This window comes from Antechinus flavipes, chromosome 2 (assembly GCF_016432865.1).
Source record: "Antechinus flavipes isolate AdamAnt ecotype Samford, QLD, Australia chromosome 2, AdamAnt_v2, whole genome shotgun sequence".
NCBI classification, from domain to species: domain Eukaryota; kingdom Metazoa; phylum Chordata; class Mammalia; order Dasyuromorphia; family Dasyuridae; genus Antechinus; species Antechinus flavipes.
This window is the reverse complement of record NC_067399.1, coordinates 642313558-642385646: the sequence shown is the minus strand read 5'-3', so window position 1 is coordinate 642385646 and position 72089 is coordinate 642313558. Positions and strand designations below refer to the sequence as shown.

Genomic DNA, 72089 nt, shown 5'->3' with positions numbered 1-72089 from the left:
AGCTAATTGAATAAGGGAGTAATTCGGCCAGATCAGCATTCAGCTTTGTCAGCTATTTAGAGAATAGATCAGAGTGATAAGAAACTCTGGTCTGGAGGTGGCCCAGCTGTGACTGACTCCTTCTCTGTCTTTGTCCCATCAGAGGAGAGATAATCACCATCTTCACCTGCCTTCCATCACCTCTATAAGCATTAAGTCATGCTTCCTTGCTCAAAGGAAAATTAAAAAATCTTTCCCCCCATTAAGAATAAAATAAAACAAAACTCTTGGCAAATCGTTGTCGGATCTTTGAGCGATCCTGGAGAATGAGAGAAGTGCCTCAGAGCTGAAGAACATAAATTTCATCCCAATTTTCAAAAGAATAAAGTCCATCTTCATATTCTATAAACAGTGCCAGGCACTCTGTCTGTTGTTGAGAGACTAACAAACTTTCCTCCTATCCCTATTAGAATTTTAGAACAAATTCTCCGGGTGTTGTGTGAATCTTCAGAAAAGGTTCATTGTGAGAACAGGTTATATCAAATCAGCTTTATTTTCTTTTTTTAATAGAGTATGTAGACTGGTGGGAATTTAAATTCAGCAGAAGTTCAGGCAAAGTATTTTGTGTCACATTTGTAGATAAGATGGGATGATCTGGATCAGAGGATCAAGAACTCAGATGGATTTGGAAACGGCTGGAGGTAGACCAGGTCCGAAGAATAATCAGTAAGGAGTCAATGGCAACTTAAAAAAGGCTGGCCCAAGAAATGTGGCCTTAGCCCCATGATCTCATCAATGACTTGGTTGAAGGATAAAGTTTTAAATAGCGTGAAGTATGGAGGAATTGCTAACTCCTATGAGTTATCTCATATGTATGAGAAAATCTGGAACCAAAAAAGGTCTTAATGAGCTAGTACGCCCGGATAAATTTAATAATATGGAATTAAATGACTAGTTCTATACTGAGTTCAGAAAACAGAAATTATGTAGCATGATCGAAATGTGATTACAAAATAGAAAAGGATTTTCAAAGTTACAGTGGATCACCAGTTCAATGCGATCCAACAGTGTGCTCTATTATCCAGAAAACGAATGCTAACCTGGACTACATTAGGAGAAGCAGAATGTCCTAAAAGAAGGAAACTCATCTTGTTCGTAGTCCTGTTGAAACCACTCTCAACGAATCACTGTGTTCATTTATAGGAATTATATCTTAGGAAAGATGTTGACAAACTGTAACATGGCCAGCACATTGAAATTTTTAAAAGCCTGAAGAATATTCCATGTGAGACTCAAATGAAGAAGCTGGGACCATTTAGCCTGGAGAAGATTTAGTCACTAGGTGGTGCTATTAGCCCCTAACCTGATTCTAGTTAACAGGAAAGATGCTGGGCAAATCCCACGTTCACCTTGGCAGCTAGTTATGTACATTGATGAGAAGAGAACAGATGTGCTGGGAAAGTGCCAAGCTCTTTATGGGAATAGACAAGGTTTATGTCATCTCATCTCTTCTTCTCCCTTTCCCTTTCTCTCTCTCTCTGTCTGAATGTCTGTCTCTCTCTCTCTCTCTCTCTCTCTCTCTCTCTGTCTTTCTCTGTCTCTGTCTGTCTGTCTGTCTCTCTCTCTCTCTTTGTCTCTCTCTGTCTCTGTCTCTCTTTCTCTCTCTCTCTCTCTGTCTTCCTACCTCTCTCTGTGTGTCTCTGTCTTTCTCTCTCATATATGTATGTATAGTATATTATATATAATACATATATCTGTCATTATCCATTTATCTATTATTTTAATGTATTTCCATATATATATATAACTTTTATCCTTCTCTTTGTATATGTGTTTCTCTCCCCTTATTTCCTGAAAATATCCCACCTTCTTAATCCCAGAAAAGAGAAGATATAATCTCCACTTCTCAGGTTGCTGCTTGAGGAGAAAAAACTCACAAACACAGGAGAAAAAAAGACATCATGTCATGTATCATATGATACAGACAATCATCAGAACAAGTACAATCATAATTCAGAGAAGGAAGAATCCATTGTCCATGCATCCTATTTATTTTTTGATAATAGCTAACATTTGAAGTCAGACATGTTACAGTTTGTCAACATCTTTCCTAAAATGTAATTCCTATAAATGAATGCAATAGTTTCGATGTGATCTTAACAGGGCTACAAACAAGTCGCACTTTCAGCCTCAGTTTCTTCCTCTGTAAAGTGAGATGATGAGAGCATAGCTAAGATTCCTCCAGTGCTAAATCCCATGATCTTATTGTAAATTTTATTTAAAGTTATAACTATGGTAGGATGATAAGGACATTGTCCCAGGGCACCAAATTTTAGGAGATGTAAAGAAAATGACTATATACCTCCTTTTACAAGTTGAAACAATAAATAGTGATACTTCAGAAGAATAAATAGTTAAAACATGGAATTACCAGATGCTGTCATTATTAATAGCCTCCAACTCTTAGCCGCTGTGATAATTTTTCATCCTCTCTCAGTTAAATTTGTCTTACTTCTAATATTATTTTATCATAAAATACAATAAGATTGATTTAAAATGGTCTTTTTCTAGTTGTGGTAATATTGTACATTCTTTCATTTGATCCCCACAATAATCTTGTGAAAATGGCAAATGCCTTCCCCCTCTGGCATCTTAAAATCTTCCTGGACAAACTTTGTACCATAGTTTCCCCATTTCTTAGGTTGTATGTAGCATCTTCCTTCTCAAGAAGGCCCTTAGTACCCTCCAGAGTTTGGACTTAATATTAGTTTTCCTCTCAGAGAAGTGGAGATACTGTGGTGTATATATTGGCTAAAGAACCTCCTAGGAACCAGAAGCATGTTAGATAGGAGACCCAGGTAAGAGTATAAGGAAGCCCAACTGCGAAGACCTCAGTCCCCCTCTCTCTTCACAACCATAGTGACTTCTCCTCTGCCCTCTTATCTTCATGGACCATGAACCAAGAGGGCTGTGGAACAGTCATTGTCAGGAAATCTTGGACTGTGCTATCTGTCCGGACATCCTGTCCCTCCTCTGACGCTGAACAGAGCCAGAGTCAGCTCCTGGAGCTCCAGCCCCTGAAAAAGCTGCCTTTCTGGGGGTTTGTGGCACTAAGCCCACCCACAGGGCTGGAGACCTGGACAGGAAGTCTCTAAAACCCTTCCCCCTCCAGAAGGGCCCAAGCATTCATCTGGTGGTCTGAAGGGCCTGGGGTCAGGAGGTCTCATTCCGGACCTGCAGGAAAGAAGGTGGAGGTGGGGATGAGAGGGAGAAGGAGCTGAGATAAACTTGCCAGCTTTTTCAGGGAGAATTGCCAAAAGAGAGATTAAATTTGTTCTTTTGGGCCCCAGAGGGCAGAACTGGATGACCCTTCAGGAGGCTTTTTCTGAGGTCTCCTCCCACCCCCACACCTTTGTTTATATAGATAAATAGATACAAACACATATATATTTTATATTTATATATCTATACATGCATAGATGTGTATATATCCATATGCAGTGAAATATAATGTATATAGATAAGTAAATCCTATAGATACATATAAGTATATATAAATAACTTTATGTAAATATATACTAGATGTTGTTATGTACACAGATATGTATGTTTAAATACACACATATATACATATATACACATACATATTCATAATATATTATCTGAATACATGTTATTACCCACCTTTCCCAGTAGAATATGTTCTCTGAGGTCAATGTTTCATTTTTGTTTTAATAGCCACAGTGTCCAGCCCAATATTCTGAATTAACAAATAATAATAATAATAGTTAAGATTTTTATTATGCTTTAAAGTGTGCAGAAGTTCTCTATATATACAAATTCATTTGACCCTCAAACAACTATATGAGGGAGTATTAACTCTGTTTTACAAATGGGTAAACTGATATGCAGAGGTTAAGTGATTTGCTCAGGCTCACACAATTAGTAAAAGTCAGAAAAATAATTTGAACTCAGATCTTCCTGATCCCAAGACTAATGATCTATCTGTTGTGCTATCTAACTACTTTGTTATAACTTAATAAATTAGTGTAGATTTCATAAATGAGGGAAACTAGAAGAATAATATTTCAACTTTTTGAAAAACAAAAACAAAACCCAATTCTTTATAATTATAGCTGTCTCCAAAGTTGAATGGCTGCCTTGGGAATTAGTGGGTTCCTTTCACTGGGGGTCTTCAAGGAAAGACCTGATGAAAGATTCCTGGGATGTGTTGGTTGTAGCAAGGATTCTTGTAGGGACACAAGTTGGATTGGATAGCCTCTGAATCTCCTTCCAACCCTGAGATTTTTTTGATCTTCTACTCAATTTTTTTTTTAATTAACTAGTACTCAGATAGTTAAACAGCCAGGAGGATCTCTTCAGTCTTCTGGACATGGTTTGTTGTACTATTGATCAGAGTTCTAAATTTTCCCAAATTGTTTTTCCACTACAAAGTTGTTGTCATCTAAATTGTGCAGTTATAAATTGTACTAGATGGTCTCTGATGCCCTTTTTATCCCTGAGATTCTATGATTCTGATTCTGACTGAGAATTTTTACTCCAAAATTATTTTTCCTCATTAACTAGTTTTGATCACCATAGTTTGCACCACATCACAGGAGTCTTTCCAGTTTCTTCTGAAACTGCTAATTACATAATTTCTTATGGCACAGTAATACTCTGTTACACTTATATATGACTCCAAATAGTGGGTGCCCCCTTATTTGCTAGTTTGAAGGTACTATAAAAAGAGCTTCCATGAATATTTCTTATTTATTCTTTTCCTCTTTTTTTTATTTCAGTTGGGTCAAAAGATAAATATAGTTTAGTATCTTTTGGCAAACGATTCCAAATTGTTTTCCAAATGATAGAACTAATTCACAGCTCCCTCAATAGCACATTTATTAGCATTCCCACAGCCCCTTCAACATGTAGTTTCTTCTTTTGTCATCTTTGTCAATCTGATGGGTATGAGCTAGAAACTTGGAGCTTTATTTCTCAAATGATTAGTGATTTTGAGTTTTTATATGATTAGTAATAGTTTGGATTTATTCCTTTGAAAACTTCCTTTTCATATTATAATTAAATATTCTTTTGGAGAATCACTCTAAGTCTTATAAATTTGATCAATTCCTTTCATAGCTTAGCTATGAGGCCTTTGAAAGAGAGCCACTGTAAAAATTGTCCCCACTTATTCCCTGTTTAACTATAACTGTATTATATTTCTCTGTGCAAAACCATATCAATTTTATGTAATCACAACTATTTTATCTTTTGTGAATCTTTCTATTGTGTGTTCAGTCATGAACTCTCTACCTATCCATAGATCTGAAAGGTAAAATTTTCTGCTTGTTCCTTCTAATCCATTTATGACTGAGCTTATATGTCTAAATTATATATCCATTTGGAGTTTATCTTATTATATGGTGTGAAGTGAAGGTCATACCCAATTTCTGCCAAAACTTTGCTTTCCCAGCAGTTTTTGACACTTGTCTCTTGCTCACACCTCCAATGCTACAGTAACTAGAGCTTTGAGGTTTATTGGCCACTATGTTACTGTTGCCCACCTAACTAACATAAGTGACTTTCTAAGACCACACAACTAGGACTAGCAGAACCAAAATTTGAACTCAGGAATTCTGACGCAAAAATATTACTCTTTCCATGATATCATATTTCCTCCCTGATGTAAAATAACACAAATTTTTTAAAAGCTAAGCGGCCACATAGGATTTGTATTCTTTCTATTGTTTGCTTGCAGTTTTGTTTTTCTTCCCAGGTTATTTTTACCTTTTTTCTAAATCTGATTTTTCTTGTGCAACAAGATAACTCTATAAATATGTATATATATATTGTATTTAATATATTTAACATGTATGGGACTACCTGCCATCTAGGGGAAGGGATGGGGAGGAAGGAGGGGAAAAGTTGGAACAGAAGGTTTTGCAAGGGTTAATGTTGAAAAATTACCCATGCATATGTTTTGTAAATAAAAAGCTATAATAATAATAAAGCTAAGTGGCTAGCTCCCATCATTACTATCAATTTAGAAAGGCAAGCAAGCTGTGCATATGCATATTTCTGGTCCAATATTGAAAAAACTTGGATGCATCTGTCTCAAGGTGGAAAGGGCCCCTGAGAAGTCCCTCAGAAAGAGTATGATTTTCCTCTGAGCTTGTATCTTTATTCTTCAAGACTCATTCTTTTCCCCTATAGTCTTTTCCTTTCCTATAGGACCTCCACCCTCTGCTCACTCCCTAAAGTCTCATGTGGCCAAAAGGCCCACACCCACTCACTGCCAGGCTGTGCCCCAAAACCAAGCTTCAAGAGCTTTATTACCTGAAGCTGCTTGGTCTGTGGCCCATGTGGATAAGTGGGTAATACTGTCTGGGGGGAAAGGGAGGAGGGAGGGAAGGTGTAGCCTGAGAAAGCCTAGGGACTACTGAGAACAAAATGGCTAAGGAGAGAAAGAGATGATCTCGGGTAACAGAGGGTGTGGAGAGGGGGAAGTGAAGCTGTAATTAGAAGGAAGGGGGGATGGGGTAGAGAAAGTAGCCCATGTCTGAATCCAAGACTTAGTTCCTGGCAAGCAACTGCCTGGTCTATTATATCAACTCTGGTATTTCCAATGAAGGGGGAGGGGGAAAGGGAAAGGAGGAGAAAGAAAAACAAACTGAGGAACAGCTGAAGGCTCAGAATTCCCCCACGGTCCTAGAAGAGAATGGTTTACTTCCCCCTTCCAACTTAGAGGTCCCTGAGAAAAAAGAGATTCTGATGGCTCCTTGGGGTCTGAGCCACTGTAGAGCAGAAATCCACAAAAGGAGGGTCTCCTGGGGTCTCTTCTTGAGATCTGGCATAGATGGAGGAGACCTGAAGTGACTTCTTGCTTCCCTTTCTTCCCCACTCCCCACTCCCCCCCCCCCATTCCTACTCCTCCTGACAGTGCTGAGGCTAGATGCTGGCTGGTGCAGAGGGAGGCAGTCCGGGTTTCTTGGCAGCAAGGACCTTTGGTGGTGATCCCTAAGTGGATTCAGCATTTTCTCCCAGCCAACTGGCCCTACCCTCCTCAGATACTTCATTTTAGTGTTTTCACTTTTGTGGAAGATCACTACCCTGTTTCGAGTTTTTCTCCCTCATCTCCCTTTTTTTCAATTCAGCATAATTTTATTTTAACTGATCCATAATAAACCCTATCTACTAAGTTATAGAAGGGTTGGAATCCATTAGTCATCAGATGCTTTAGGTTTGGATTTTGTATTTGTTTCACTTTTTTAAAAAATGGATTTGTGATTCCATTGACATTGAAAGCTCAAGGTGAGAAATTTCCTTTGTAACTCAGGCCAGCACTTTTTCTGTGATTTTAATCTAGAGAATTACCTGAGGGCACTAAGAGATTAAATTGTTGATTTATTGGATAATACTAATAGCCGCCTTGCTTAGCCCTGGATTAGGGGCTTGAATATATAAAAGAGGTCCTATTATATACAATAATTATGTCATAGGGTCTTGGAATGAGAGCTAGGACTTTTTTTTTTCCACATTAGTCATGCCCAATTTGTTTTGATTGCCTTTGTATATTTGTTACAAGAAGTTTGTTTATCTTTTCCAAGAGAGGGGAGTTGGAAGAGAGAGAAAATTAATGCTTGTTAATTAAAAAAGGAAAATGTAATTTTAAAAAAGAAAAAAAATCTGCTATAGCTTCCTTTAGTCTTCTCCTCTCTCAATGTATTTGTAGGATTTTATGGAAATCATATTTTTGGTAAATAGCATAATTACATGTAAATATAATTTTTAACATTCATTTTTATAAGATTTTGAGTTTTAAATTTTTTTGTCCTTCCCTCCTTCTCATCCCTCCTCCCAAAGAAGGTAAGCAATCCAATACAGATTCTACATACATAATCATATAAACATATTTCCACATTATTCATGTGTAAAAAGAATCAAAACAAAAGGGAAAAGCCATCAAAAAAAAGTGAAAATAGTATGCTTTGAGCTGTATTCAGCCTCCATTCATTCTCTGGGGATGAAGATAATATTTTCTGTCAAGAGTCTCTTGGAATTGTCTTGGATCATTGCATTGCTGAGAACTAAGTCAGTGAAAGTTGACCATGACACAATGTGGCTCATAATTTATACAATGTTCCCTTGGTTCTGTTCACTTTACTCAGCTTCAGTTCAGGTGAGTCTTTACAAGCTTTTCTGAAATCTGCTTCCACCTCATTTCTGACAGCAGGTAGTATTCCATTACATTCATATACCACAACTTGTTCAGCCATTTCCCAAATGATGGGCATTCCCTCAATTTCCAATTCCTTGCTACCACAAAAAGAGGTGCCATAAATATTGTTGGACTTTCTCCTTTTTCATGATTGCTTTGGAATACAGACCAAATAGTGGTACTGCTAGATCAAAAGCTATCCATGGTTTGATTGCCCTCTGAACATAGTTCCATATTGCTCTCCAGAATGGTCAGTTCAGTTGACAACTTCATTAATAATAAAACTGGGGCTTTAAGATCATCATCCAGTGAAGTTCATCCCTTTTGTTTTAAAGATGAAGGCCCAGACCAAGGCCCAGAAAAGAAAGTGAATCCTAGATCGCAGACTGAAACCTATATTCTGTCTCCAGACCATAGCCCAGGATGCACCAGCACCTATGTGTCAAATCAAATCTTTTTAACCCCAATGATCAGCTTCAGATGGGCCATTCACACATCTCCCATATTGCACAAATTACATCCATGTCAAAGCACAGCATTGCGGCCCTTGAGAATGTTACAACTCACAGAGAAAATTATCTCTCCTCTTTGTTCCCCACGATCATCCTCCCATTGGCTGTTCTTGGTTTCCCCACAACTTTCCAGTCTATCATCCAGGTGATAGCGACCTAAAGTCCCTGATCTTAGAACAGGGAGGGGAGGGGACTCCTGCAGAAAAAGAGACCTTGATTCAGTTCTCCCCACTCTTGTCTCTTAACTGGCCACTTAGGGCTACCTACAGCTGACCATTCCTACAATGAGATGATCCATATCCCTAATCATCCTCAGCCAAAAGGCTCAAGAAAGCCCCGGTGGCCAAGTGTGAATTTTTTGGTGAATTTCTGCTCTTACGAATCACTTGTTCCTTTTTGTTGAATAGAACTTTAGTGTTCATTTGCTTTGGTTTGTCTTTTGGGCTTGATGGTAAGCTTTTTGAGAGTGACTATCACATTTAGACATGGCTATATCACACGGCTCATCTGATCTGGAGTTCAATGAAGGCTAGAGAGGAAAAGTGGTGAAATGAAGAAAAGCTGTGAATTCAGAGACTTGAATTCTGGATCTGAGACTCACCTACTTCTCTGAGTCTCAGTTTCTTCATCTTTAAAACAAGAGAGACAGACTTCACTAGAAGATTTATTCAAGCTCTCAATTCATGACTCTATGACATAATTATTGAATGTAATTGGACCCATTTTATGAATTCAAGCCACCGATTCAGGACCAGGTGAGGTGGTTGTTAATATTATCCAATAAATCAACATGCATTTAGTAAGTGTCTACTATGTATTGGCTCTCTTATCGTTAATAATAGCCAGGAGTGTGCTGGATAGTGTCGAACTACCCTACCCCAGACACACTTTTTATTTCAGTCTGCATCATTAATATTTTCTCCATCATTCTCTTAAGTCAACGATTAACAAAACAATAAATCGAACCTTGATTTGTAGTGCTTGATTCCCAAGATGTAAACAGACACACCAGCACACTCCTGATGAGAACTGACATTATTTAGTGCTTTAAAGGTTTACAAAGTGCTCCATTTAGTTCATTTAATTTCCACAACAACTCTTGTGATAGGTACTTCAAACATCCCTAGTTTGCATTTGAGGGAACTGAGGTTCCATGAGTCTAAGTGACTTGTCCATAGCCGAAGAACTAGTAAAGGTCAGAGGAAAGATTTGAATGCAAGTTCCAGACTCTTTTCACTATACCTCATGGCTAATTCCATAAAATAGAAGTATCTGATATAGAGTAGAGAGGGTTAATCACTTGAATTATCTCTGGAAAAATATTGATGAGCTGGGCCCATGAGGGGATGAACCAAGCACCAAGGAAGTTGGTTGGGCAGGAAAGGATAAAGACTAAGGGGAGCCTGCCCTCAGGTTTCCATCCCTGGGAGGCAGCCAGGCTTCAGACCTGCAGTGTCTGTCTCTGCTTTTATCCTGCTCTAGCCCCAGGCCCGGATAGGTCGGATCCCTGCTCAGGTCACATGTTCTGCATTCCAACCATTTCCCCCAGCACCTGCCCTGTGACCATTTCTGTCTCTGATTATGCAGCTTCCAACCAAAGCAACCTCACAGGAAAACAAACTGGCCCTGGCGGTGACTCAGGGCAGCAGGAGACATTGGCCTCTGGCCTGCAGTCCATCATCTCTGGGGTCAGGCAAAGACTGTGCCTCACCCAAATGTGGGAAGAGACAAAACAGGCTGATCTCTCAGCCAGCCAGAAAGAGTGGGATTGGGGGGGGGGGGGGGAGAGCCGGGGAGAAGGAGATAGATTCAAATTAAAAGAAAAAAAAGGGGGGGGGAAGAGGGAGAAGGGAAAAAAAAAGTCAGGAGAAGAGGGAAAAGGAGAGGAGGGAGAGGAAGCAAGATCAAGGAAGAGGAAAAAAGAGAGGAGAGAAAGAAAAGGAAAAGAGAGGAGAGAAAGGAAAGGAAGAAAAGAGAAGGAAGGAAGGAAAGGAAGAAGGGAAGGGAAAAGAAGGGAAGAGAAGGGAAGGGAAGGGAAGGGAAGGGAAGGGAAGGGAAGGGAAGGGAACGGAAGGGAAGGAAAGGGAAGGGAACGGAAGGGAAGGAAAGGGAAGAGAAGGGAAGGGAAGAAAAGGAAAGGGAAGGGAAGGGAAGGGAAGGGAAGGGAAGGGAAGAAAAGGAAAGGGAAGGAAAGGGAAGGGAAGGGAAGGGAAGAAAAGGAAAGGGAAGGGAAGGAAAGGAAAGGAAGAAAAGGAAAGGGAAGGGAAGGGAAGGGAAGGGAAGGGAAGGGAAGGGAAGGGAAGGGAAGGGAAGGGAAGGGAAGGGAAGGGAAGGAAGGAAGGAAGGAAGGAAGGAAGGGAAGGGAGGGAAGGGAAGGGAAGGGAAGGGAAGGGAAGGGAAGAAAAGGAAAGGAAGAAAAGGGAAGGGAAGGGAAGGGAAGAAAAGGAAAGGGAAGGGAAGGAAAGGAAAGGAAGAAAAGGAAAGGGAAGGGAAGGGAAGGGAAGGGAAGGGAAGGGAAGGGAAGGGAAGGGAAGGGAAGGGAAGGGAAGGGAAGGGAAGGGAAGGGAAGGGAAGGGAAGGGAAGGGAAGGGAAGGGAAGGGAAGGGAAGGGAAGGGAAGGGAAGGGAAGGGAAGGGAAGCAAAAGTCACACTGATTGTGTGACCCTGGGCAAATTACCTACCCCTGCTTGCCTCAATTTCTTAATCTGTCAAATGAGTTAGAGAAGGAAATGGCAAACCACTCCAGTGTCTCTGCCAAGAAAACTTCAAATGGGGTCATGAAGACTGATACAATGATAAATACACACACAGACACACACACAGACATACACACACACACACACACACACACACACACACACACACACACACTGGCAAGGACCTGGGATGGAATGACAGCATGAGGGAGGAGTCTTCCTCAAAAAGGGCATCTTGTTGTAGCAGAAGCCCCTGACTCTCTGACTTTAGAGTTCAGAGGACCAAGGCTTAATCTTAGATACCCATGTAATCTAATTCAATACTTGAATACTTAGATCACCCATATGGCCTTGGACAGGTCACTCATCTCTGTTTTCTTAGCTGTGCAGTAACGGAGAGACAGATCCCTCTGTTCTAGGCTGGAAGAAATTGCCAAAGACTGCCAACAGTTTCTGCCCTCCCACAGCTTCCATTATCTTGGGGGGAAGAGAGGGATAGGTAGAAAATGAATGTACAGAGAAGTACACATCTGGGTGTGATGGGGGGCAAAGGAGAATCCCAAAGGGATTGAGGGAATTTAGAAGAAGATAATTTGTGGGGAGATCAGGGCTTTGATGGGGCAGCAACGAACCTGAGTTTTAAGAGAAGGGAAAGATCCTGCAAATCAGATGAGAAGGAGAATTCCCATTCAAAGACACAGTTGATGGGAATGCAGAAAGGCAAGGAATGACAGATCACATTTGTCCAAATTGGTAGGAACTTAAAGCACACAAATGAGAATCATTTGAAATAAAGCTGGGAAGGTAAGGTGGAGTCAAATGGAGCCAGACTTAGAAGTAAGATAAAAAACCGCAAAAAAAAAAGTTTGCACTTTACCCTTAAGGTAGTAGGAAGTCAATGAGCTAAAGAAGCCAAGGTTTTTAAGTACCCCAGTGTCCTGAATCTAGGCTCTAATGTAGGAGAGGAGAAAGACTACGTGAAAGATGCTATAAAAGAACCCACAAGTTAAGTTCCAGAAGATGAGTTGACTGAAGCAGAAAGTCTAAAAGTTTGAGCATTACAAGTGAGGTCCATTTTCTTTTCAGTGGACAGGGAATAGAGCCCTATGATCCATAAGCAGAAGGCCATTTAGATAAAAGAAGGAATATTGGGGAGTTATTGATACTACTGGTCCTTGGTCACACTGTATCTGACAAAGTGAAGCAAACAATGGGTCTGATGTCACCCTGGGGGAGTTCTACCAAGCAAAAGGATCAAGAACAAAGAGAAGGAATGGGCAAAAGAAGAGAAAACTGGAGCCTGGATCTGTTACTAAGTAGGAGAACACTTAGGAGCAAGTCACTTGATACCTCTCTGAGTCTCATGGAAAATAAGGGACTTATACCTCAAAGAACTTCTTCCTTCCTATTCTGTGATCTATAGCTACATGCCAACTGTCCAGTTTTACCCTTGAGTTCCAAAAATGCATTTTCCCAGCACAGAATTTCTTTGTATATGGGGGAGGGGAAAGATGTTGCAAGACAGCAGTTACGATTAAAATAAAATAAAATAAAGACCTGGAATGGTAAAAGGGTTATAAAACTGGTAGAGTATCAGATTTTGGTTTTCTTTGAATAGTTGAAAGTCTATCATGTTAGGGTTTAGATTCCTTGAGAAAACAGAACTAGGAGCAAGAGTAGAGGCTATGCATTCTAATTGATAAATGGTCAAAGGATATGAACAATTTTCAGATGATGAAATTGAAACTGTTTCTACTCATATGAAAAGACACTCCAAATCATTATTGATCAGAGAAATGCAAATTAAGACAACTCTGAGATATCACTATATACCTCTCAGATTAGCTAAGATGACAGGAAAAGATAGAGATGAATGTTGGAGGGGATATGGGAAAACTGGGACACTGATGCATTGTTGGTGGATTCAGCCATTCTGGAGAGCAATTTGGAACTAAGCCCAAAGGGCTATCAAACTATGCATATCTTTTGATCCAGCAGTGCTATTACTGGGCTTATACCCAAAGAGATACTAAAGAAAGGAAAGGGACCTGTATGTGCCAAAATGTTTGTGGCGGCCCTGTTTGTAGTGGCTAGAAACTGGAAAGTGAATGGATGCCCACCAATTGGAGAATGGCTGGGTAAATTGTGATATATGAATGTTATGGAATATGATTGTTCTGTAAGAAATGACCAGCAGGATGATTTCAGAGAGGCTTGGAGAGACTTACATTAGCTGATGTTGAGTGAAATGAGCAGAACCAGGAGGTCATTATTCACTTCAACAATGATACTATATGAGGATATATTCTGATGGAAGTGGATTTCTTCGACAATGAGAAGATCCAATTCAGTTCCAATTGATCAATGATGGATAGAATCAGCTACACCCAGAGAAAGAACACTGGAAAATGAATGTGGACTACTTGCATTTTTGTTTTTCTTCCCAAGTTTTATTTTACCTTCTGAATCCAATTTTTCTTGTGCAACCAGAGAACTATATGGATGTGTACACATATATTGTATTTAAGATATACTTTAACATGTTTAACATGTATTTTAACATGTATGGGTCTACCTGCCATCTAGGGGAGGGGGGAGGGGAAGGAAGGGAAAAGTTGGAACAGAAGTGATTGCAAGGGACAATGTTGAAAAAATTACCCATGCATATGTTCTGTCAATAAAAAGTTATTTAAAAAAAAGATATTCCAGTAAATAAATATAATTCCTTAGATGTAGTGATCAGAAAGAGACACAATATGTGTCTCTTGGAATGTGTTCAAATCATGAGTAAATTTAAATCTAGGATAATTAGGGAAGACTTTATTTGTTATATTTATTTTTTATTATGCATATCAATTAAAATCATGCCTGAACTAATTTTAAATAATAAAAAAGAATAGAGGCTATGAAGAGGCAATTTAATCTTGGAAAAAAGAGTAGGAAGCTTACTAACAATTAAAGCTGTCCAGAAGTAAGATGAACTAATTTGGGAGATAGTAGAGTTATCCTTCATTGACAATTTTTCCAGAAAAATCTGGGTTATTGCTTCTCAGTAATGTACTCCATTAAAGAACTATCATTTATTAAGCATTTAATTGGTGCTAGGAACAGGATTGTGGAGGGGACTCTGTTTAGAAATGAATTGGACTAGATGACCTCTTTGGGGAAATGTATAGAGAAGGAGGAGGAGAAGTAGAGGAGGAGCAGAACAAAAACAACAAAAACAACAAGAACAATAAGAAAAAAAAAGGAAGAAGAGGAGGAGGAAGAGAAGAAGGAGAACAAGAAAAAGAAAAACAACAAGAAGAAAAGATGGAAAGAAGGAGAACAACAAGAACAAGAAAAGGAGGAGGAGGAGAAGAACAACAAGAAGAACAATTGCAGCAACAATGAGAACAAGAAAAGAAGGAGGAGGAAGAGAAGGAAAAGGAGGAGGAGAACAACAACGAGGAAAAGAAGGAGGAGAAGGAGAAGAACATAAGAACAAAAACAACAAACAACAACAACAACAACAATAAAAAGAAGCAGCCCAGATCTGGAGAAGAAATTTGCCCAGAATTATACAATGTAATAAAAGGCTTCTGGATACTTCTCTCCTAAAGGGAGGTCAGCCCTCAAATCTCAGAAGAGATGACAAGAATGAGGAATGAGACTTGAACAGCCCTGAAATATCTTTCTAAGATCAAAGAGAGTTAACGCTGAGTCTTTAGAGAGCATCTTGTCCAATTCCTTCATGTACACATGGGGAAACTGAGGCTCAGAGGATTTTTCAAATTCACCACATCAATAACAGGCCATCTGGGGCCTGACCTCAGATCTCTGGCTCCCAGCCCAGCATACCAGCTCCCTAATTAGATCCAGAGGAGAGTTTATATGGTCAGGTTAACAGCTAACATCTATGTGGAGCTTTAAGATTTCAAAGCACTTTCCATGTATTACCACATTTGATCCTCAGAATAAGTCTGGAGGGATAGGTGTATGGTTATTCTCATTTTACAGATGAAGAAACTGGGGCAGACAAAGGTTAAGTGACCTTCCCAAGGTCCCGCCAATAGTTTGAAGTTGGATTTGAACTCAGGTTTTACTGATTCCAGGTCCAGCACTCTTATCGGATGCACAACCTAGTCGCTTCTAGGAGCAAATGCAAGAAGCTGAGCTTTGATGATTCGCTTTCAGAGTGCTTTTTAAAAATTTAAAGACCCCTCAGGAAAAAAAGTATTTCATACTAAATACCATACTGACTCTTAAGCCAGATGTAGGGCTAGTGTCCTGCTCTGGACAGTCATTTCCTATTATAGATCCCCAAGTCCAGGGTTACCATTTGCCTTTATGCCCAAAGTGGAATTCTGTCTTCCCCAGTTCTCTGGGCCATGATCATCACACTGACAAATGTATCTCTCAGCAATCAACTTCTAGTCCTGTATTTTGGACACCACAAAATCCACCCTCTTCCCCCCCACAACAGAAACAACTGTGGACTTTTCTTTTTTCCTTTCCTTCATTTTCTGTTTTAAGTCCTGTTTCTCAGGCTTTCTTCTTCCTCCTCTTCTTTCTCCATCTCTTGTATATAATCTACCTACCTCTAAAGAACCAAAAGAGACTTTCTCTTCCTAGGGGATTTAAGGTCTTGCCTTGGGGGTGTTGTGTTCAGCAAAGCCAGATCCTCAAAAGTGAAAATGAAAGCTTAATTGTTACAATTCCAACTCCAAAAAAATCTCAGCAATCTTCAATCAATCCTCAACTTCTCTGTGTTCTTGCCTATACCAATATTCTCTTCCCATTCCCTAGATTTCTGCTAGTGAAGGGGAGAGAGAGAGATAGAGACACATAAAGAGGGACAGGGATACAGAGAGAAACAGAGACAGAGAGAGAGACAGAGAGAGACAGAGACAGAGACAGAGAGAGAGACAGAGAGAGAGAGAGAGAGAGAGAGAGAGAGAGAGAGAGAGAGAGAGAGAGAGAGAGTTAGTTCCTTGGCATAAAAATTTTTTCCTAATGGCCAGTGGAATGAGAATAGTTTGACATCTCTTTCCATCTTCTCCCTCCCAATTAGAAACTCAAGGAAAGAACAAATAAAATACCCATGCAGACATTTCACGCTATGTCCAAATTGAGAATGCAACCCAATGAGAGCAGTGGGCTGGAACCATGGGATTGTAAAAATAACTCTTGGGCCTTGGACTCTCCCAAGGCCTGCCTGCTCTGACTGACTGCCTCAGGGAAATGTCTCAGTGACTATGGTAGCAGCTAACAAGTGGTCAGAGTGGTCTGGGTGCTGGACACGAAGCCCAGTAGCTAGGCCCGAGAAATCTCCCTAAATGTTGAATGTATTCCCCTTGCCTTAACTCCAGAGTCAGAAAAAGCAGGAGAATGAGAATCTCCCTGATAGGTTCTGGGCAGGAAAACCAAGCGCTGCCCTGGAGTAAGCTTGAGCTTTAGGGCTGGCCGGCAGAGCTGATCTCATTTCTCTCCCTTGAGGAGACTCAGACAAGATTCTGGACATCCTGGGGACAGGCTGAACTTTGACCTCCTCTCAGAGGCACAGGGAAGAGTCACAGGGGCCTATCACTCCCTAGAGACTTGGCTTACCGGCTCAGCATCACTTGTTCCCTCCACTGGGCTGGAGGTCAAATTCACCCTGGTGGCAGAGCAATATAGTTTGGGGGTACAAATCAGCTAGATTAAAAGTCCCAAGGAAGCATCCTTCCTTTAGTTTTCAGGGTTGAATTTGCCTTCAAGGCTTCTAGGACACTTATTATATCCATAATGTACTTTTGTACCTCCAAGTTTTTGCCTAAAGGGCATCCCATACTTGGTGGAATCCAGGTTTAGAACTCAGATCTCCAACAAGAAAAATGATAGAGACAACTTCAGAATTTACCGGGATCCTATTAGGAGTCCTAACTCCTAACAGAAATTCATGACAAAAGGGCTTAAGTGCTCCCTTTGATAAGGCAACCTCTTTGTAATTTCATAGGATCATAGACTTCCTTCTAAGTCCATCCCCCTCATTTTATAGATGAAGATCTGATGCCCAAAGAGTAACTTGTCTAAAGTCACATATGGGGTAGGATCCACAGAATCGGGATCTGAATGCAGGACCTCTGACTGCCCTGCAGTGTTCTTTACAACCTTGCTTTCCACTATTTAGTCTTAGAGAGCTGCCTGAGACTCTGTCTCTACTAGATGATTTGTCCCATGGTTAGACAACTAATAAGTATCAAAGGTAGGATTTAAATCCAGATTTCCCTAACTTCACTTCAATCATTCAACCTAGTAAGTCATTTTTTCTTTCTTTTAGAGTCTAAATTCTTGATTTTTGAGGGCTCCTTTTCCAGCTCCTGAGAAATCCAGGTTTCTAATTTCCCTCTCTCCTTCCATTTCCCTATGGTTGTTGTTCTATCTAGTCTTTTAAGACCTCATTTTGGGTTTTTCTTAGAAAAACCCACTGAAGTGATTTGCCATTTCCTTCTTCAATTTATTTTACAGAGGAGAAAACTGAAATAGTGTAAAGTGACTTGTCACATAGCTAGCAAGTGTCTGAGGCTGGATTTGAACTCAGATTTTCTGACTCCAAGCCCTGTGCTCTATTCACTGTGCCACCTAGTTGTACTCTCCCTCCCCCCAGTTTCTTAAACTTTCTACTAACTAGAATTATCTAGAGAATAGAGTGAGGAGGAGGGGAATTCATAGAACTTCAGATCCTCTGGGCTATAAAGGACCTTAGAAACTCTAATTCTTACTTGACATTCTTACTTGACAGAAGAGGAAAGAAACAGATCTATATGATCTGTTCATGATCACACAGCAAATTAGGGTCCGAATCTTGTCTATAAGTGCCTACTACAATTTCCTGACTCCTTGTCTAGATCTAACCCTGCCCCTTTTCCACCACTCAGAATACCATATCTTTCTTTCTACTCTCACTTCGAAGAGTGAAAAACTGGAGGTGAAATGACCTACATGAAGTTTGAACATTACTTTTGGATCTCAAAGGGAGTCTATTCTGGCAAGGCACAGTTCTCCCTTGGAACCTCCTGGGGCAGACATTATAGAGAGAGATCCACTGGTGATCTTCTCCAGGAAAGGTGTTGGGCCATTATATGGCTGCTGTGCTTCTATATGTCACATCTTTGGGTATCCAAGACAAAACTGATCACAGCAAAGAGGAGACAGTGATAAAGAATACTGAACAACTAAGGAGCAGGAGAGATGAACTCCTAGTTCTGCTATGTATTTAATGAGTAAGTTTGGGCTTTGAAAATTGTATCTCAATTTTCTTTTCTGTAAAAGGAAAGACTTAGTTTAGATGATCTATGAAGGAAGGAAGGAAGGAAGGAAGGAAGGAAGGAAGGAAGGAAGGAAGGAAGGAAGGAAGGAAGGAAGGAAGGAAGGAAGGAAAGAAGGAAGGAAGGAAGAAGGAAGGAAGGAAAGAAGGAAGGAAGGAAGGAAGGAAGGAGGGAAGGAAGGAAAGAAGGAAGGAAGGGAGGAAGGGAGGGAGGAAGGGAGGGGAAGGGAAAAGGGAAGGAAGGAAAGAGGGAAGGAGGGAAGGAAGAAAAGAAAGAAGGAAGGAAGGAGAGAAGAAATGAAAAGAAACAAAAAGGGAAGGGAAAGGAAGGGAAAATGCCAGGGTTGCAACCTGGAGCATCAAGGAATAGAATGTTTGGTTTGAAGCTCAGAAAAAATGGGTTCAGGTTCTAGATAGTTGCCAGCTGTGTGACCACTTAACTTTTCTGGGTTCGGGTGTTCTTTTTGGAAAATGAAGAGTCTGGGCTAGATAACCTTCCTGCTTGGAGTGGTGCTCCTTCTTTGCTTCTGAAATCACTGAGTGGGACCAGAAGGGTGGGAAATCAGAGTCAGGGATTCTAGCACCTAGCTTAGGTAGTGGAGAACTGTTCAGAATCCCGTAGCAGAGGGTGCTAGAAGAAAGAACTGTAAGGAAGGCCGAGATTCTCCAAACTCCAATCCCTTCATTTTACAAGGAAGATTGAGATGCAGAAAGGGGTTGGCTCTCCCAGCAAAACTGGGTTTCCAGTCCAAGTTCTCTTCCTTGGAACCTGGTGATCTTTTCAACAAATCACACTTCCCAGGATCCCCCAGCTCATGAGTACAAATAAGGACTAAAAAAGGTTATCCTGGGATTATGGGCAAGGAACCAGAGTTCAAATCTCAATTAAACCCAATGCTTGGGACCTGGTGAGTCTTTAATAAATGCTTTTTCAGTCAGTCAGTTCCGCAGCCCTGCAATCTTCAGCCAAACATGTTCCCTCTGCACGTTCCCGTGCAAAGAGCTTGGGCTACACGGCCCCGGGGGTCCTTTCCGAGCCTCAATCTCTGCTCCCAGGAGGCCTTTTAAATAAAAGCCAGAGCTCTTTTCACGGCGGGGCGCGGGGAACGGTCCCCTGCCGAGAAAGAAGCTCCCGGGCCCGCAAGCAAGCGCGATGCAGCCCCCGCCCTCCACCCGGGGCTTTGTGGGGCAGCTGCCCTGCAGGATCCGCTCCACTGGGACAGAGCTGAGCAGGAGACTCGCCCCTTTGCTCGCGCCCCCAGGTCCCCTCCCTTGTCCTGGGTCTTCACTGGGGCTGCTTCCTTCTCTCCTCATCAAAGGGGAGGGCGGCCCCCCGCTTGGCTTGACGAGCTGAGAGCCAGGGCCAGGCGCCTCGGGGGCTGGCCGCATAGCTGAAACCCGACGGGCACTAGGGCCCAGCGGCGGGGCCCCGAGACGGAGCAGGCGGCTCTGAAACTTCCAAACTTTTCACAGCCTGTTGCTTATTCATTCAGAGTGGGAAAGAGCCAGCCCGGCTGGCCCCAGACCCAAGGGGAGAGGGACTGAGGGAGGGGCGGGAGAAGGGGAGGAGGGAGGAGGGAACCGGCCAGTCCCCCCCCCCCCCCATCCCGCTCTGGAGCCATGTAAAGCCCCTCCCGGCGGTGGTCCTGTCCTTGGGGCCAGACCTGCAGGGAGCGACTCCAAGTCCAGCCCGGCTCCGCGCCGTGCCCTGCCCTGCCTTGCCCCAGACGGAGCCCCCGGGCTCGGCCAGCTGCTGCCCTCTCGGCTCCTCAGCTCGTCTCGCCTCGCCCTCGCCATGCTGCTGTCCGGAGAACCCTCCCGCTCGGGACTGGCCCGGGATGGACAGCGCTAGAAGCCGGGGGAGGAGAGGAGCTGCCCACAACGCCTCGGGGAAGGGAGGGACACACCAGTCGGGAGGTGCGGGACTCGGGAGAAGCGGCGTCTCAGCGCTTTGTGGCCCGCGCTACTAGTGCAGACCCCGGGGAGGCGGGAGACGAGACGGCGCAGAGACCATGGCCCGCGTGTGCTGGGAGCTCTGCGCGCTCCTGGGCTGCGGGCTCTTGCTCCTGACCCGCGGACAGCAGCAGCCTCCGCAGCAGAGCTCCGACGCCAGCCCCTGGAGGCAGATGATCCAGTGGGAGAACAACGGGCGGGTGTACAGCCTTCTGAACTCGGGCTCCGAGTACCTGCCCCCGGGCGGCGTGCTAGGCGACGGCAGCTCCCAGGTGCTCCTGGCCGGGGCCCAGCAGACGACCCGGCGGAGGAGCCAGGGACGCCCCACCCGCAGGCAGGCCCCCTCGCTGCCGGGGAGGGCCGGCTCGGACACCATCCGAGGGCAGGCCCGGCACCCGTTCGGCTTCGGCCAGGTGCCAGAAAACTGGAGGGAAGTGGCCGTCGGGGACAGCACGGGGATGGCCAGGGCCCGCACCTCGGTCTCCCGGCAACGACAGGCGAGCTCCGCCTCCTCCGTCGTCTCATCGGGCTCAGCCGCAGCCGCAGCCTCCGCCTTCGCCCAGACCACCTACCGGCAGCCATCTTATCCTGCGCAGTTCCCCTACCCCCAGCCCCCTTTTGTCAGTCAGTACGAGACATACGAGCAGGCCCCCAGGGCCTACGATGAGAGCTACGTGTATTACCGGAGTAACGGAGGCGTGCCTGGGGCCGGGGCGGCTGCGGTGGCCTCGGCGGGAGTCATCTACCCCTTCCAGCCCCGGCTGAGATATGAGGAGTACGGGGAGGAGCAGACCCCGTACCAGCCTCAGGGCTTCTATCCAGCTCAGGAAGTGCCCCTCATGCCAGTGCCCCAGCCCCAGCCCCAACCCCAGCCTTCCGACGGGCTGGACAGGAGGTACTCTCACAGCCTGTATCACGAAGGCACCACGAACTTTGATCAGGCTTACCAGGACACTTACAACTCGGTGCCAGGCCAGGTGGTGCCAGGCCAGGTGGTGCCAGGCCAAGGGGCAGCTGCTCCTGAGAGCCCGCAGGTGAACGGGGGCTCCTCCCCGGCCTTAGGCCCGGGCTATGTGACCGATCCCCGCCTGGGCTGGCAATCACCCTACGCCAATGTGCCCCCGGAAGCTTACATCCCGCCCCGAGTGGTAGAGCCTCAGCCGCCATTCCGCGTCCTGGAACCCTATGGGAGTGCCCCGAGAGCAGAACCCTACCTGCCCATCAGGAGCTCCGAAGCTCCCCCGTTAGGGGGGGACAGACAGGGAGCCCAGCAAGGCCGGGTCAGCGTGGGCAGTGTGTATAGGCCCAACCAGAATGGAAGGGGTGAGTACTGGCCACCTGTGGTGGTCTAAAAGAGAGGCACTGGAAGACCCGTTTAATGATGCTGGGTGTGAGTGAGAGTACCAAGAACACCAGTCCTGAGGGTAGGAAAGCCGCCGGAACCATCACTATTTAGCAAGCAGAAATACTTGGGCAAGTCAGTAGACCTTAGTTTCCCCATCTGTAAAATGCAGATATCATTTGCCTAATATACTAAATAGGTATCAAATCAGGATAGTCCATTTAAATCAAGTCAGGATAGATAGTGCTATCTAAGTGAAAACTATTATTTGCCAATCCTGACTACTTACTGAGCCCCAGCCACTGGGGAAACAGGCAAACCCCAAACTCCCTGCCCTCTAAAACCTTATGTTCCACTTTAAAGCAGGATATAAATTCTAGCTGTTGTTATAGCTGGTATTTATATTACTGTAGTTTGGGGAGAAACTACAAAGGAAGTGAGAGAACACTGCTTCTGGAATCAGAGCTCCTGGGTTCAGATTGGATATCTGAAGCTTTCCCTTGTGTGACCCAGGACTTATCATTTAATGTTCTTGCCTTTGATCTGCAAAATGAGGGGGTTAGAGTGGATGACCTCTGAAGTCCCTTCTACTTCTAATGCTATGAAACTATTCTAAGGACTCAACTCAACCCCATCCTCCAGCCCCAATAAAGCTTGGTAGTAGAGGTAAGGGAAGATGCAAGGCTACCTCCCCCCAACTGGGGAAGCTTTTCAAAAATCGTGACCTTGTGTTTCAGGAGACATGACTATTACATTAATTCAGCAAGCACTTATTAAGCTCCTACTATATTTTTCTAAACCTTAGTTTCCCCATCTGTAAGAAGGGATGGTACAAACACAAAGCAAGATATAGCTTCCTCTCAAGGAGCTGACAATATATTGGGGAGTGGGGAGGGTTTAACACATATGCAGATTAAAAAAAAAAAGATAGATAAAATTATTTTGGGAGTGGCAAGCACTAACAAAAGGGAGGTCAGAGAGGGCCTCATGTAGGAAGTGGTTCCTGAGTAGAACCTTGGAAGTAATCTGGGAATTCCAAGAGGAGAAGAAGGTTTTGCTTTTACCCTAGAGAGACTGGAGAAAGATGAGCAACTATTCAATTATATAAATCCTGGAAGATTTAAAATCTATTGGTGCATCGCCCAACTCCCACTTCACTCCTTTTGAGCACTACACCTTTGGCCTTTGTTCTTAGGGGGATGGGAGCTGCCCATCCTTATTCAGCCAGAACCCTCTGGCAGCCCCATGTCTTTCAAGGTAATTGGTCAGTGCCTTTAACCAATGTAAACAAACCTCTTCTCTATCCACTTATCCAATCCCATTGAAGACGGTTGCCATGGAAACACCTAGGCTGATGAGTCTCCTAGGTAACAGCAGACCTGATAAGCCTCAAGGTCTCGGTTGGAAGGCAGATTCCTGAGGGATTTATCCCATAAACCCCTGTTTCTCTGTCATTTTAACTAACTAAACCATACGCCCTAATTCCTGCTACAATCTAATCAAGCTCTCTTCTGTATTTCCCCTTCCATGGAACTCAAGTCACTTCATGACTCACTGTGTAGGCAGGAGGTGCTATTGTCATCATTGTTGCTCACCTGCTCTCTGCTGCTGGTTATATATTATTTTCCTTAGCACAAGGTAGCCTGCATCCTTTGAAAGCTGGCTACATATCATAGATTATATGTCATTTTATTTTTATTTTTTATTTTTGCTGAGGCAATTGGGGTTAAGTGATTTACCCCAGGTCACATAGCTAGGAAGTATTAACAGAGGAACCAAAAGTGAAGAATTAGTTTGTAAAGCATATAATTTTCCTTCCCTTTCTCACTAATTCTGGTGTGGTCAATTGAGTCTTCTGTATTAGGTTTTCTTCCAATTTTAATAGAAATTTTATTTTTTTCATCATTGATATTTCCCATTACAGCCCTTCCTCCTTCCAGAGAACCATTCTTTATAACAAAGCTTCCTCCCCACTTTCCAGAGTCATCCTTTATGATAAAGAATAAAAAAAGGGGGAGATCCAGCAAAACTTTATAACAAAGAATAAAAAAGAAAAGGAAAAATTCAGCAAAGCTAGTGAACACATCAAATAAGTCTGACTTTATATGCAGCTCCCACCTTAGCAAAGAAAGGGCATCCAAGGAAAGATGCTTCCTCATACATCTTCTTTGGGACCAAATTTGAACATGATAATTTCACAGCATTCAATTTCAATCACAGCATTCTGAAAATAACTCATATTCTTATAGTTATTGAACATATAGTTTTCCTGATTCTGCTTACTTCATTTTGCATCAGTTCATATGAATCTTTCATGCTTTTTCATATTCATAATTTCTTACTATTCAGTAACATTTCATTTATACTCATGCACTACAATCTGTTTAATTTTGTTCCAATTGAGGGGATCTTTGTTTCCAGTTTTTTTGTTTGTTTGTTTGGTTTTTGTTACTTCAAAAGTGCTGCTGTAAATATTTTGGTGAACATGGGGCCCTTCTTTTTTGTTAGTGACCTCCTTGTGATATATATCTAATAATGAGATTTCTGTGTCAAAGGAATGGACAGTTAGTTTTGCCACATTTTCCAAACTACTTTCCAGAATGTTTTATGAACTTATAATTCTACACCATTATGGGTTTTTCTTAAAGCAAGTCTTACTTATCTATCAAGTTTTTCTAATATCTAACCTATAATTAACAATAGCTGGTCTTTATATAATGCTTTAAAATTTGCAGAATGTTGAACATTTTATCTCATTTGATTCTTCAACAACAATGTGAGGCAGTTGCTATTATTAACCCCATTTTATAGAAAAGGAAAAGAAACTAAGTAAGATTAAATTAACTTGTCCAGGGTCACATAGCTATTAAGTGTCTGAAGTAGGGTTTGAACTCAGCTCTTCCTGACTCCAGGACCACTATGCCATTTAGCTGCCTAGTATTTAATAGCTATGGGCCATTAGATATATTTTTTAATTCTAGTTCCTTCCCTTGTAAAATGAAAGTCATATCATCTCCTTTGTAAGGTTGAATCAAGGCAGTGGACTCCTGTAAATTACTATGTAAATGCAAGCTAAAATATGCAAAATCCAAACAAGGGAAATGGAGAAGGATGTGAAACTTGTGGAAATGATCCAAAACTAGGTGATCACATGAGATGATTAGTGATCCCATAGAAGCATATGAGATGATCAACGTTGCATTGCATGAACTTTAGGATGTGAAAGGCACAAAGAATTCCCAGTTTTACAAACTCCTTAATTGTCCCCTTCTGTCCTTCTTTTCTATCCACAGGGGTTCCCCTCTGCCTGTGTACAGTATTGCTCTCAGGCAGTCAGGGCTCACCCCTGGGTTATAAGATAAAAGACCTCATGGAACGAGACAGTTTATTTAATGGAGTTGAAAGGGGACATATGACAGAGGGTAGGTCCTGCCAATCTCCCTCTGCTACCTGCTCCCTCCTCACCCCAAGTCCACTCCCAGAGATGCTGTTATGATGGAAAATTCCAGCCTTGGTAAGGGCAGACCAGGTCTTGGGTTTATACTGAAGAACAGAAAACACTTCCCTTCCCCCCCAGCACACACACACACACACACACACACACACACACACACACACACACACACAAGTTTTATGCTGGCAATTTGGGGTAGAAATGTGGATTTTAAGAAACTCACTTCTTTCTAGCCCATTATCCAGAGCCTAGAGGCTAAGTTAATACATATACAGATATGGTTATGTGTATATGTCTAATACCAGCTAATTAATATTTACAAACATTGCCTCATACCCTATTACCTGGACTCATCCACACCTGTTTTGGCTTCATAAGATAAGGCACTAACGTTTCACTTTTCCTTTCTGTCTGTCTTTCTGTCTTTCATTCTCTTCTTTTCATTCCTTTTCTCTTTGTCTTCATGTGCTGTGACTCATCCCTCACTCATGCTAAATTCCTATTGATCTTTTTCCTCCATTTCCGGATTTCTTTTCATTTATGAGGTAGATTCGGTGTAAATAGAAAATAAAATCAATTACAGAAATTTTTGACTTTGGTGAGAATCCACCACTCTAACTCATGGAGCAAAAGGGAATTTAACAGTAACTAATTAAAGACCTTTCCCCTGCATAATCTTTGGTGAGACTTTATCAACATTAATCTAAAGATGCTATGATCACTTCATGAATAGATGAAGAAACTGAGAACTAGAGGAGAAAAGTGATTGGGCCATTGCCATATATAAGGAAAGGGGGGAGAAGGAAGAAATAGCTAATAGGTATTTCAAGTACCTACTATGTGTCAAGTATTATGCTAAAAGCCTTACAAGCAGTATCTCATTTTATCCTTATAACAACCCTCTGAGGTAGGTGCTTTTATTATCCTCATCTTACAGATAAAGAAACTGAGGCAGGCACCCAAGGTCACACAGCTGCTGCACTTGAACTCAGTTCCTCCTAATAACAAGTTCAGGTCTCTATCCACTAACTCATAGAATTCCATCGATTCCCTCTGTTTCCAGAACTCTTGGCTGACTCTGACTTCATCCTGCTCTGACTCCCAGCCCTTAGTAGGGCGGTATGTTTAGTTATGTGTCATACCCCCTGCCAATCAGGAATGAACCATGGTCACTTGGCTGAGCCTTGGTACTCTGTCCACATATTCCCATGAGATTCCTATTGTCTACTGCCTGGATTACTGATCTCTCCCTCATCCCAAGGGGGTGGAGACCCAATATAATAATGTTTATCTATCCAGATGATTTTCCCATCACCCTGGGAGAATTTCAAACTTGGGAGGAATAAGATCAGAACTGGGTGGCCAAATGGCAGAATGAAGAGTTATAGCAGAATTTCGGTCCATATTGCCCAGGATCCTTGCTGCCTACTGGATAAAATCTAAATTTCATCCCTATTTCACCACTTTGTATTCATACCATTAATTGGGTCCTAATCTCATATTGTGATATGTGTTAGAGAGATTGCTTTTTGGGGAAAGATTGTGTCTGCTTTCTCTTGCATCTTTCACAGACTCTTAGATAGAGTAAGTACCCAGTAAATATCTGGATACATGTATGAATGAGTATATGAATAAGTGAGCTAATGTATGGAATGAATGAATGAAAAAGCAGAACTGGGGGAAAAAAAGAACCTATTAAATCACAGGATTGTTCATTGGGTTCTCCAGACCAGCAATCCTGTTACTTTTGGTGGATTGATCTGGTCTCTCCATTAGGAGTGTGATGAGTGGGACTGGCTTTATTTTATTTATTTATTTTTTTTTGGTGGAGGCTTCATTACTGATATCCCCTGCCCCCAGGAAGAAGGACCCTTTGGCTGACCATCTTGGTAATTCAGAGGATTTGTATAGCCACCTTTATGAGCTCAGAGCACCACAAACATCTGCAGCATTTCACAAAACCACAGCTTCTTAAAGCTGGATGAACCCTAAGAGATTAGTGCAGTTTCATGGAGGAAGAAATGAGCGAGTTAGTGGCAAAGCTGGACAAAGAAAAATCTCAGGAACTTTGTCTGCCCTTCCCACTCTTCCTCATTATAACTCATTGCTTTCCCTTTGAGGACTGGTACCCATTTAATAGAAGGACAATCTCAGCTGCAGAAAGGGCAGCTTACTCAAGGTCACACAGACATTGCCAACAAAGGAAAGGTCGGGAACTCATCATTCTTGATCTGAAAGATTAAGGTATTTTATTTAAAAAACAAAAGAAACAAATAATCAAAAATCCTATGTCTTGGAATATTAGAGCTCTAAAAACCACATCCCTCCCATGGCTTCCCTCTGTTCTGAAAAACTGCACCTGGGAATTCTCAACCTCCAAATCTCAGCAAAGATGGGCAGGGCTAATCCCCTCTCACGCTGTAATAACCTCCCTGTCCCCCACTTCCCCATCCTCCACAAAGCATTAGTGGTGGGTCTTGTACTCTGCCCCCTCCCCAGATCTCACAGCCTTGTTCTGCAGGAACCGAGCCATCAGGCTGGATGGCCATTCCTGATCCCACCCGCTGGTGGGGCCACTTCCCCATGCCTCCTACCTCCACATGTCTCTGATTAGATTTATTTTCCCTTTATGTGCCTGAGTCACCTAGCAACTGCTCAGCCCAGCATTTTTGTCTTGGTCTCCCAGAGGGATTGCTCAGCTCAGCGTGGGCGGTGTGGGGCTTAAGCTGTTTCTCCAAACTGTTCTCTGCATACCAAAGGTTCATACTGAAATGAGGGGACCTGGGGGGGGGGCAAATCCCAGAATACCTACCCACTCCCCATCAATCAGGAGGGGAGCTGCCTCATTAAGCATCCTCACACCTCAGACTTAGAGCTGGAAAAGGTCTTGGGGACTACATAGTCTAACCCTCATTTTAAATATGAGGAAACTGAGGGACAGGGAGGTAGCAATTTGCCTAAGGTCACTCAGGTAGAAAGAATTTGGACCTACATCTTTCTACTCCGGAAGCCAGGATCTTTGTTTTAGATTTTATACCCTCCCAAGAAAATCCAAAGCAGCTTTCAGATTTAATGAGATCCAGATTTCAAAGACCTTTCTAGTCCCCTCACCACTCTCTCACTCCTAGCACCTTTCCCTGAAATGACTCCACATTTACCCTGTTTTTATCTTATGTACATAGTTGTTTGTAGAATGTCTCCCAGTTAAAGTGAGGGCTCCTTAAGGGTGAGAACCTCACAAATAGTTGGTGGTTGTTTTTCATTCTCAAAGAGGACCAAAATGGCAGCACTATCTTAGAGTCAAGTCAGTGTGTCTGACTGTGGCTGATCACGCCAATAAAAGCTCAGGATGCTCTGCCACAAGTCAGGCACAAATAGTCCCTAGGAATAAAGTGCTTAATAAATACTTGTTGACTGACTAAATGTTAATTCAAAGTTCTCCCTCAGAGCCTGTTTATTCTTCTATAAAATGGGCACAATAATATCTTTACCTACTTCATGGGGAAACAATTTGTAAAAAATGTTAAACTGAATCTCAGTTGTCATTATTAGTCCATTTCAGCAAGGGCAATTGAGAGGAACAAGAATGAAGAGTCAGTGTGGCTTAATAAGAAGGAAAGACTCTAGTGGGAAGATCAGCCCTGTGTCCAGTCAGTAGATAATAGGACTTTAAATTCATTTAATCTCCAATTTCATTTAATCTTTGTGGTCCTCTATTTCTCCATGTGGAATACCAAAATTACTTTCACTTCTTTACCAATCTTACCAAGCCACTGAGTCAAGGGAGATAATGAACAGAAAATGTTTTGAGAAGTTAAAAAAAGTGCCAAAAAGGATCACCATCATTCATTATGTACTTCTAAAGGTTAATATTCTTATTAATCAATTGTCTAGTGATTGTAAGGAAAGTGCTTGATCAACTAACAATGTTGATTCTGCCATTTGTGGCTCTCTTCGCTCTGATTTCAATCTAGCTTTCCAGTCTTATAATACTTCCTTTCTTATGATCTGGGTTCAAATTCAACTTTGCCAAACATTTATTAAGCACCTATTTTGTACAAGACACCTTGATGGACACTGAAAATACCAAAGCAAAAATGAAGCAGTACTTACCTATGAGAAGTATTGGTTACAGCTGGGGGAGGAGGATGGAATACACCTTGAGGAAAGAAAAGTACTCTTGAGTTCATTTAAGAAGGTGGAGAGTAATCAGAGGGAAGGGAAAGGTTCTCAGAGGAGGTGACCCTGGAGCATCTCTTGGCCAAATTCAACACTCTCCATTCCCTGTTCTTGCCCTGCCCTCACCTTTGTCTTTGCAGATCCCATTTCTGATGTAGCCATTCTTTCCAGCTCTGGCTTTTGAAATCACCTGCTTCTTTAAGTTATTGCCTGCTTTACCACCTTTTCCATGAAGTCTTTAATGACTCTCCAGGCAAAACGGGTCTCCTTCCTTTGATTTATTGAAGCACTTCAATGGGTTTTCTCCTTTCCATTTAGCTCCTTTTTACAGCTATAGATCATAGCCATTTGTGTATCTGTCCTTTTTGCTGCTTACTATTACTACTACTACTACTACTACTACTACTACTACTACTACTACTACTACTACTACTACTACTACTACTATCACCACCACCACTATTGCTGCGATTGCTGCTACTACTACCACATGTAATATTCTTGAGAGCAAGTTGCATCTATTTTTGTATATTCCTGTGCCAAGCACAGAGAATTGGATGCATGCAAAACTAGTCATTTTGGCCAGTTTTGAAAACCTTCCTTACACCGACACTTGTGACTGTCTTAGCAGAGAACTTAGATGGCTTGCTCAGGGTCACACTGATGATAAATTTCCAAGACCTGTTTTTTCTAAACCAGGGTCTTCTTGGACAATCCTTTTACTCTTTTCCTACCAAACTCCCCTCAAAAATATGTTCAAAACTGCCTCTTTTATGCTCAAACCACCTACGCCACCCCCCACCTCTTAGCAAAGGACTTCACTTCATACTTTATAAAGAAAATTGAAGCCATCTGTCAGCAGCTCCTTTCCTCCTCACTTCTGTAACTGAAAGCTCTTCAGTTGTTGTCCCATTCTCTTCTCATTGGCTCTAGTCTCAGAGTATATTTGTATATATGTGTACATACACATATATGTACACAGTCAGGGGAGGGATGATCATTCTCCTTGCCAGTGTCAAACCCTCTGTCTGAGCTCTTGATTCCAACCCCACATATCTCTTTCAGGAGCATATCTCTGAGAATCCCCTTCCCTCTTTATATTCCATATTCTCTATCCACTAGTTCCTTTCTTGTTGCTTATAGACATTTTCTGACTTTTCCATTTTAAAAATCCCTTCATTTGGCTCTGCCATCCCCTCAAGCTGTACCTTTTATCTGTCCTCCCTTTAATAGTCCAATGCTGTCAGTATGCTTGCCTTTAAATTTCTTCTACTTAAATTAATTAATTCTCTATAATTTGACTTCTCTTTCCATCTCTTAACTAAAACTGTTCTAAGGTTATGAGTGGTCTTCTGACCCCTCAGTCTGACAGTATTTTTCTCAGCCCTCATCCTTCCTGACCTCTCATTTTGGCATCATTGATCATTCTTCCAAAACACTCTCTTTCCTGATTTTTGTGACACTACATCCTCCTGGTTCTCCTCCTCAATAGGTTCCTGACTATTTCTTCTTTGCTGATGGACCTCTGCTCTACTTCCTTTGTGTGAATGTAACCTAGTGCTCCTTCCTGAGCCTTCTCTTCTCTTTTGCTCATTGTCATATAGCTAATAAATGTCTTGAAGACAATAACATGTCTTATGCAGATGTTTCTCTGAAATTTTCAGCCCTCGTCTGTCTCTTGAGCTGAAATGGTGTGATCTCCACATCACCACCAACTAACTGAACACATCTATCCAGATATCCTATAGGCACCTCAAAATCAACATGTCTAAAACAGAACTCATTCTCTACACTGTCCCTGAAAAACTACTTTTTCCCCTGAATTCCTTTTATCTCTCAAAGACATCCCCACTTTTCTGTTCACTCCAGTTCTTTACCTCTCTTCTCTTCCTTGACATTGCTTCCCCTTCTCTTGTCCAATTAGTCATCAAGTCCTACAGATTCCCTATCCACAGTCTCCCCATTTATCCACATTTTTTTTAAATTTTTATTTAATAATTACTTTATATTGACACTCGTTTCTGTTCCGATTTTTTTTCCCTCCCTCCCTCCACCCCCTCCCCTAGATGGCGAGCAGTCCTTTATATGTTGGATATGTTGCAGTATATCCTAGATACAATATATGTGTGCAGAACCGAACAGTTCTCTTGTTGCATAGGGAGAATTGGATTCAGAAGGTATAAATAACCCGGGAAGAAAAACAAAAATGCAGATAGTTCACATTCGTTTCCCAGTGTTCTTTCTTTGGGTATAGCTGCTTTTGTCCGTCATTTATCAATTGAAACTCAGGTCTCTTTGTCAAAGAAATCCACTTCCATCAAAATATGTCCTCATACAATATCGTTGTCGAAGTGTATAATGATCTCCTGGTTCTGCTCATTTCACTTAGCATCAGTTCATGTAAGTCTCTCCAAGCCTCTCTGTATTCATCCTGCTGGTCATTTCTTACAGAACAATAATACTCCATAACGTTCATATACCACAGTTTACCCAGCCATTCTCCAATTGATGGGCATCCATTCATTTTCCAGTTTCTAGCCACTACAAACAGGACTGCTACAAACATTTTGGCACATACAGGTCCCTTTCCCTTCTTTAGTATTTCTTTGGGATATAAGCCCAGTAGAAACACTGCTGGATCAAAGGGTATGCACAGTTTGATAACTTTTTGGGCATAATTCCAGATTGCTCTCCAGAATGGTTGGATTCGTTCACAACTCCACCAACAATGCATCAGTGTCCCAGTTTTCCCGCATCCCCTCCAACATTCATCATTATTTTTTCCTTATCCATCTTAGCCAATCTGACAGGTGTGTAGTGATATCTCAGAGTTGTCTTAATTTGCATTTCTCTGATCAATAATGATTTGGAACACTCTTTCATATGAGTGGTAATAGTTTCAATTTCATCCTCTGAAAATTGTCTGTTCATATCCTTTGACCATTTATCAATTGGAGAATGGCTTGATTTCTTATAAATTTGAGTCAGTTCTCTATATATTTTGGAAATGAGGCCTTTATCAGAACCTTTAACTATGAAGATGTTTTCCCAGTTTGTTGCTTCCCTTCTAATCTTGTTTGCATTAGTTTTATTTGTACAAAGGCTTTTTAATTTGATGTAATCAAAATTTTCTATTTTGTGATCAGTAATGGTCTCTAGTTCATCTTTGGTCACAAATTTCTTTCTCCTCCACAAGTCTGAGAGATAAACTATTCTATGTTCCTCTAATTTATTTATAATCTTGTTCTTTATGCCTAGGTCATGGACCCATTTTGATCTTATCTTGGTATATGGTGTTAAGTGTGGGTTCATGCCATTTATTCACATTTTCAGCCTCCTATTTTTCCCTTGGAAATGCAGCCTGAGAAGGCCCCTCAATCCCTGGGTCTCTGCTGATGTCGGCTATGTGGTCAGCCCGATGCTAGGCCCAGTAAGGGAGACAGAGAAGGATGTCGAACATCTGGAAATTATCCAGATCTGGGTGATGACATGAGATGATAATGGGAGTTTATGAGATTACCAGACAACTTTTCTGAACTCCAAAGTCTCTATCTTTAAAATGGAGATCAAATCGTTTGGAAATGGCAGCTGTAACCTAGACAATCTAAGTCAGAAACTTCATTCCAGCCCGCTACCTGTTTTTATATTCCCCAAGCGAAGAAAAAATGTTCACATTTTAAAATACAATAAAATTTTATTTTGAAATGCAAAGAAATATTATTATCTCCCAGCTGTTACTGGTTTGGTGGCCCAAGAACTAGATTTTTCCTACTCTGGTAACCTCTAAATCAGAAAATGTTAAAAGCTAGGAAAGATGGAGGAAGTCTTTTCACCAAGGCCAGTTCCTTAGTTTAAGAGATGAAGAAAATGGAGAATTTCCAAAGTGGAATAGATTGCCAAGGTCATCAAATAAAGATAAAGAGGCAGAGTTTAAAACCTTCCTCAGACACTGACTTAGCTGTGTGACCCTGAGCAAGTCATTAACCTCATTTCCCTTAGTAAATGAGGATAATAATAGCAATCCACCTCGGTAACATGTGCTGGGAACTTTGCAAGCCTTAGAGCAGCGTAGACATGCTAGGATCATTTTTAATCTTTAATTTTTAATATGTAGATATTTATTATTGTTGTGGGTTGCTCCTTAGTGTTTTAATGTACAAAGTGAGATGTGCCCAGTCTCTGGGTTCCCACTCCAGGTAGTAATTCTGTGTAACCACATAACTCTTCCTCACTCTGTGTAGTAAAGCTCTATGATCTCCAGACCCTTCCCAGATGTGATTCCTGCTGTTCCCCATGTCCCACCTGCAAATGGTGAGCTACTTTTGCTGTCTCAGAGGTCCAACTGTTCAGTTCCCCCCAGACCCCGAGAGCCAGACTCTGAAGCCTCAGCTCCCTCAGTCTGCTTTTGAATTTGCCTCTTCAGCCTGACCACTTGCTGGCTCAGCACTTCCTCCCCCAGTCCCACAAACTGGGTGCCAGACACCAGAGGCTTGGAATGGCGTCCAGAAGGAGGCGGCTTGCTGGTGATGGCTCCGAGCTGGGCTAAGTCTCTTCCCAGGATCCAAGTTTCCTGCAGCTAATGAACATCTGGGGCAGTTGGGACCCCTCCCCCTTCATTTTCCCTGCACTGGGTGATCACTCACCATATGGCCCGGGATACCATGAGCTCGGTCTTTGGCTCTCTTTTTTCTCTAGAACTCTCCCTCTGACCAAGCCTCTGTGTTCCCCAGTACTTTGTGGACACCCTTCATAGCTCTACCTGAGCCAAGAATGAATAGGAAAATCCTCCCGGAGGGAGGGAAGGAAAGAGGAACAGACATCAAGGTTCCAAAGCCTCATCCCAACAGGGTGGGAGCCAGCTGCCCACACCTGCTTCCAGTTACAGAGCCTGCCAGGGCTAAATGTGCCCTCGGCTGTCTGGAAGGGCCTTTGGAAGGAAAAGGACAAAGGGAGGCAGGAAGGAAACAAGAAACCCGACCACTTCTCATCCCAGTAGAGGACAGGGAAGCTGGCCAAGATTGCTGGCTAATGTTCCTCCCTTCTCCCCATTGGACCCCGTCTCCACCCTCATCCCTCCCAGCCTTTCCTTCCTTTCTTGGCCCATCTCCACCAGCGGACCATGAAGCAGGTCAGCCAATCAAAACATTTATAAAGGACCTACTATGTGCTAAGCACCCTGCTAGCCAGTAGGGATATATACAGTCAAGAATGAAATGGTCCCTTCCTAAGGAGAACTAACTGCTGGAAGATCTTCACTAAATCAATCAATCAATCAATAAGTATTTCTTTTTTTTTAGATTGAATAATATTAATATTTTATTTTATTTTATTTAATAATAACTTTATATTGACAGAATCCATGCCAGGGTAATTTTTTTACAACATTATCCCTTGCACTCGTTTCTGTTCCGATTTTTCCCCTCCCTCCCTCCACCCTCTCCCCTAGATGGCAAGTATTCCTATATATGTTAGATATGTTGCAGTATATCCTAGATACAATATATGTGTGCAGAACCGAACAGTTCTCTTGTTGCACAGGGAGAATTGAATTCAGAAGGTAAAAATAACCCGGGAAGAAAAACAAAAATGCAAATAGTTCACATTCGTTTCCCTGTGTTCTTTCTTTGGGTGTAGCTGCTTCTGTCCATCATTTATCAATTGAAACTGAGTTAGGTCTCTTTGTCAAAGAAATCCACTTCCATCAGAATGCATCCTCATACAGTATCGTTGTTGAAGTGTATAATGATCTCCTGGTTCTGCTCATTTCACTCAGCATCAGTTCATGTAAGTCTCGCCAGTCCTCTCTGTAGTCATCCTGCTGGTCATTCCTTACAGAACAATAATATTCCATAACATTCACATACCACAATTTACCCAGCCATTCTCCAATTGATGGGCATCCATTCATTTTCCAGCTTCTAGCCACTACAAACAGGGCTGCCACAAACATTTTGGCACATACAGGTCCCTTTCCCTTCTTTAGTATTTCTTTGGGATATAAGCCCAATAGAAACACTGCTGGATCAAAGGGTATGCACAATTTGATACTTTTTTGGGCATAATTCCAGATTGCTCTCCAGAATGGTTGGATTCGGTCACAGCTCCACCACCAATGCATTAGTGTCCCAGTTTTCCCGCATCCCCTCCAACATTCATCATTATTTTTTCCTGCCATCTTAGCCAATCTGACAGGTGTGTAGTGGTATCTCAGAGTTGTCTTAATTTGCATTTCTCTGATCAATAGTGATTTGGAACACTCTTTCATATGAGTGGTAATAGTTTCAATTTCATCATCTGAAAATTGTCTGTTCATATCCTTTGACCATTTATCAATTGGAGAATGGCTTGATTTCAATCAATAAGTATTTCTTAAGAATCATTCAGTGGCCTCCAACAGAGATACTGGAGTGGTTTGTCATTTACTTCTCCAGTGGATTAAGACAAAGCAAGATTAAGTGAGTTGCCCAAGGATACATAACTGGCAACTATTTGAGGTTGGATTTGAATTTAGATCTTGCTGATTCCAGGTTAGCAATCTATCCGCTAAAACTATCTAGCTGACTACTAGTTATCAGGTCCCTTGCTAAACACTGGGAATCCAAAGATGAAAATTAAATTATCCCTGTCCTCAGAGAGCTTATATTCTATCAGAGGAAACAACAGATACACAAATGAATAATTTACAAATTAAAGATAAACTTCTGTGGGTAAGAGATAAGGGAGTAAATATCACAGAGGGCCTCATGGAGGAGGTAGAACTTCAGCTGATTTTTTGAAGGAAGCTAGGAATTCTGAGGCAGAGGTGGGGAAGAAGTACATTACAGGCAGAGGAACAGCCTGGGGCAAGGTACAGAGATGGAGATGAATGTTGTTTGAGAAACAGGAAAAAAAAAAAAAAGGCCATTTTTGCAAGGTGGTAAAGTGTGTGAAGAGACAGTCAAGTGGTAAAGTACATAGAACACTGGGCTCGAAATAAGCAAGATTCCTCTTCCAGAGTTCAAATCTGGTCTCAGATACTTCCTAGCTGTGTGATCCTAGGCAAGTCAACTAACTCTGTTTGCTCCAGTTTCTTCATCTGTAAAATCAGCTGGAGAAGGAAATGGCAAACCGCTCCAGTATCTCTGCCAGGAAAACCTCAAATGGGGTCACAAAGAGTTGGTCATGAGTGAAAACAGCTGAATAGTAACAACAATAACAAAATACATGAAGGAAGTAATGAGAACAATCCTTTTCACACAGATTCATGTTCATATGAACAGATAGAAAACATCCTCACAAGGATTTTTTTCTTCTTCTTCATGTTTGGGGCTGCAAAAATTGGGAATTCATAGATCCTCAAACAGGTCTTTGCCACTAACATTACAGGGCACCAAAAACTATTGGATTTTTTTTTAAGAATCACATTTATATTTAAAAGGCAGGCCCTTTGGGATTAATATTATCCTCTACTCTGTCTCTCCAAAATCAGAAGGAGAGGAGAAGAAGGAAAAGGAAGAGAAGGAGCAGGAGGAGAAGAGAGGAAGAGGAGGAGGAGGAGATCTCTCAGTAGATGGAGCATCAGCTTTAGCCTCAGGAGAGTCTGAGTTCAGATACTTAACATTTTTGAGCTGTGTGACTTGGACTAAGTCATTTAACCCCAATTGCTTTGCAAAATAGGAAGAGAGAGAGAGAGAGAGAGAGAAGAGAGAGAGAGAGAGAGATACAGAGAGAGAGACAGGGAGAGAGAGAAGAGACAGACAGACAGACAGAGAAAGAGAGAGAGAGGAAGAAAGATGAATTTAAGGTATTATTTGGGATATATAAACACACCCTCAGTCAATCCATTATCAAGTATTTAGGAAATATAAGTATTAGATTTTGCCATGAGGGATACAAAATTGAATAAGCAATGACCCCCTACTTGTTAGGAGCTAATAGTCTAATAAGAGAGTCCAGACTCACTCATAGGAAAAGATAATAACTGTGTACATTTATGGCAAAGTCATGATTGGAACTTTATTTACATTAACCTCCCATCAACTGAAGTCTCCAGCCCAGTAGCTGATTTTGAACAGGCTTCATGGTACATTTCATTAAAATATGAAGAGCTTCACTTTCTTCTTTTCTGTGTGCCCATAATGATCCAAACAACCACATACTGGCTGCAGTCCTAAACATTTATTGACTGCCATTTTCCCAGGCTTGAACTTTTGGAGTCATTTTTGCCCTTCTTTGTCCTTCATCCCTTACATCCAGCGAGCTGCCAGGTCTCATTAGATCTACCTTAGCAAGCTCTCTTCTCTCTGCTACCTTCTTTAAACCCCCACCCCACCTCAAACTACCCTAGTTTAAGGCCTTTCCATCTGTTCTAGTGATTTTTATTTATTTGGTTAGTTAGTTGGTTGGTTGTCTCTCTGTCACCCAGATGGGAATCCAAGAAGTTTAATTTTCTTTGTTTTCAGATATGGGTCTCATTCCTTCTTAAGCATCCTGTTGTCTGCCACCCTCACCCTTCACATTCCCAGTTGCTCATCATATTAATATTGAATTTAATACAGACGGTGGGTTTTATGCAGCTCAGAACTCACTGAGTCCCAAGAGATTGCCAACCTCAGCCTCCTGGGCATATAATAGTCTCCTTCAATAGTCTTCTATAGAGATGTGATTTTCTTCCTTCATGATCCAGTTCCACTTTCTCTATGAAGCCATCCCTGATAACTGTGAGGATTTGTTTTGTCTCTTTCTGTCTCTGTCTCTGGCTCTGTCTCTCTCTCTCTTTCTCTCTCTCCCTTTTTCTCTCCCCCTCCTCAAAAATTTTTAGAGTGTTTGTCTGGCTCCTCTTGGCCTCTGCCACATTTTCTCTTCAATCGTGCTTATTTACAATATCTTCTAGATTATCAGCTTCTTGAAGACAGGGACCATGTGATTCTCTTCCTTTTCCCTGTCCCCATGCCTGTTCCAGTGCCTCACATAACAGAGTTAATGAATGTTTATTTAATTTGTTAAATTGATTAATAACCGGGACCCAGACAATTGCATCTGCCATGGAGTTTGGCCAACAGGCTCCTTCCTTTCACCAGTGGCCTTGCCAGATGCAGATTCCACTCTGCCCCCCCTGATCCAGCATCAGCAAGGAAGGAACATCCTGCAGTCTTTTCTGCTCATGACCTTGCCCAGGTGTTTCTGTGGAGCAGCAGCTACATGCTAGGCCAGTCTAATCCAGTGACTGCTAGCTGGGGATTAGTTCTAAAATGGAGCTGTCATCCAGGCCCTGGGGGCAGGGGATTGGGGAAGGTCATTTCTCATTCCGCTTCATTCAAGATGGTGCTCAGAGAAGTCATCCTTCTCTCCTTGCATACAAATTCAGTTTGGAAAAAAAAATTCAATGACTATTCATTAAAGTCCTACCAAATGCTTAGTGCCAAGTCCTTAGGGACACAAGGATAAGTGTGATATCTTGCCTGCCTTCATGAATGCTTATAATCTAATAAGGAGAGAGCAGCACAATATAGACAGAGCTAACTTTCATGCAAAATAAAACATGATTGCTTAAGAAAAATCAGAGCATGATTATGGGAAGGAGACACCATTGATCAGGAAGATCAGGAAAAACTGTATAGCACTTAAAAGGAGCTGAGGGTGCAGTAGAAAGAACTTTGGCCTTGGTTGGAGTCCTGGTCTTCAAGCAAATCATTTACTATCTGTGAGCCTCAGTCTTATTATCTGCATTATGGGGAAATAAGGGAGAGCTAGGTAGCACTGGGCCTGGAACTGTGTGACCCTGAGTAAGTTACTTAACTCTGCTTATTTTAGTTTCCTCATCTGTAAAATGAGTTGGAGAAGAAAATGGCAAACCCCTCCAGTGTCTTTCCCTAGAATATCCTGAATGGGGTCATGAAGAATTACACAAGATTGAAATAAATGAATAACAACAATGGGGTGGTTGCACATTCTGCCTCATATAGAGCAAATGAGAAAATATACAAAACACTATAGAAATGCATATCATCCTCTGCCCTCATTTTGCCCATAATGCAAAATTGTTCTTGGGAGTGACCATTTTCTTTTTTGTCTTTGTATCCCCAGCATGTAGCCCAGTGGCTGGCACCTAGTGGGTGCTGAATCAATACTGGTGGAATTGAAATTAATTTATCAGACCCCATCCAGAATATCTTGTCTCCAAATTTTAGGAAGGAAATTGATAATGTGGAAAATGTTCAGACACTGGATATCCAGGACCTTAAGAGCTTCAGAGAGTATTGATAGAAGAAACTGGCATTGTTCAGCCTGTGGAAAAGTTATGGAGGGTGGAATTGTTATTTTTAAGTGTCTGAAGGGCTAAATCATGCAAGAGAGATTAGACTTTTTCTCCTTGGTCTCCAAGGGCAGAACTAGGAACAAATCACAAATAGACTCTCCATTATGGGGAGGGCTCTAGATAAGCCATCCAGGTTCTCTAGATTTGATCACCCTGCTCTAACCCTCTTCTTCCACACCCTTAATTCTCCCATCTCCTCAGTTTCCTCTTTGTATGCTGTCTTCTTTATTAGAATGTAAGCTCTCTGAGGGCAATAGTTGTTTTCCTTTTGTTTGTATTTGTATCCACAGCACTCAACAGAGAACCTGGCGTATGTTTAATAAATGCTTGTTGATTGATTGTTTCAAAGCCCCAAGTAAGGAAAAAATATTATTTCTCTGAAAATGGAATGAATTGACCCAAGATATGGTAGCTTCCCCCTCACAGTGATCTTTCAGAAATATCTGGATGGTCACTTGGTGGACAAGGTAAGGGAGATTCTCAGTTAGGTTCTTGATGGCTTCCGAGGTGCTTTCCGTGTCTGAGGATCTATGACTCTGTGATTCAAACAAAAAGACAGGACATTCTTGGCATTAGGAACAGCTTAAGCAAAGCCACAAAGGTGGGAAAGTGGAGGTGGGGCATGGATGGGGAATGATGGATAGTCTGGTTTGGCGAGACCATAGAGTACGTGGAAAGAAAGAATTCTGGAGTCTGGAAGAACCAGCCAAAATGATCCTCAAGTCCGAGAATTTTCAGAGTTGGAAGGGACTTCCTTAAGTAAATATTTCTGCAATGATTGATGGGTTGTATTTTGCCTCTGCATAGTCTTCAGTCCTGGGCTCGATTTGAACAACTGGAATAATTCAGCCTCCCACTTTGCTTTTCATGAATGATTCAGCCTTCCAAGGGGAAGGGCCTTAAGGAGACTGGATTAACCAAGTCTTTAAAAGTGGAGTCCAAGAAGAAACCCGGTAATAATCTGTAAGTCACCTCCAAAAGAACATGGTGTGTCTTTATTTGTGCGTGAAGCTGGAAGTCAGGAGACCTGGAATCTAGTCCCAATTTCCACATATGAAGCAAGAAGGAACCAGTTGCAACAGGAACAATTTAGGTCAGACTGTAGAGAGGAAGAAATGTGTTTGTTGAAGAAACGTCTGTGGACATTTTATGGTTTCTATCTTTAAAGATGTCTAGGAAGAGGGAATGTAGCTATCTTTACAGAGTGCCAGCCCTGCCTGAAGACAGAGACATAGGAATATATTAAATGGCTGCCAAGGGTCTTTAAGTCAAGTTTTTATTGAGTACATTCTGTAGAACTCAGTTCTGTAGTAAGTAGCATAGGGAAGGCAAAAATCAAATGATTTCCAATTGATCCTATCCTAGACATACCCAGAGAGATGAATACAATTACAGCTTGGTAATTAGATATAGAAAGAGGAATTGATTGCAAGACCAAAGATGAGAAAAGACAAAGATTCCACCTTCCAAGAGTTTACCATCAAAATGGCAGAAGTTTTAGTAACAAGTTTCAACTTGTGTATACAAAGTATACAAAGGTGTATACAAAGTATACAAAGATGTATACAAAATATACAAAGGTGTATACTTTTCTGGAAATCTTAAGACAGTATTTTCAGTTCAACAAACCTGTGATCTCATCATCACAGGTGTAAAGTTAGACTATAAATTTAAAGATGACCTTAAAAGGAAACTGAGGCACACAACAGTTAAATGACTTGACCAAAGTGACACAACCAATAAGTCTATGAGACAGAATTTGAACCCAAGTTCCCCCATTCCATTCTTCCAGCTGTCTCTCATGGGTATGGCTTCTTTCATCAATCACAGTGTAATCCATCTCCACCTTCACATCCCATGCAATTCTTGCCTGCCTTTCCATAAATCCTCCATTTGTCCTTGGTGCCTAGGAAAGCCAGTATCTCTGATTCTTGTCATATTTTTTGAGTATGTCAGTCAGTGTTTTCAATATATCAAAGTTAATTGAGAGTACTGACAGAAATCGGGCATTGGGCATTGTGCTTGTCCATTGTGTGACCTTGAACAAGGCTTAATCTCTTTGTACCTCAGTTTCCTCATCTGTAAAAGATAGGATGAGATGTTTAGAATAGGAAGAATGCTTAATTGTATGTGGTTTTGGTTTCAATACCATTAGCAATAATTATTAATTATTGCAATAATCAGCAAATAATTAAACAATAATAATTAAATAGCAATACCATTCTGCTATTTAATAGCCATGTGACCTTGGGCAATACTTTGTGTCTCAAATTTTTCACATGTGTAAATTAAGGGGGTTGACTCCAATGTTTTTGAGTAACATTCTAGCAAGAAAATTACTAGACTTCCTTCTTAACTTAGCATCCTATGGTTATCTGTCTCACAGGAGGAGCCTCTGTTGTCCTGTTCTAAAATGACCAAGACTTGCCCTTTCTAAGGGAAGGATCATAATGAGTCCCAGGTAGGGAGCAGAAAAATACCCAGGGCCTGTGCATGCGCGTGCGCACACACACACACACACACACACACACACACACACACACACTCTCTCTCTCTCTCTCTCACACACACACACACACACACACACACATACACACATACTCCCACACTCACACACACTTACACACCACACTCACACACATATACACACTCACACACAAACTCACACTCACACACACACTCACACACCACCACACACACACACACACACGCTCCTCAGCTATTGGCTTTATTTCCTTACTATTCTTATTGGAAGCCAGATGTCTTCTAAGGTCAGAGTCATGAGTCAGGGGTAGGGAGTGAGAGCCAGAAGCTGAGATTAGCTTACAGGGCTCAGTGTGGATTTTTCTTCAGCTCCTCAGAGTTAAGCAATGTTTCAGTAGTGGCTGATTGCAAATGGTCTAATTCCTGAAAGGGGCCTCCAGGCCATGCTGGATACTGGCACCTTTGCCTAGCACCTATTCCCAAAGGATGCTCTTTTTACTCTGGGAATCAGCTGAGAAGTAACCAATGTTCCAGGGCACTATCATTTGGGTCCGTTTCCCTTCTAGCCACAGAGCAGGAATCACTGTACAACTCTGTCCTAGGTTCCCAGTAATTTTGTGTCCTGTTGAAAAAATTTTCTTAGATCATTTCTCTGGGAAAAAAAAAATTGTCTTTTTGGAGAGACAAGATCTTGCTAATGAAGTCAACAAGTCAAGTTAACCAACATTTGTTAAGCGTCTCAGAGTAAGGTGGATCTGCAGTCAGGAGGATTCATCTCGCAGAATTCAAACCCAGCCCCAGACACTTACTAGATGGGGACCTGGGCAAACTTAACCCTGTTGGTCTCCATTTCCTCCTCTGACGAAAGCGCTGGAGAAGGAAATAGCGAATCACTTCAGTATTTTTGACAAGAAAACACCAAACCCGCCACAAAGGGTCAGATAACAACTGAAACAACTGGACGGCAACAACAGCAAATGGACCAGGTGCTGTGCGAAGTGTTGGGGATAACACAGTGGAACACAAAAGCAATTCCTGCTCTCGAGGACCTCACAGTTTAAGGGGAGAGACAAAAACCCAGCGAGACTATAAAAGGATAGAGCTGAATAGGACCTTGGAGATACTCTCTGCCACCTCTTCCTATGAGGAAAATAAGGCACGAAGGAAGACAGGGACTCTGTAAATTAGTGGCAGAGTGAACATTACCTAGACTTCTGTTCTTCCAATCCAGTTCTCACCACTGCTGCTGCCTTCCCCAAACCGAGTTTTAGATGGAAGGAGAGCAGCCCTTTGCCTGGATGAGTAAATGAGAGGAGCCTGCCTCGGTTTCCCCATCTATCACCTCTCAGCAGTGTTCCCCATGGCTCCCACCAGGGTTTCTTGTTTTAGAACCAGCACTACCTGATTCAGGATCCTTTGGGAAGAGACCTTCTCCCTTTCAGGGGAGTGTACTGACTCAGTCCTCTGTAGATCCAGAGTTATAGGACTTTAGCAATGATTACCTCATTTTACAGATGAGGAAACTGAGGCTCAGAGAACAAAGAGTCAGGTTTTAATCCAGGTCCCCTGATAAATCCTGCTTTAGTGCCCTTTCTGTGTATCTATGCTGCCTGCCCTGGGAAAGCTCCCCCCTTATTAAAAAAAAAAAAAAAAACCCTCCCTTACCACACCCTTTCAACACACAGTCCCACCCCATGGACTTCTCTCTGGGTCTTTGGGCCCCTGAAGTATTACATCACCACAGATGACCAAGTGGGGCTGCAGGAAATGAGAGCCATATTGCTGACGAGCAAAATTCCTCCTGGGAAAACAGTCCAAGTGAAAAGAGAAGCATTGTTCTTACATACACACACACGCACACACACACACACACACACACACACACACTCACAAACACACACACTCACAAACACACTGTCACACACACAAACACACACTCGCATACACTCACACACACTCACAAACACACACACACACACTCACAAACACACTGTCACACACACACAAACACACTCGCATACACTCACACACACTCACAAACACACACACATTCACACACACACTCACACAAACACACACACACACACACACACACACACACTCTACCTAGGGATTGAGGGCAGGGGGAAATGAGTCCATCCCCAGGTGGAGCAGGCCCTGGGGCTGAGGAAAGCAGCCCTTTAATCTCTGCTCCCAGAAGCCCTCTCTTCCAAGCAGGAAACTGAGGCTGTCCTTAAAAGGGAAAACCATGGGATTTTTGTCTTTTGCTATTTCTCATCTACTTGTGTGTGTTACCTGGATATTTATGCTGTATAGGTTATGTATGCTTGTTGTTCCCCTGATTGGAAAGTAAGCTCGTTGTGAGTAGGGACCATTTCATTCTTTATCCCAGTATTTGTAGTAGGTGCTTAATAGTGTCCTTAATAGTAGTAGGTGCTTAATAAATGCAGACTTGAGGTTTGATTGACTTATAGGCTAAGGACAACCAAGTCCTTAATCTATTTCACAAAGGAGGTGGTGCCATTATGAGAAAGCATTATTATAACAGCTAATTCTTCTTATTCCTCTTATTAATTATTATGGTTAATATTTGTGGATGACTCACTGGACATTCCATCCTGTTCTGGAGATATGGTGGGGAAAATAGGCAGAAAAACACATACGCAGAATCCCAATCCCAGCTCTGCTGCTAATTTACTTTGTGATTTTTGACTCATCACTTCCTCTTTTTAGGTGTTATTATTTTCACTTGTAGAGCAGAGCAGCAGAACCGACTAGATGTTCTCCTAGGCAACTTCCAGCTCTGTGGTCTAGATGTCTTTGAGGGTCTTTGTGGAGGGAATATGAAAAAGCCTTGCAGTTTCCATGTATTACACAATTGAAGCTTTTGGTAAATGGAGAGGATAATAGATAATACTATATTAAAATTATATCTAATATAATAATAATTTTATATATAATATATTAAAATATTATATAATATATAACAATATATCATATATAATAATAATAAGATAATCCTCTTTCTCCATTTACTGCTACCACTAAAACTACCCACTACCACCACTACTACTCCTATTACCACCACCACTACTACTATTAGTTGACATATATACACAATTTCAGGTTTATAAAGTGCTTTTGTACATAACTTCATTTAACCTTCACAAGGCAGCATAATATATAGAAAAGCAGGAAAGTGTAGGAGATAAAAAAAAAAAAAGACCAGTCTAAAAAAGTTAGGAAAACCCGGTTTCAAATCCTACCTTTGGTGCACCTTGACTGAATAATTGCCCTCAGACTTCTCTCCAAGAAGAGGAATTACTGAGTAGCTGCTGGTTTCCCTCAATGGAGTAATTTTCTACCCCGGGAGGTCCCACATGGATGAAAACCAGGTCTGCCCCACTCCCCCATTTCCTCATACAACAATGTTAAGTTAAGTACTTCAGCTATTCTTCCTCTTGTTCTACAAATGAAAAATTATGGGATTTGCCCATAGTCGAAGAGCTAATGGGTACTTAGTGTATGTGTGGGAAGGTTGGAGTCGATCCATGACGAGCTTTGGGGATTAGTCTGTGGCTGAGACGTAGAAGGAAGCCAGCAGACTTACAAGGGAATTGTGTCTGAAATTGTGGTTGTCCATGACATCAAATGAGATAACAATAACAACTGTAATAATAGCAATAATAATAAATAGCATTTTTGTAGTACTTTAGGGTTTGGGAAACCATTTTGCAAATATTTTCTCATTTTATCTTTACAACGACCCTGGGAGAGAAGTATAGTTGTCTCCCTATATCTCTATATGGGGTATCCCCATATCCCCATTTACATATATGTCTCTATTCCTATATGGGGATATACACATATACATATTCTTATATATGAGGAATTATGTACAGCCCCTCAGATCTGTTTCTACATGTACATATATACATATTCATACATGTGTTTATATATAGAAATGTTCCTATATATGAACACAATATATACCTAGATACATCTGCACAATGTATACCTAGATAGGTCTGTTCCTATATTTATGTATGTGTGTAGGCACATGGATATGTTCACACACAAACATATGTAAACATGTATGTTCCTATACATAAAGACAACTCTATGCAAGTCTGCATTGTATATTTATACATATGATTTTATAAAATTACTCTATTTTAATTTAATTGACTTTTTGTGATCTTGCACAATTTATTTGATTTTTGCAAGGTGGGTGGGTTAAGGGACTTGCCCAGTGAGCAAGTGTCAAATGTCCGAGATTTGATCCTCCTAAATCCAGGGTCAGCCCCACCTCGCTGCTCCGTGTACACTTTATTTTGCGAAATAAAAGTCCGGATTCTGCGAGGGGGTCCGTGGGCTTCTCCAGCCTGCCAAGGGGGGTCCATGACACAGGAAAGAGTGAGAGCATCCACTCCAAGTTGCTCTTGAGCAGCCCCAGACACAGGATGGGGCAGAGGCAGATGTGCCCGCTCTGAGGACGGACCCTCAGGGAAGGGGGATTTCATCCTGTATGGGAAGCAGGAGGGTTGGCTCATACATGGGGCTTGCAGACTGTTTCAGGCCTGAACTCTGGAGGAGAAAATTCACCAGGAAGGTCCCTGATGTTCTGGGAACGGGGGCCCCAAGGAGGGAAATGCTCTGTCCCAGGTCCTTGCTTGGAAATGCTGCTTCGATTCCTGCCAAAAAGGCCACTGGAGTCTGGGGCCCCTTAGGAAATGAGGCAATCGTTCCAGAGGCCTTGGGTAATGGGGATGCTGCTGGCCAAGGCTCCCTGTAGCCCTCCTCCCTCACTGCCCCCCACCAGGATTAACCTCATCCCCATTCTCCAATCTCTCCCTTCATTCCTAGAGGGTGAAGTCGTGCTGGCTGCCTTGGGAGAGGCCCCTGAGTGAGTTATTGAGTGGCACTGAGCCCAGGGGAGAGGAGGGGCTGTGAAGGTGAAGTGGGGGGTAGAGGGTCGGAAAACCAACTGACCTTCCATGTTAGCCTGAGCCAAGCTGCTGTTACAGGGGTTCTGGAGGGGAGGGTGGTAAGGAGGAAAAAAACCATGGCCCCCGAGGGTCTGCTCCCTGGCAGGATTATGGACTGGGGAAGTCTAGCCAGCTCTAAACCCTGATTATACAGGTGGGGAAACTGAGACACACGGAGAGGAAAGTGTCAGTGGCAGACCAGAAATAATACTTGCGTTTCCTGACCCTCAGTCCCATGCACTTTCCCCCATATTCCATTTTCTCTCTGAGTGCTACAGTAAGAACCCTAATTCTAGGTCAGTTTAGTCACGTCTGGATCACCATGACCTCATTTGCAGTTTTCCTAGCAAAGATACTGGTTTGCCTTTTCATTCTCCAGCTTATTTTACAGATGAGGAAACTGAGGCAAATAGAATGGAGTGATTTGCCCAGGATCACACAGCTAGTAAGAGTTGGAGGTCAGATTTGAATTCAGGGCTAACTCTAAATGCAATAGGTGCTTTTTACACTGTACCTCTCAGTATTTATATAGCACTTTAATTTCCATATAGTGTGCCATCTGAGCTCCACAACAGTCCTAAGATAGGGGATGCCATTTTTTTCTCTATTTTGCAGATAGGGAAACTGAGCCTGGGAGAACCCTCTGTCTGGCTGGGGAGCAGTCAGCGAGAATAGACAGGAAGGGGCGGCAGCAGCTAGAGCAAAATGAGCTTGGGAAAGGCAGCTGGTGAAAGCTTAATAGAGCGGATGGGCCGTGATTGGAGAATGAGGAAAAATAAACCCAGGTAAGAAAGGCGGAGGAATGACCAGCATCGAGGCAGGTGTGAGTGGGGAGGAGGCAGAATGAAGCCAGAGAAGGTGAGAGGAGGGAATGGGACAGATCCAGGGCCTGGCCAGAAACACAAAAAAAGGACTTTTTGTGTGGAACTAAATGAGGGAAACATGGTCCTTGCCAAAGCAAACTCAATAAAGGTCAGGCCGAGAGCCCAGTCTAGGAATCCTGCCGGGTCAGCAGCCCCAGGACAAAGGATTTTCCATGCACCCTCCTCTGTTCACCCCGTCCTGGGAGTTTCCTGGTGCTGCACATGGCTGGATGGGTTCATTTCCTGCCCAGTGGTCACTCACCTCACTCCTTCCTAGCCCCATGTTCCTTTCCTCTCTGCTCCCCCTTTTCCTCTTAACTGATTCTCCCTCCCTTTCTCACAGATCCAGAATGGGGAGGGGCCTTATTCTACAAAAGGGGAAACTGAGGTCCGAGGAGGTTATGCTGTGGGATTTTAGGATCAAAGACTGGCAACTAAGTGACCCGTTGGCTAGAGCTCTGAACTATCACTAACACTAGAAGCTATGAGTTCCAATGTGGCCTTGGACACTCAGTGAGCAGTCGCTCAGGTTGCTCATTATTAAGGGGAGATAATGCTATCTCACCAGCTCCCAACAGGCCACCTTGGCTCCTGAAAGGCAGCCCCAGGGCCAAGACAGATCAAAGGAGGGGTCTTCTGAGGAGAGTCACTGGGAAATCTTGGAGCTGTAGGTTAGTCCTTGAGGATTTCACAGCATAATGAGGAAGAGAACATGTGAACAACCTCATGCTATCAGGGTATAGAGCCGGGGGGCAGCTAGATGGAACAGTACCCTGGAGTCAGGGGGATCTGAGTTCAGAGGTCTCAGTTACTTAACACTTATTAGCTGGGTGACTCTGGGCAAGACATTGCCCAAGACAATGGGCAAGCCTCATTGGAGGCATCCAAATGCCTCAGGAAAAAAAAAAAAAGGTGTATTGTAGATAATTTTGAGATAATCAATAAAGAGAATAAAGAGACAATAAAGATTACAGACATCAGAAACATGGTAGAACATGGGATCTAAGCTGGGATGGGATGGAAGCCAAGAGGTAGAGTTCATTCTAGGCATGGAATTTTGTGTGTTTGGTACAAGGAAGCACCAGGGGGTTGATATCCCAGGATGGCAGAGAAAGTAGAAAGGAGTAAGGTTCTATATTGGATTACTTGCTGTTTAGGGGAGGGGAAAGAAGGGAAGAAGAGAGAAAAATTTGGAACACATTTTTGTAAGGGTAAATGTTGAAAACTTATCTTTGCATGTATCTTGAAAAACAAAAAGCTATTATTATTTTTAAAAATGAAAAAAGTTATCATAGGATAATGACCACAAATGTCCTTTAATGGAAACATAATATTTAAGCAATTAAATTTTCAGAACTGAAATTATTAACAAAGGGATAATTACTCTTTAAAAAAGGTTCACAAAGACTTTTTAAGAAAGGGACAATAGAGTCAAGTGAGGAAGGGCTTTAAAAGACAAAGCAAATTTTATATTTTATCCAGAAGGCAATAATTGAGTAGTAGATTAGACCTGAATTTTAGGAAGATCCATTTGACAGCTATAAGAGCTCTTCTTCTGAAAACCCCTTTCACTGATGCTTGTTGGTCTCACATCTGTCATTTAGAGTCTTGGAGAATTGCCTGGACCTCCAGCTAATGAGCATCAGAAGTAGAATTCGAGTCCAGTTTTTCTTCCTGCAGTGTACAATTTGCCCATGATGGACATTTAAAATGAGTATGTGAAATAAAACTGAAAAGAATGGAGCCTCAATCTGCCTGGAGATGGCAGTGGTGAGAAAGCCTTCTAAATAGTCCAGAGATCTTTCTAATCTTTGTCCCTCTCTTCTAGGTCTCCCTGACTTGGTACCTGATCCCAATTATGTACAGGCTTCTACTTACGTCCAGAGAGCTCATCTCTATTCACTGCGTTGTGCAGCAGAGGAGAAGTGTCTGGCCAGGTAAGAAGTACAAACCACATCATGGTTAAGACTGAGGGTCCAGTGGAAGGCAATACCATGGACTCATTTCTAGTCCCAACTCACTAAGTAGCCTTGGATACATCACATTAGACCTAACCCTCATCCCTAATTCCTCTCTCCCTGAAAAGGAAAAGGAAAAATTTTGCTTTCCAATTGCTCACTTAGAGCCCCAGGATCAAAGTGTTAGACACACAGGTCTGAATTACTATAAAATTATAGAAATTCTCCCCTTCAAAGGCAGGGGATGGAGAGCTCTTATTTCCAGAGTCATCATTCCTCTCCTCGGCTTTTCCAAATTTCATAGCTTTTTTCTTCAAAGAGAGAGAAAGAGGCAAGAGCTCAGAACATCTCCATGGCAACTCATTCCTTACAGATGGAGAATATGATTATGGGATGGTTTTGTTGACATTAGTTCTGGCAGGTACTTAGGAGTAGAGGGAGTGGGTAGTGAATAGGGTTAATTCTACTCATATGAAATGGGAAAAGATAGAAACATCTTAACTATATTTCAAGTTGTGTGCAATTGCTCATTCACTGTGGGTAAACTCTTTTTTTTTAAACCAAAATCATTTTTAAAAAACACTCATTTTTCAATCCCTTTCCATCTGATTCCTACTCTTACTACTCGATTGAAATTGTTTAAAAGTGTACTAAACACTCTCCTCCCCAATTCTTGAGTCACTGGTTTCTCCTAGTTCTGCTCCTACCTCTATGGCCATCCCTTCTCAGTCCCCTTTGCTGGATCATTTTTCACCCCTGTTGCATTGAGTATATCAAAGGACATTATTGTTATTCATTCTTTGTGATCCCATTTGGGGTTTTCTTGACAGAGATACTTGGCCATTTCCTTCTCTAGCTCATTTTACAAACCAGGAACCTGAGGCATTCATGGTTAAATGACTTCTCCAGGGTCACACAGCTAGTAAGTATCTAAGAACTGATTTGATCTCACAAAGACAAAACTTTCTTTACTCTATAGAGATAAAAATTAGGTTTGTGAGTAAGTTTTTACTACTATCCTCTTGGTCACCTTTTTTTTTTTCCCTTCCCACTAATTCTCTCCAACACTTTTTAAAAATCCAAATCTTTTGATATCCTCTCCTTTTTCAGATGTCTTGAAAAACTAATCCTTCAGCATTTTCAAAATTCACATTCAGCATAGATTTCTTTGGTGTGAATTTGATCATATTCAGCTATTCTTCCCAACTCCATCTACTCAATTACCAACCTACTCTGTTGGAATACTCCCTTGATTCAGTCTCTCTTTATAGATAGATTGCTCCAATTTATTTAAGCTCTCTTTTATTGTGCTGACCATTCTACAGTATTATGTTAGTTCAGGGCACCATGTTCTAAATGGGACATTTATAAATTAGAAAGAGTCCAAAATGATGAAAATTCTGAAAACCATGTCACCACGTAGTTAGACTTAAAGGAACCAAGGATAAATGGTAAAAGACAGGAATACATGTATTCTATTTTCATACTCTTTATTTCCATTTTTTTTATTATATCAGACTATGATATAACAAAACTGGGGAAATGCAGCTGTAACATTAATAAAAGGTTTAAAGCTACCTGAAAATTAAAAAAAATCTTTTAACGTAATTAAAGTAGAAAGTATAATAAACTAAAATTAAAAGCAAACTAAGGAAGAAAGTGATATGATATTTCAAAGATAATGATAACTCATCAAAATCTATAGTATTCAACTAGAGTGGTTTTTAGAAGAAAATTTTTGGCTTTAATTAGCAAAAGGAAAATAGAGATTAAATTAATTATCAATACTTTTAAAACATACTAATAGAACACAATAATATTCCAAAGGAAATTTAAAAGAGATATAAGAGCAATGATGAATAGGATAGGAAAAAAAAAAAAGAATCACTTTAATCAATGGAACTAAGAGCTTAAAAAAAACCCATTATGTTGACATATTACAAAGTCCCACCAACATTTAAAAAAAATCATTTACCAATTTAAAATAAAAATAGATAATAAAAATGCAAGGAAAATTAATAATATCATTAAGGAATTCTGTACACAAATTGGATATTTTAAATAAAATAAGTAAAATTTGCAAAATATTAATTGTTAAAATGAATACAAGATGAACTAGATAAATAAACAAATTTCAAAGGAACAAATGAGACAGATCATCAGAGAATTACCTAGCAAAAAATTACTACATCAAAGGGTATTTTCAGGGGAATTTTTCCAGACCTCCAAAGAACAAATAATTCCTATGTTACAAAGAATGTTGCTAAATTTAGAGAAAGATGGACTGGTACCAGTTCATTTTATGAGGAAAATATGGTCTTAAGTCTAAACTTTATAAAACCAAAACTTAAAAGACAAAGTCTAGGCCAAACTCATTAATGAATATGGATGTGAAAATTCCAAGTAAAATTATTAGCAAATAGAAAATACCACCACATTTTTTAAATTTCTTCATTCTAGCCCAGTGAAATTTATGTCAACAATGTAAGAAAAGTTCAATATAAGGAAAACCAGAAGCTATTAAAAAGAAAAATATTTTTAAATCTTTTAACAATAGATTCCTAAAATTCCTCCAGTAAAATAAGGTATTTATTCATGGTTGCAATGAAAGAAAACTGTGAAAAAAGACTAAAATTATTATCCCTGAACATCAGAAGAAATGTTTATATAAAGTAGGATACAGCATTATATGCAATAAAGAAACATGAGAAGTATTTTTTACAAGAAACAGGGATGAAACAAGGATGCCTAATTTTAGCCATTTCTATTCAGTGATATTAGAAATGCTAGAAATTCCAATAATAAATGCATTAATGTACAAAAGGAGATCAGATTATCATTATTTTCAGATGACATGAATGTTTACATAGAAAATCCATCACCAATTGCACAATATATAATGACAATAAACAAATGTTTGTTTTCTCATATACTATCATTCAAGAATGGGGGCAGAGATGGGGCAAAAGTAGATAAAGCACTAGACTGAGAATCAGGAAGATTCAACTTCTTTAGTTCAATTCTGGCCTCAAACACATACTAGTTGTATCACCTGGGCAAGCCACTTTACCCTGTTTGTCTCAATTCCTCATCTGTAAAATGAGCTGAAGAAGGAAATGGCAAACAAGAATTCTCGCTAACAAAATTCCAAATGGGATCATGAAGAGTCAGACATGACTGAACAAGAACATCACCATTCAAGAATAATAATCTATTATTTTTAAGTAAAACCTCAATTTACAACAATACTAAATAAATCTACATTTATGTATATGTCTAGAAATAAATTAATGTATGTCTAGACATATTATTTTTATAAAAATAGTTTTAAAAATATTTTGGCAAATAAAAGAAGATCTGAATAATAGGAATGAAATTCAGTGTTCATAGATGGGTCTGGTCAACATAATTAAAAAGACTATTTTAAAGTACTTTGGAAATTATATGTCATACTAACCAAAATACCAATGTGTTTTTGTAGAGGTTGTAAAGAAAGTGCAATGAACTTAGGGTTTGAGGATCTGAATTTGAATTCCAGCTCTGGTTCTTTCTATTTTTATGATGCTATGATGGTAGGCAAGTTCTTTCTGTATTTCTTTTTTGACTATAAAAAAGAGCCATTTTGGGGACTTCATTTTTTCTTACTTAGTCTTAATCACTAATTGGCCATTGCCTCAATCAAACTGAGATCTGTTAGCTTAAAAGGCCAAGGTCTCGCACTGTATCCTGGGCCATCTCCAGTTGTCCTGATTTATATCTAAGAGAAGTTTGAGGTTGGTGACCTTGCACTGTTATTCTTCCCTCTAATCCAATTTATTTGCATGTCATGGCTTCATCTCTCTGATGTCATGGTGTTCTTAAAGGATGAAGAACAAACAACAGAGGACTATGAGTTTCTAGAGGGCAGAGACTTTATTTTTGTCTTTTTTTGGGATCCTACTGGTTAGAACAGTGCTTGGCACATAATACACACTTAAGTATTTGTTGACTTGCCTTAAATAAACTACATTTCAATGGTTGGGGAGTAAGGAAGAAAATATGGTGATATAAAGTAATATTATATTATATGTATCAGAAATTTGAAGAACATGAAATTTAGAAAGGTTGAATACAAATTGAAAAAATCAGAACCATTCTACAACTATATGAAAGAAATAAAGAATATACAAAAGACTGAGATGATTAGCCAAGAACAGATATGGATTTATGGAGTAGACAGGGAGAAAGTGACCAATAAGATATTATGGACATATAGGAACATATAAGTTAATGTTTACATGTAAATAGTTATAAGTGTATTCAATATTATAAGCATATATAAGTACTTGTTATATGACAGGCACTATATTAGGCACTGGAAATAGGAAATGCATTTCTGATTTCATTCATTGCTGTAGGGAACTTCCAAATGAAGAAAATTTCTCTACCACTGGAGGTCAACAACTCTCTGCAACATATAATCTTAGAGACTAAAACATGGAGAAATTAAATGACTTGTCCAGGACCATGCAGCCATCATGCCTTATGTGATCAAGGCAAATGGGTTTTTCTGACTTTATGGCCAGATCTCTGTCCACTAAGCCAGGCTAGCTTTCTGGCAGAAGACAGAAACAAAAACAGCCTCTCCCTTTAAGGGGCTTACATTCTAACATTCGCAAGGTTTTCTTGATATTTAAAGTTCATAAATAATATAGAAATAACAAGCATAATGTTTATGTATTTATATATTATTCTAATATATCAACATCTATATAATACAATAATAATAAAGTTAAAAAATAAATAAAATAATAAAATATTTTTAAATGAAGAGTAAAGAAGCCCAAGATTACTTTGGAATTAATGTAATTATTATCAATTTTTATTACTTCATTTCCCAAACATATTGGAAAATTCTGTGTCATATTTGTTAATGATTGTCAGTTCCTTAGTTAAATTAAATATTTCATTGCAAACACACACAAAAGAATAACTCATGGTGGGTTGATAGTGTTTACCATTTGAAATAGATTTACTAGATTTGCAGATCAGTAGAGTATCATAGCTAACATACTTCAATTTCTGAAAGTTTTTGACAATTTCTCTCATAATATTGTAAAAAATGTTGATAATTAGGTTTCCACAAACAGTGCAAAGAAGGACAAGGAGGAGGGGTGAAGCATCTTCTTAAAATATCTCCAACTAATCACTTTGTGAGTCAAGAAACTAGCTAAATTATAGAGTTCCTGATAAAGGGGCCTAGGCTGAAAGTTGGCTAAAATGAGCTAGAATAAAGAATCCAAGCTTTTAGCAACTACACATGCTTAATGAACTTCATACATATTAACTGAGAGTGGGATTAGTCACCCATATTTGAACATGGGATGTATGACCAGGAAAGGGAAACATGTCTAGGAGCAACATGTAAAGTGTGGATAAGGAAGATTGTAAGGGCTTGGGCCTACTAGAACTCTGAAGGGAAGAGTAGGACTAACTTTAGAGTATAAAAGCTCATTTTCCCTTCTGTATGTGTGTGTGAAATCATGGAGTTTCCACCTGCTTCTGCAGGAGCTTGTTAAAAGCTTAAACTGCTCTACTCATCCTGAGCTTGTTCATTTGCTGTGCCCTTTTGGGGGTTCAGAATTTTGTTTCCAACAGAATCCCTGTGTATACACAGCAAGGTGCAGCCTAAAGGATTATTAACCAGTCAAATCTACATAGTTAAGCTATCAGATCTAAATAGTGATGGTTAACACTGGCTCTGGAGTCAGGACGACCTGAATTCAAATCCAGCCTCAGACACTTAAAACTTCCTAGCTGTGTGACTCTGAGCAAGTTACTTAATCCCCAATATCTCACAAAAAATAGTGATGATTAATATATAATTACATTAATAGATTAGTAAAGATTAGTATTTGAAAGGTGGGGTAAACGCCTATGGGGAAGGGAAAAAGTTGCTACTAAAGTGATGAGATCTCTAGAAAAATAGATTGAATCTAATAAAATGAAATGCAGTAAGGATAATTTGAAATCCTAGTCTTCATTTCAGAAAGGCAACCACACAAGGACAGAACTGAAAAACATGAATAGATAATAGTACAAATAGAACCCAACTGTTTTAATAGATGTAAAGTTATGAGTCAGCAATGTACATGGTAACTGAAAGAACTCATTCAGTCTTAGGGTACATTAATAGAAAAATAGGGTCCAGATCAAGGGAATTTAAAGCCATACTATGCTGTCTACATTTGGATAATTGCTTCCAGTTAGGTGCACCACTTTTTAAAAAGGCTGTGTCCAACTGAAGCACTTCCACTGGAAGGTAGCCATGATGGTGGGGAGACTGGGAGCCATGCCATATGAAGATCTTTTGGATGAACTGGGAGTCTTTAGCTGAAGAAGAAGAAAAGACTTAGAGAAATATGATATAGCTTTCTTCAAGTATTAAAAGAGCTAGCCAATGGAAAATGAATTAACCTTGTTTTTCTTGGCCCCAGAGGACAGAACTAAGACCAGTTAGTAGAAGTAACAACATAGAAGATTTTAGTTTAATAAAAGAAATCTAAAGAAACCTATGAATATTTCAGACTCGGAATCCTCAGTTGGTGATCCTGGCTTTAATGTTTGTATGTCTCTGAATTTCTTAGTTTTTCTCTCCCTCTGCTGTTCTGATGTGTAGGATTCTTGTATATCTAGATAGGGTACTCCTTGAATGTTCTAAAACCTTCAGTGATTCTGTGGTCTACTAAGTAAAACTCTGGCCTTCAAGGTTCTTTACAATCTGGCTCCATGTAACTGCATGACAGAAACACGCACTGTTAGGGCTAGAAGTTACCTTAGGACTCATCTCATACAACCTCTGCATTTTACAGATAGGGAAACTGAGTCTAGAATGGCCGAATGACTTGCCTAAATTCACACAGGTGTTAAGTAGCAGAGCCAGAATTCAAACTTTGGTCTTTTGACTCTAAATCACTAAGCCATCACACCATGTTGCATCATATGGTGTAGAATTCAGAAGGAACATAGAAGCCATCTGGACCTCATGTTATGGATGAGATAACTAAAACCCAAAGAAGCCAGATAACTTGCTGGAATAATACCTCCCAAACCTCTGGCTCCATTTCCAATTTTTTTGCCATTGCTACTTCTTTGGCAATGTTTAGCCATCATGATGGAGGTGTTGGTAGTATTCTAAGTGCTGTTTTCACCATTTGGACCATTTGCTATCTTCTATTCTTATGATGATTTTTTTCCATCTATGGACATTTGTTTAGGTTCATGCTGGCCCCCTTCCTGGAATGGATTCCCAACCATTAAAATCTCTGCCTTTCTTTAAGGACCAATCCAGGATTCACTTCCTCCACAGTGTGTTCCCAGATCGCCCCCCAAACACTTCTTAAGTGAGGCACTGTGGTACAGTGGAAAGATCACTCACCTTCTCATCAGAGGACTTGAGCTTAATTCCAGCTCCTGGAGCTCACAAGCCATGTGACTATAGCAAGTCAGCCTCATCTGTAAAATGAGTGTTGGAATAGCTAGCTTCTTATTTCCCTTTCCATCTTAGATTTGTGATCTCATGATCTTTTTCCTTAAGTCTCTCATTGTACTTTGGATATCACTCCCCTTAATACCAATAACATTCTGCTTCATGTTATGTTTATCTGTGCACATGTATTATCTTTTATTAGATTGTAAGCTACATAAAAGTAGGGAGCATGATTCATATCATCCATCTCCCCAGCCCATATTTTAGTGCCATGTACACAGATCTTCAGTGAATATTTAGACTTAATTAAAGTTGAGACTATTTCTTCCAAGAGTAAGTCCCCTAATATTTCCCATAAATACCAGTGAAATCATTGGTTCGGTCAAGGTGACAGTGGTAATAGTGATAATTCCCCTGATATTCTTCCCTGTTCTTTTCCCTCCAGCACTGCTTATAGCCCTGAGGCTACGGACTATGATGTACGTGTCTTACTGAGGTTTCCTCAACGAGTGAAGAACCAGGGCTCAGCTGACTTTCTGCCCAATCGGCCCCGCCACACCTGGGAATGGCACAGCTGTCACCAGTAAGTCATGGCTCTCAGAAGCAACAGAAAGGGATTAGGGAAATATAGGCAGAAGGCAGAAGGAAAGATACCTCTAGACATTCTGCCAGCCTTCCTATTGGAGGAGTCTTTTTTCTGCCTTTATGTACCTGTTTGTCTTCTGGATTCAGAAAAGGAACATCTGCATATTATAACAAACTACTGGTAGAGGTACTTCAACTCTAATATAGAATAACTGCCTTTGTCATGTGATACAAAGGGTACCAGGAAGGTTTTTCCCACTGTACAAAAATATTTCTTCTAGTGAGCTGAAATTCCATCTGTAGAGAATTATATCTTAGGCTAAAATTGACTCTCAATGTTTTATACTGACTTGGGGTTATGAAGAAAATGTTCTGAAAGTTGCTACCAACTTGAAAAGTGAAACCTTGAAAAGGTTATACATATACCTTGAAAAAGTTTTGAGTGTGGCCCAAGAATATATGACTGGCAGCAGAGAACCAGTCTAATTAAATGTAGAGAAAGCTCTACATCAGAAGATTGACCACCAGGTGATAAAAATTTTGAGGGCTATAACAACTCATGTTGTTACATTATCAAGAGCAGGGGAGAAAGTTTAGACATCAATGAAATCATGAATATTTTGAAGAAATAAGGCATTCAAGACCCTTGTGAAAATTTAATGTGAATTAAAGTAAAGGGGCAAAATATGTAGATATCAAAAAGAAAGCTTAAGACAGTGTGGAACAGTATGGGTCCCAGGGATGCTGAGATGATAGGAAAAAGTAAGAGGTTACTAAATTTGGGTGAAGGTGTGTGAAAGTCCTATTGGGAAAGATCTGATTCCCACATTCATACCAAAGAGCAGGCAGAAAACTCTGTCTCATTAGCCCATCTTTTTGGAAAGGCAGATATGATGATGGACAAAGGGAAAAGTGAAGCAGCCAGCAATGATATAAAGGGAAAAGACCCATGGACCACAGATGCTGGGGGTTCTCTATTAATACCCGAGTCTCTGTCTCATCAGCCCATCATTTAGGAAAGGCAAGTAAAGGGGGAAATGAAGAAGGATGGGAAACAACCCTTGGACCACAGAGGCTAGTGATTCTCTATTATTATCTGGATCTTTGTTCAGCACCTTGGTCAGCACTGTGGCATCTACTGCATAGCAAGCCATGGCTGAGCATCTGTTCCTTGCAGGCATTATCACAGCATGGATGAGTTCAGCCACTATGACCTGCTGGATGCTACCACAGGCAGAAAAGTAGCTGAGGGTCACAAGGCCAGCTTCTGTCTAGAGGACACCACGTGCGATTTTGGCAACCTGAAACGCTATGCCTGTACTTCCCACACACAGGTCAGTGAGGGGAAGAGTGGGAAGGTGATGGAAGTATGAAAGGGGCTCTGTCCAATAGAAAAAGCTAAAGAAAGGTCTATGGGTCCTTTCTGGTGAAACACTGTGTTTAGTGGATAGAATATGAGTCTGAATCTATCTCTGACACGTGCAAGCAGTTGCATGAATCAGTGTCTTTAATGAGCACTCACTGTTTACTTAGTAATGTGGAACAGATTGAGGGATTGATTAATGTAAGGGGTTTGTAAGAATTAATAATAAGGGATGAGGAAGAAAACAGAAGGGCTGATCTGGTAATCTTCCAAATGTTTTAGGAAAGAGATAAGGAGGAGGATAGAGAAGGGATGGCTGGGAATCTTGCAAATGTTTTAGGAATTTAATGGGGTCCATGAAACCGAGAAGATTGAAGTGGCCAGTGATTACAAATCCCTGGATTAACTAACAATGAGCGTTCAGGAAATCCTTTTCTTTCATTGTTACTGTCCTTTTGTCCAGGGAAATAGTGTTGAGTATAAAGACTTGATTTTTTTTTTTTTTTTTACTGATTTTTCAGAATCTTTCAGTGCTCTCTTACATCTCTACCTCTGTCAGCCTCTTTGGCGTCAGCCCTTTCACCATGTCTTCTTTCCCAGACCTGCTGTGAGAGGTGACTTGAAATCTGAGAGACCATTGAAAGAAGAGTCATAAATTCTGAGTTCTGAGCCCAACTTTGCCACTAATTTGGGCAAATTATTCAATCATGCTAAGCCTTGGTTTTTTCCCTTTAAAATAAAGAAAATCATGCTGGATTATCTCTAAATCCCTCCCAGGTATGCTATATTCCATAGTATTCCAATTTTATGAAATACATGGAAATTCCAAAATATCAAGAAGGAAGATTTGAAATAAAAGATGATTCAATCTTCCACCAACCACTAGACCTGAACAGCATCAGTCAGTCATAAGGATCAATAAGAAAAGGATTTGAATAAAGAGCACAGTGTGGGAGGTGAGTAGCCTAAAGGAAAGGCTAAATTCTGAATTCTGTTCTCCCTCCATTTCTCTCTTCCCAGGGCCTGAGTCCAGGATGCTATGATACATACAATGCTGACATTGACTGCCAATGGATTGACATCACTGATGTGCAGCCTGGCAACTACATCCTCAAGGTAGGTTTCCATGACAACCAAGAGAGGCACCAGCACTGGGGGATGAAAACAAGGAACATTTTCCTCAGATACATGGGTCTTGCCTCTGCATCTAGATACATCTGAGCAAAAAGTAAAAGGTGCAGTGCTTTATCCACATCTCATCTGCAAATGCTTACGACTGAATAACTAAAGCATTCTGTTGGAGTGGAGAGGGAGGAGAGAGACAAGATGTATACTTTCTAAAGAGATTCTTAAACATCACACACCTCATAAGAGCATAATAAAGTCTTTGGCAAGGACATTTCAGTGGGCAGTGTTATTGACATTAAAAATACAGTAGGATATCTGAAGACCAGGAAGGATAAAAAAGGGCATCTGATCTATGCTCCTTCCTTGGGCAAAGTGGCCTTCTTAACCATCCCCGAGGCGTCTCTGCCCTCCTCAGAGAGGAGGTACAATACAGCCTGTTGTAAGTAGCACATCCCAGAGTCCCCAGACCTTGGGTCAAAGCGTCCTTCTTAACTAATTAAAGCCCTTCTTTCTCAGTGGGAGCAGAAAATTATTATTCTGAACACCCTCCTAGAGACTAGGACTTTGTGCTTTACAACTCAGATCCTAGATTGAGTGTTCTGGGTAATGAAAGGGAGTTGGCCCCCTCTATTCAGGTCCATTTAAATCCTACTCGTGGAATTTGGAATCATTCTTTTATGAAACTTCATCACTTTTTATTGAGCTAATGAACCATGAAAATGAAATTATGAGGGATATAGTTAAACAGATGAATATAACATGATAACAGAAGGAAGTTGTACTGGTCTCAGATTGTCAATGCTGACCCATGGCTTGCTAGCTGGATTCCTGGATAAATTGTTTCATCCCTGTGAGCTTATTTTCCTCAGCTAGGAAATGATCACAATACTAATCCTATTTACCATATTGGTGTAAAGATCAGATGAAGCAATGGAGATAATGTGCTTTGTAAATTCAAGCCACTGAAATATGCTTTGTTATTTTAACAAACTTTGTGATAACAGAGATGTATATGGTACTTTTAGGTTGGAAAAGCACCTTACTTACATTGTCTTATTTCAGCGTCATAATAAGCACACAATTTGAAAGTGGAGAAATCTGAAGCTCATCAGGATGAAGTGAGTTGCCCATGGTCCCCCAACTAATACATGTTGGGGGCAGGATTTAAGCCCAACTTCTTCTGTAATTCCAAAACTAGTACACTTTTCAGCATCACACGCTGCCTTATTTACATACAAGCCTCTAATGTACTAATAACAACCTACCCTTAACTATTCATTAAAGCAGGCTTGGGGTAATCTCTGCTTGGGAATGTTTTGTGTCCTTTTATAAGTTTATTCATCCAGTACATTTTTTCAGTCATTTGACAAGCATTTATTAAGTGCCCACTTTGTACCAGGCACTAGGATAAGCACTAAAAATATAAAGAAAAGCAAAATACAGGTCCTGCTCTCAAGGATCTCACAGTCTAAGGGGGGAGAAACCACATAAATAACTGTGCAAACAAGATCTGTGCAAGATCAGTTGAAAATAATCAGCAGATGGAAGGCACTAACATTAAGTGAGATTTTTAAAAAATTGTTTATACTGTGGAGATGCAAGAATGAGTAAGCTATGATTTTTGGCATCTAAAAGTTTATAACTTAGCACTATAAAACTCCATAATCACATTATTTTAAATAGCTCACAAATAAGGCACATACACACACATGCTTACAGACAACAAAACAAAAACCAGAATCAAAAATATTAAGATTTGACAGTATATCTGTTACAGGTGAATAGTGGCAATGCTTGGAACCCATTATCTATGAATCATGCTTATTTTACATTGGTATTTGAGTAGCAGCATGTTCTATTTGTCAAAAAATGTCTCTTCTGGAATCATAAATATAGAATGGGGTTGTTTTGGGGAAGGCCTTGAATTTTTCTAAGAAAAGGAGGGAAAGGAATAATGTTGTTACCTTTGCTTTGTATTGTTTCTCTCACCATTGTCTATCTGAGTGGCCAGGTAAAATCACTGCTGAGAGACCATTGAATGAAGAGTCATAGATATTGAATTCTGGCTCCAGTTCTGCCATTCTAGCTCTTGGTTTATTTCTCTTTAAAATAAAGAGAATCAGGCTAGGTTATCTCTAAATCCCTCCTAGGTCTGCTGTATTCCATAATATTCCAATTTCATGGAGTAGAGCTAAAGTATCAGGAAGGAAGACTTGAAATAAAAGAGGATGATCAAGTTTCTCATCTCTTTCCATCCCTATTTGTCTCATAGGTACAAGTAAACCCAAAATACATCGTGCAGGAGTCTGACTTTACCAACAATGTTGTGAGATGCAACATCCACTACACCGGACGCTATGTTGCCACCACGAACTGCAAAATTGCCCAGTAAGAAGCCCCACGAGACTTCTCAAGGGACCCCTTTCTTCCCTTCTTTCAGGCTGCCTTAGCTATACTTTGGGTAGGGAAACAATGGAGGTACAAGGAAATGGTAAACCAGTGAGCCAAACAAAGAAGGAGGAGAAAGCACGGAGCTGTGGGGGGAGGAAGAGAAATTTTTTTTTGAGGGTTTTAAAAATAATTAAACCAAAAATACTCTCAGGATCATCTGATCTCTCAGTATCCTATAGAAATGGATCATGTAGATGATTGGGCCAAACATGTTCAATTCAGTAGAAATTCACTCGGGACCCCAAATCTGACTTCTCCTATAAAGTGCCCAATTAGTAAGGGAAGTTAGAATAACCCACTTAGGTGTGATTATGGAAATCACTTACCTGGAGCACACATAAGGCATGCTCTGGTTGCTTTAGATAACATCATGGTCCTTGATGTCCACATAGTAAAATGTAGACTCTACTGAGCCTTCCACAGTCTCATATCTGGTTCCCCTAATAATCATTTATATGCATTTTTGAGGCAATTAAACAATCAGATCATCAGTCAGAATTGGAGATCAATGTGTAATTTGGGCTAGAGAGTTGGGAGCTGGGTCTGTGGCTATAATTAAACTGCTAGTAGGTGAGGGGTCAGCCTGGGGATTGGGGATTTGTCTGTGACAAACCTTAAAGATCTGGTCGGTTAACAGAGTTCAGAATCATTCTGTGGCTAGAATGAGGGAGCATTCTGTGGCATGTCAGGGAGTTTGTGGTCAAAATTAGTCATTATTCGGTGGTTGGTGCTAAAGGGCAGTCTGTGACCACAGTCAGTGATGTACCTGAGGTAGGAGCTCAGACCGGGCCTTAGGAGTCGATCTGTTAACAGAAACCAAGCACAGATAATTAACCCACCTAGGTTTCAAAATCACTATTTTCTTGACCTTATTTGCACTGTACTTTAACCACCAAGATAGTTGCTCTTAGGCCAGATCAGTAAAAAGAACAGAAACTCTATCCCCTTGCACTTATAGTCTGATAAAGTCCTCCAACAGTTGACATTAAGTTGGAGTTTAAAGTCAGTTTGAAGTGAGTTAAATACAGCTTATCTAAATTGGAGGAAGAAAAGTAGGGCATTTTTCCAGATTTCTCATCATAGTCTCACTTTGCCCAAGCAGACCATGGGGCCAAGAAAGCAAGTCAGGGGTGATCTGGGAAAGGATATCAACAGCCACTGAGACATAGGCTTTGGAGGCCTGCATTGATCTGCCTCCTTCTGCCAAAAGAGGAAAAAGGCAACACATCTTTTCCACAGAAGATGCAACTGAACTAGAAAAGCCACTCAACAAAAGAATGGGAGAATCAGGGGGCAGAATAGCCCGTTCTGTTTGCCTTGGGGCTTCTGGGACAGGTTTTCTCCTTGTAGACTCCATCACTTTGTGGAAATCCACACCGTGCTCTCTTCCAAACCTTTTACATAAGTGTTTGGAAAGAGCTGCAGAGTTCAATGAAACAAGGCTATTAATATTTCTCTGTGACTCCAACCACACTCTAGAGGAGCCAGGACAAACAGGAATCTAGGAATGAAGTTTTCCCAGAAAGGCCATGAGACGCCTGTTGGTTTTGACAACATTTTTTGAAAAATAAAAGAGAGACACTTTTTTAATGGACTTTAAAGAAGGAAGGCAGAAAAATAGAATTTCCAGACAGTCCCAGTTATGGTTAGGGAATGAAAAATGATCCAGGGTGGAGATGAATGTTGTTTGGTTGGCTTTATGGGAATCTTTCAATGAAACCTCTAATGGATAGAGAGCTTGTTCCAAGAGTCTCTCTGATCTCATCCTGAGATAGTCTCAAGCTGGCCCAAGGAACTTGTCTAAGTTGGTCTGGAGTTTCTCTCTGAGCTGGTGCTGAGGTTTTCTATGAGCTTAAAAAAAGTAGGCAGAACAAAGATCAAGTGAGGAGATGGCCCTATCCCCAAACCCTCCAGTTTCTTCTGCCTCCATGAATCTCTGTGCTATTAAGTCATGCTCAGGCTTAATTTGGAAGGACGAATAGTGAGGGATCTGACTTGGGACATGGCCCCAGGATCAACTGGTAGATCCAACAAAGAGATCTTTAATCTCTTAAATTTATTTGACCAAATAGTACACGTTGAGTTGGTAGTTAATAATTTAATAATTTTGACCAAAAGTACACGTTGAGTTGGTAGTTAATCTAGGACTAGAAACTGGCTTTTTAGATTCTCATTCCAGTTTTCTGCCAGGATTCCTTCCCCCCACCAAAAAATCCCATCCCTCTTGGTGGTGACCATTATGATGAATCCTTCTGCATTGACCATTGATCCTTGGATGATAGACTCACAGTCCAAGATCAGACCTACATTTTAGCTGCCAAATCATGAAGTCATAGACAGGGCACTGACCTTAGAGTCAGGAGGATTTGGATTTAAACCCCACCTCAGACATTCACTAACTGAGATTTTTGTTTCCTTATCAGCAAAATTAACAGATTTATCGAGCCCCTTTCTGTGCCAAATCTGTGGTTTAATCACAGTCATTATGAGACTTGGTCCCATGTTGACACGACCTTTAAAAAAAGGGATAAATTCATGCCAAAATGTGACATTTTAGGAAGACTTTAATGAAAACAGGAGCTTCCTTCTTTAGCTAAATCTTTCTTAGGTCTGTGAACCTCAAAGATTAGACAGTTAGATGATACAGTACAGGATCTTTAGACCCGAGTTCAAATCCTTCCTCAGATGTTTACTAGCTGTATGACCCTGGACAGGACACTCCGTGTCTGCTTAAGTTTCCTCCTCTGTAAAAATGTGAATAATAATACCTCCCTACATGATTGTTTTAAGAATGAAATGAGATATTTGCTTTTCAAAACTGAAAGTTCTATATAAATGTTAACTATTATTATTATTATTATTATTACCATTATTGCCCAAGGCCAGATTGAGATGAGGTGGACAAGGGAGATATCCTGAAGGAAGTGAAACTTGACCTATGGACTGGGAGAGCAGGAAGGGAAAGCTTTCTAGACAAGAGAGCTCTGTGACCCACTATTTGGGAAGAAAGGAAGCATGTTAGAAAGTGGAAATACAAACATAGGGAGGGGGGAAATATGGACATGGGAAGGATAAGCTGAGGACTTCTTGGAAAGGGCCTTGAATGCAAAGCTAAGAAATTATAGGGAGTTACAGAAGACTTTTTAAAATTCCAAGGTAGAGTCATGTATAATGTCTAATGTATCCTGACGTCCTAGGATGGAGAGAGGAGCAGGATAGTGTGTTACCCTTGAGGAAAGGCTGTGTTGCAGCAGGAGGGTGGAGGAAGCCAAACAAAATGAGGGGAAGTGGTGGCAATCTATCCCATGACTGCTGATTGATATGTTTGCCTCTTTTCTCTTAGATCTTGACCTGCTCAGGATTCACTGATATCACCCCACCCAAGCCACCCTTCTCCAAACATGGTCAGGCTCTTTCTGGGCCCTGTGAACACAGACAAAACCCTCATGGGCCCTGTGGACCTTGGACAGGAAGGAAGGGGAACCTGGCATCATGGAAAAAACTGGATGATTTAAGTGACTCTAGGTCTTATTTTTATACTTAACTTCCCCCAAAAAACTTTGTTGTGTTGGTTGTTGGTTTTTAAAAAATTTTTTTTTTATTATTTTGACCACAATGCTGAGTGAAGATTATTGATGATTTAAATTGAATAAAACAAGATTTTCTACTCTGTTGATCTCCATTTCATCTGGCTCCGACAGGATTCTGGGCAAATATCCAGGAGGCTAGACCGCTATAATAGGTTTTTGGGGCTTAAACCACTGTTACTCACAGGATTTAGAGCCAAAAAGAGACCTTTTTATTATAAATAAGGAAATTGAATCCAAAAGAGAATAAGTGGTTTGCCTAAGGCCACATAAGTAAAGCAGGGATTTGCACTCAGCTCCTCTATTCTGAAAATTAGGAATTTTTCCACCTCAGGATTCCCTTTTTGTCTACAAAAAAAAAAAAAAAAAAGTCCTCACAAAGGGTCACATCTGCCTCCCCATCAAGATCACAGAGCAAATAACTGGCAGTCAGATAGGACAATCCTAAGATAGGTTCTCAACAATGACATTGTTCGGTTTTCCAAACCAAGGACTTAGGAACACTTCATATTGAGAGGTTCATATTCTTAAAACATTACCCCTCATTCTGGGAATAAAAATCCTGCTTCCACTGCTTACCGCTATGTGACCCTAAGTTACTTAAACACTGTGTATTTCCACCCAGCAGAGCTCCAATGAAGAAAGCATTTTGTAAACCTTCAAACATTACAGAAAATTAAACTATTGTTATCTAAAGTAGCCATTTATCTATGTTAAAAGAATCATAATCTGGGGCAGCAGTGGATAGAAAGAGCACCAGTCCTGGAGTCAGGAGGACCTGAGTTCAAATCTGGCCTGAGACACTTAACACATCCTGGCTGTGTGACCCTGGGAAAGTCACTTAACCACAATTGCCTCAGCAAAAAAAAGGAGAAAGAAAAAAAAAAAAAAAAAAAGAATCATAATTTACTCTTCATTTTACAATAAAATGTGTATAGGGGCACTGTTGACCAGATGCCTGATTTTGTTTAGGATTACCTATTTCTCAAAGAGCGCTCTCTCTCTCTCTCTCTCTCTCTCTCTCTCTCTGTCTCCTCTTTTTAACTTCTTTGTGATTGTTAACATTCATATTGTTAGGCTACTAGTGAATGTCTCCTATCAGATCCCTGGCTTTTGGTGTCCCCATCCCTTAGGAAAACTTAGGAATGACCTTAGGAAGATTTTGTCAAATCCTCGCTGCATTTCAATGGAAAATTTCCCCAAAAGCATAGCACAGTGAATAGAGTTCTTTAATCATACTAGCAGAAGAGAATTAAGTTAGTATATCACGTACTCACCATGGACTCAGCTCCTAAGTCCCCCCAGACCAGGCAGCAAAGCCAAAACTAAGGAGTTTAAAGAAATATAATTCAGGAGCTAAGAGTCGAACCACTTCCACATTTCACCTCTACAGAAAGAACTAGATGGTAGAGACTAAGTCCTGTGGGCAGGGTAGATGCTAGTGGTTCTGGCTGGAGCTAGAATGAGTCTCCTTCATTCATCAATACTGGTTGCAAATCTTGCTTGCTGCTGCAGCTCCTGATCACTTGGCTCTTATGACACCTTCCCCTTCTCACTCAACTCCATATACATTTCTCATTTGTCCACTAGGACTAGTTTATTCCCTCATGTAATTCATTATTCAGATCTCATCTTGGGAGTGTCTAAAAGGCAAAAAGTTGACTGGCCATATAGCGATTGTCATTTTTAAACTCTCCTTCCTTTTTCTTTCTCCAAAATCTAATCCATTTCCCCTGGCATTTCCATTCCCTAGAGTGCCAATTCTCCCAGATGAAAAGGATAGGACAAATGGGTACCTTCTATCTCAGTCCCCAAGATGACCAAGGACCTACAATGTTCTAGTTATATAAAAAATATATCTGATGATGGATATGAAAGGGCTTGAAAGGTTTGAAGCAAGACCTGACATACTAATAATGGCTCCTGTGTTTCATCGTGGACCCACAGGCTGGCTGACGGATGTCATGTGAGACTAGTGCTGTCCATCACCAGATTTGATCTTTGGTATTGAACTTTTCAGTCACATCAATTCTTAAAGACCATCTCCCAGATTAAAAGTGAATTTTGGTCACCATCAGTGTCAGAAGAAATAAATACTACTTTGGAGGACCGAATAAAGCTTATCATATTTCTAATCCTGTAAATGCTCAGGAATTGATGACAATGAAAATTTTTAAGGAGGGGCAAGATCCATCCACAACATTCCCAACAGGGGCCTGCTATATTCCATGGCTCTGCTAACTACCTCGCATATTCCCAGTCAGCGAAACATCTCTGATAAGAAGCTGAGAATGTTGTCTGGAGCCAGGACCCAGGGAGCAGTTCCTGCTGAGAAGGACTTAATCCTCCTTCCAAAGAATCCCAGTCTTAAGCAGCAGAGCCTGAGAAACTCAGGTCGTGGCAGGCAAGCCCAGGGAGGGGGTGATGGTGACAATATGACTGGAATGTGTTCCCCAAGCCAGCTTGTCAATCAGCACATTCCACCTGGACTTAACTCTTTCAGGATCAGCAGCTGCAGCCCCGGCCCTCCTTGGGCAGAACAGACTCTATTGTGAGATCCTGCTAGAAGGGATTGGAATTTATCATGCATGCATCCATTTACAAAACAAAAAAGCAGAATAAGAGAGTGAAGAGATACCTGGACAGGGAAATGACTCCTTCCCAGCTCCCCAAGTCCACCTTATGCCCATTTCATGCCCCAATCATCATGCCCATTAGAGTCTGAACCACCATCTTTGATTCCTTTGTTCCTTCTTGATTCTCTAGGACCCTTGACTTAGAAGCAAAACAATTAAAGGGGAGGAATGAGGGAGTAGAGAAAAAGCCAGTGTACCTTAGAAAGTATAATGTAAAAATAAATGCTGAAAAATTTCTTGATATGTAACTGGGGAAAAATATAAAATACTATTCCAAATAAAAGAAAAAATCGTGTTAGGATAAGAAGTAGTTTAGACCATAGAATTGTAGAATTTCAGTTTGAAGAAACTTTAGAAATCATTTGATCCAACATCCTCATTATTTTTTTCAAATAAGTTTTATTGATGTCCTTTTTCATGTAACAATCATCCCTGAATAATATATAAGACCACTTCTTTCCTTACAACAAAACAAGCCCTTCCTTGTAAAAAAGAAAAAGTTATGCAAAATAATAGGCATAGTGATTGCTTTTAGATATTTATTGTGAAAAGGTATAGGGATTGCTTTTAGATAGGTACCATTTTACACCCATATTCCCCCACCTCTCCATTGGAAGGAACACTCATTTTATAGAAAAAGAAGCAAAAGCCTAAAGGCTACCCAAAAAGTCAGAATTAGTCTCCTCCGTCCTAGTGCAATCTTTTCATAATATCATATTGCTTCCAAATTAGAGGGAACAAGGAGAAGATGACTTTTCAACTGGGAGATGTCAGAAGGAACATACAGGTGTATACTCAAGGATTTGAGCTTCCTAGAGATGGATTTCCATCAGTCTAAATGGGAGTGAGAGGGAGAAAAAATTTGGAAAACTTTTTCTAACCCTGTGAATTCAGGGACATATCAACCAATCAGGTATTCTCATGTTGTTAAGGACACACTTGGGACATTCAGGTCCTTAAAAGGAAAGGGGGCATTCCTAGAAACTGAATAACAATTGGCATTTATATTGTATTTCAAAGTCTGAAAAAGTCTTTCTTGTTTCAGTTTAGCCTCATATCAACAATACTAAGGCTTCTTAAACTTTTTCCACTCACAACTCCTTTTTACTTGATAAATTTTTACATGATCTCAGGTATAGAGATATACAAAAATAGATATACGAATAAAACAGTTATGGATTATATATCATCATTTCACATCCCTGACATTTAGTTATGTGACCCCATCTGGGGTCACAACCCATAGTGAAGAAGCTTTGCTATAGGTATCATAATCGCCATGTAATAGAAAGGTCCAGGATGCTTAGAAGCTGTCATGGAGGAGTCCTGAAGCCAGGTCTTCCTCAGGAACTCCCTCCTCCATGCTACTTCACATACACAAAGTGCTTTGTCGCCTTAAAGTGCCATATACATACTGACTGAGGAGGGGGATTACCAGGGACCAAACCACCCAGGGGAGGGAGCAAGAATTTGTTATGGACCTACCATGTGCCAGCCTGGGCAACATGCTTCACAAATAGGATTTCATTTTGTCCTTCCAAGGACCCTGAGAGATAGATGCTGTTATTAACTCCATTTCATAGTGGAGGAAACTGAAGCAGAAAAAGATTAAGTGATTTGCCCAGAGTCACACAGCTGGAGTTGGAGATCATGTCTGAACCAATTTCTTTCTGATTCCAGGCCCAACATTTTATTCAGTGAGACACTAAATTTATCATTATCATTATTATCATTATTATTAGTAGTAGTAGTAGTATATATCTAAGCTAGGTAAAATGAGCTCTTACATGAGGTGATTTGAGAATTGAGCATTATGAGTATTATTATTAAGTAATCTAGACAAAGTAAGCTCTTTCATGAGATGATTTGAGGATTCAGCATCCTCATTATTATTATATATATAAGCTAGGCAAAGTGAGCTCTTCCATGAGGTGATTTGAAAGTTGATTATCATCATCATCATCATCATCATCATCATCATCATCATCATCATCATTAAATATCCAAGCTAGGCAATCTATGAGATGATAATGGAGGGATAAGATTCCTTATCCAAGGATATCATGTACAATTCTTTAGCCTTGCATGGTACCTAATATTCTGACAAAACTCAAAGGAATGTTTTCCTTCAGGGGTCACCAGTACCTTCTCTCAGCACTTCTACAACATCACCATTCCCCTTGAGATGGGGAATTCACTGTCTCCTCCTTCTCTGGAAATAAAGGCCCTCCTGAAGAAAGACTGGTCTGGAGGTCTGGAATGGGAGGAGAAAGTGAGGAGAGAATAAAGAGACACCCCCTAAAAGGCCAAGAATGGATCTTTCCCACTGACCTACAAAATCAGAGCATTTCCCAGTTTCTCACCTTCTGCCATTTGCTTGACCCTCAGCCCTCTGAAATTCTGCTCCTCCCTAACTACCGAATGAGGGCACCAGCAAGCAGCCTTCCTGTAATTCACCCAATATAAGAACTGCCTTGCAAAGCCTTACTGAGCAACTAAGGGGAAATGCTGGGCTTTCTACCCACTACTACCTTAGCATGATCTTGAAAAAAACATTTGACCTCTGGAAGCCTCAGTTTCCTCAAAGATAAAATGAGAAAGTTGGATTAGATGACATTTAATGTCTCTTCTCAAAATCTATGAATTAGTTGCTTTTC

General features: G+C 40.9%; 1 protein-coding gene across 1 annotated transcript; it reads left to right on the top strand.

Annotated features, from left to right (window-relative positions):
* The first annotated feature begins 20197 nt into the window (after positions 1-20197).
* LOC127551998 (lysyl oxidase homolog 1-like) lies at positions 20198-66879 on the top strand. Its single transcript, XM_051982322.1, has 7 exons — positions 20198-21972; positions 50085-50193; positions 58128-58265; positions 59445-59601; positions 60651-60746; positions 63031-63146; positions 66553-66879. Exons 1-7 carry the CDS (start codon positions 20709-20711, stop codon positions 66557-66559), a joined length of 1887 nt encoding a protein of 628 aa, XP_051838282.1. The 5' UTR covers positions 20198-20708; the 3' UTR covers positions 66560-66879.
* The last annotated feature ends 5210 nt before the right edge of the window (positions 66880-72089 follow it).

Excerpts from the sequence above, each read along its gene's own strand:
- LOC127551998 (XM_051982322.1), top strand. The coding sequence starts at position 20,709 with ATGGCCCGCGTGTGCTGGGAGCTCTGCGCGCTCCTGGGCTGCGGGCTC. Across the intron at positions 21,973-50,084 it reads GCCCAACCAGAATGGAAGGG|GTCTCCCTGACTTGGTACCT; the intron begins GTGAGTACTGGC and ends CCTCTCTTCTAG. Across the intron at positions 50,194-58,127 it reads GAGGAGAAGTGTCTGGCCAG|CACTGCTTATAGCCCTGAGG; the intron begins GTAAGAAGTACA and ends TTTTCCCTCCAG.